This window comes from Adiantum capillus-veneris, chromosome 29 (genome assembly GCF_014529385.1).
Source record: "Adiantum capillus-veneris isolate H3 chromosome 29, ASM1452938v2, whole genome shotgun sequence".
NCBI classification, from domain to species: Eukaryota; Viridiplantae; Streptophyta; class Polypodiopsida; order Polypodiales; family Pteridaceae; genus Adiantum; species Adiantum capillus-veneris.
This window is the reverse complement of record NC_140959.1, coordinates 118,432,526-118,504,614: the sequence shown is the minus strand read 5'-3', so window position 1 is coordinate 118,504,614 and position 72,089 is coordinate 118,432,526. Positions and strand designations below refer to the sequence as shown.

General features: G+C 44.2%; 1 protein-coding gene across 8 annotated transcripts; it reads right to left on the bottom strand.

Moving 5' to 3' along the window:
- Nucleotides 1-17,255: 17,255 nt before the first annotated feature.
- On the bottom strand, nt 17,256-66,794 carry LOC147419837 (putative RNA-dependent RNA polymerase SHL2). 8 transcript variants are annotated; one of them, XM_086506050.1, is made up of 5 exons: nt 66,581-66,773; nt 54,593-54,791; nt 21,443-21,591; nt 18,566-21,320; nt 17,256-18,429 (listed from the first exon to the last, which is right to left on the bottom strand). In XM_086506050.1, the coding sequence occupies exons 4-5, from the start codon at nt 21,242-21,244 to the stop codon at nt 17,563-17,565; spliced, it is 3,546 nt and encodes a 1,181-aa protein (XP_086362176.1). In that variant the 5' UTR covers nt 21,245-21,320; nt 21,443-21,591; nt 54,593-54,791; nt 66,581-66,773; the 3' UTR covers nt 17,256-17,562. The 8 variants fall into 8 exon arrangements, with proteins under 8 accessions (XP_086362176.1, XP_086362178.1, XP_086362175.1 ...); XM_086506052.1 differs by having other exon boundaries at nt 66,656-66,764; XM_086506049.1 differs by lacking the exon at nt 54,593-54,791 and having other exon boundaries at nt 66,656-66,794.
- Nucleotides 66,795-72,089: the final 5,295 nt, after the last annotated feature.

Genomic DNA, 72,089 nt, shown 5'->3' with positions numbered 1-72,089 from the left:
GAAAGGTTGACATTGAGATACAACCGGTGGAGAAACCTGCACAATGCAGTGGTTGACCACGCAGACAATGGTGCAGCAAGGACTCGCAAAGCGAATGTGTGGAAAAGTTTGGATTCCATATTCAAGTTTTGTGAGCTCAATACTTGGAGAGATACTGACTATACATTGTTTCAAGACGCTTTGGAGACCTTCGACAGGTCTTTCATAGCTGCATGTACAAATCAGCACATAACTCATTACATGGTATATTACTTTATTTGATAAAATTGTGATTATATATTTACATATAAACAATAGGCTGGTTTTTTTTTGCAGCATATCATATGCAACCACATGCCTTGGTTTGCTAGGCAGTATGGTAGCTTGGCTATATGGTCTACACAAGGTATGGAGAAAACTCACTACCAAGCTCGTACTGGCTATTTCAGCCACACTCGTCACGGAGGTGGTGCAAACAAAGCCAACAGTTTGGAGGAACTACATCAATGGACTTATCGAAAACTTATGCATAGAACACACCGAAAGGAATGTGTCAAAGACAGTTAGATTGGCCAAGCAATGAGATTAGCAAGCAAACGACGGAAGAAGGAAATATGGGAGGCATCTTCTGCGGCAGCGCGACATGCAAAGTGGCGACTTCAAAAAGAACGCATTGGAAAAACTTGGACAGCTCCGACCCAAGTTGTTTGAGACTTCCTAAAGATAGCGCATTGTAACACAATATAATTTTTTGTGCCAAGAGAAGACAACCAGTCACAAAAGTGAGAAACATAATGTACTCATTGTTTTGATAGAAAATGTACTATTTTTTGGCATCGACAATATACATTGGATCTTCTCTATTCTTCATCTTCGTCAGGAAAAGTTACAAAATATTCTGGCCTTTTTGCTTGCTGTGTGTGATCGTCTTCTTCTTGCCTTGGTCTTTTGCAACCTAGTCCTCCAGGTTCGTTTGTCAACAGTACATTTGTCTCCACCTCCACAGCCACAAGAGACATTTCTTCAGTAGGCAGATGCGTAATTGGTTGTTTATTGCGAAACATAGCATGCTTGTCGTACTCTAGTAATTGCGTAGGGTCAGTGATTCCGCATGCCAAACCATATGCTGCTTGGGTCAAAAAATAGTGACTACGCAAACCATACATTCTTGGCCCTCGGCCAAACATATACAATGCGGGCTTTTTTTCTAAAAGCATTATTTTATCTGCGTTCCACCTAATGACGGCCCCTCCTAAATATCTTGAAAGTGTCTTCAACGTCATCAAGGGTAGCTCCGCGTTGTCATTGGAGAAGGACGAATGGAAGACCAAAAAACTTGGATACTTAAGATTCTTTAAGTATTGGCCGAGAGAGGAATTCTTCCCTAAATCTCCCATGCCTCGTCCACAAGGGCGAGGAATGAAGGTATCATCATAGACCACCAACTGCAACAAATTAAAGTTATGAAATGAGATAAGTAGAAACCAAAAAGGTAAGGCAAATAAAAAAAGATTACCTTCTGGTTTTCATCTTCCTCAAGTAAGTCCTCATTGCATAGGTTGATGCCGCCCTGACCTCCAGTGGGCGCATTGGAGGTTGAGGCCAAAGATGATGAAGAAGTGCTTGCCTTACCCATTTCTTCAATCCCTAACTTTTTTTGCACTTCCATGAACTCCTTTTCTGTTGGAAGCGTGCGCTCATACCTAGCAACATCATAGTAAATCATCACAAGTGCACTTGCGGGGTCAACGAACTCATCGTCATTTACATGGGCATCTATAACAGAATACTTGTCGTGCTCAGGGTCAATGACAGCATCATCCTCTTCGATATTTTGTGCCACAATGGCAAGGCAATAGTCCTCTCGAAGGTCAAAAAGCTCCATAATGTCGTTAAGCAAGACATACTGCAAATCACCAATAGGTATGGTAGGTAGAACACTAGTAGGCAAAGCACCCTCCTGAAGCTGGACTCCCTCTGAAACCTGCAAGGCAAGGCTTCCCCGAGACTTGGGCTCTTGACCCTCCCCAGTCTGATCCTCTAGTGAGGTCTCTACAGCATCATCATGCTCATCCAAAATTAAATGCAAATATAAAATAAAACCTGCATAATATTCAGCCACTCGACACTTGCGGTTATGAAGTGTACACTTATAGTCTGTTATCCGCAAGTGCAATGGTAGCTTAAGGCAACTCCTAGAAAATATGTGTTTCTTGGAGGAGTCCGAATTGATATCCTTCATGTGAAAAAAACGAACTCCTTGTATCTCGACAATGCCACCAGACATTTGCTGCTGGTAGGTCTGCTCAAAACCTGATAGGTAATGTTGCGCGGAGACAATCCACTCATGCAAAGAAAAATCTAGATTGAACATCGGCCTAATCTCTGTCTCACACTGCTGAATCCAATGCGGTATAGAAAATGAGATAGTTTGTCTTGGGGGGCACCCTCAGAGCAAGGCACTTCCTCCTCTGCTTCAACATTGAAGGGGTCCATAACGAAAATTCAAAAGCGAAGATAGACGAGAGACCACAACATCCAAACAAAGGGGAAATGGGGGAGCAAGTCATATTTATAGGACTCCCGAGGACAATGATGACATCGATTGACGTGCATCATGGGACCGGCATGCATCATGCATTCGCCGTGATGATTACGCCACGTGTCAACCGAAGTGGAACGGTCGCGCCACAACGTGAAATTGGTGCCACAGCTCCACAAAAGCACCGCTATCGCATTTTGGCACGACAGCTTGATACGACCAGTGCAGAGTATTCTGGTCCGCCTCCTCGCGTCATACGATTGTTGCTAGGGCAACCCGTTGGGGCGCTTCTTTCCTCGTCATGCCACCCCGCGAATAGGCAGTGCCACTAATTTCAGCTTGAGTCCGGATGTGCCACGTGGCGCGTAATCATTATGCTCGCACGCTTCCCGTCATACCTCGCGATGTCATGATTAATGCAGCCGCCTCTTCTCATTATACTTATTGCGCTAATGTAAACACCCCCCCCCCTTTTTTTTCTCACCGTTTTTTCCGAAGTGTCTCTAGTCACTCTGCCTTTTTACCCACATCCAAATTTCCATATTTCCTCGCATTCTCCTCGTTCAGGTCATGGCCCGCACAAAGCAAACAGCAAGGAAGGTTTATCCAGGCCAGTCTGTTCCGCAGGGCCAGGCTAGCTCGTCTACAGTGCAACCGTCAACATCGCATGTAATTCCGGGCAAGAACATGCCGCAATTACGTGCAACAATGCGAAGAAGAAGATACGAGCAGAATAGGAGCGTTCTACTCGAACTTCGTAACCTCCAAAAGCACATTTCATTGGCAATACCTAAACTGCCATTCCAGAGAGTTGTTCGCGAGATTTGCGAGCAACACAACCTGAATTTCTGGTGGTCTCGAAGTGCAATGGGGTGCTTGCACGAGGCCGCCGAAGATTTTTTTTGTAGAGCTTTTTCAGGACAGCTACATTCTCTCGGCCCACGCCCATAGGACAACATTGATGCCGCGAGACATCAACACACTTCACCTTCTCAGGTTCAAGTATGACAAAACAATACTGCCTGTCGGTATTTCAGACCGAAAGATGGACAATATTCTTAGAATACCACCTATTGACAAGGTCAAAGTTCATGAAGTGTCTAGACAAATGCATCGATACAGCACCCGTCTCAACACCGAGCGGGACACAACAGAAGACGATAGTGAGAGATTGGAGCAGTTACGCCTTGAGATGATGGAGGAACAAATGGCAGATGCCATCAGCGACACCAACGCTGATGATTTGTCATTGTTGTTTCCCTATTTTCATGTTGGTCTTCCTGTGTGGGGACACATTCTGTATTTTTCTTATCACCCCCACGAGATTGCAATTTTACAGAACCGGACGAGGGAACTCACAGAATCAATCATCAATTGCTTGCTTTGGTGTGTGCTATTCTTTTTTTCACAATAAATTCTTTTAATATATTCAATTTTGTATGACACGAATTTCTTTACAGTTTTGTAGTTTCAAATTTTCCTTGGAATATGCAAGATGATGTCGCCGTCCTTGACTCGAACCTCTCGGTCGTTTTGACAGCCGAGGATACATCTTTAGTGGAAGTAGTTGACTGGTTCCAGTCAGTGAACATGGATACGGCAAAAATTTTTGTTCTGGCTTATCATGAAGGGTACGCAATGTTTTCAATAGTGAAATTATTTTATCTTGGACTCTAATTTATTGCGATGACATATGTTTTGCTTATGTTTATTTGTAACAGATCTCATTGGAGTCTTGTTCTCTTACACCTTGAACGAAACCGGTGCTACCTTGCTAATTCATCCCATGGATTTCATGGTGAAGTACGTAGGTAAGAGGTTTTGTATTTTGTTCGACATCGCATAGAATTTTGTTAAAAGTCGCTTATGAAATTTAATTGTATTTTGCGCACATCTGTTCGGAAGCTTGTGCCTGCTCTTGAAGCTTTAACGCAAGAGCAGATATATGAGAATCTTACAATTATTAGTTGCAAAGTCCCTAAGCAGAACGATGCCTACTCTTGTGGATGGAGGGTCTTATGCAATGCAGAAATTTTGTTAGGGGTCATGCTTGATGGAAGTCGTAGAAGTGTAAGCATTTGACACTCGTTTACAGATTTGTATCTTAATAAGTTAGTAGCTATGTTAATAAACATGATGTTCTTAACGCAGGTAAGAAATTTGGCAGATTATTCAAAGGCTGATGTTTCTTCGTTTAGAAACAGAATGATTGAAAACTTAATCAATTACGCGACCATGCGTCCAAACGGAGCACGTGATGCTTTTATCGCGCCAGCACCAAGGCCCACGCCTAGGCCTCCACCGACAAGATACCCCGTGTCTGCCACACCAACACAAGCACATATCAATATCTCCCCAGATGCCTCCCCAACCCAAGCTCCCACCAGCTCTCGTCCTAAAGAAACAGCTCCAAAACCCTCAAACCCCCCACCCAGCACCTCTCATGCTCATGAAGCATCTCCACAGCCCCCAAACCCCCCACCCAGCACCTCTCCTACTCATGAAGCAGCTCCAGAACCCCCAAACCCCCAAGCCACCACCTCTCCTCAACCTCAACCAATAGCCCCCACATCACCGCACGCACAAGATTAGAAAGAGATTATGAAATGTACTTTTGACAAATTGATTACAAGCAGTGGATCGAAATTTGACTTTTGTTTTGATTATGGTTCAAAGTTTACAAAATGTTGTGTACAGTTTTCCAAAAAAATGGGAGAGTGAGGATCCAATGGTGTTTGGTAATGTAGAGAGCTGCCTTTGTCGAGCAATCTTTGAGAATAGTATTTGAATCATTGTGTAAAGTTAGTTCACTATTTCAAGTCTGTTGCTGGTAATCTGTGCACAAAGAGTCGTTTTTTCTTGTCTGTGAGGTATCTGCAATGCAACGTACACGATAAGACATTGGGATACATGAGCATGATAGAGACATCAACATATAAAAGTAATACATGTAGCTTAGTACCTTTCGCATGTTACACTTGAAAACACATTTTGAAGGCAAATTGAGATCGGACTCATTTAACAGATCCTCTCGAACCTGTCTTAAAGTGACATTTGATCTAATCACAACAACTGTAAGCAAATAATTTGAAAACCATATCTCGATGGACATCAAGGGATTAAAAGCATCATCACTTAAATCTTGATCCATAGCTACCAACTGACCATTCACTCGATGCCACCTCATGTAGTAGAAAGAAACTATAAAATTCTGTGATGCTATCATACACTTGCACACAACCGAGTGCTTGTCAACTTTGCACAAAATGCCTTCAGAATCACTGACATCCCAATTATCATCCAAAAAATCAAGGCAAGTTTGGGATTTGCAGATGAACATGGTTTCTGTTTTTCTAACCTCCTCATCGTGGAAGAAATCTATAAATACATGTAATGGCATAAATAGACTGACTCGTACTTGCCTGCTTGCAATGTTTGGTCGCAAACACTTCAAAATTTCCTGATGAAGCTTGAGTTTAAAACACTCAGAGGTTTCTGAAGTTGGAACTAGCCACTTTGGGGAATCTTGTTGGGGAAGAGGAAAAGGTTTCAAAGTGCCAAATCCATGGACAGAGCAAGGAGCGTTGTAAAAGTAGTCGTAAAAGAAAACTCCCCTCTCTACGAGAGCTCTTCTCGCACTAGTTCTGTACATAAGTTCTCCCACCGAAGCATGAAAAACATCAAAAATACCAATTATGCACTCAATTGGTTGCCAGTCTTCTTTGTTAGAAGGATAAATATCTGCAAAAACAAAAGATAAGAGAATGGTCACAAGAAATAGTCAACAAAATAACTTAAAGGATCTTTAAAAACTTTTTAGCAATATAGTAGTCATACAGTTTGGTCTATGAGCAGGAAACCCCAAAGGTGACTATTGTAGTCGTAGTTCGGAGTGCATATATGCATGCTCAATGAGCACCTCTTTCACTGTCTTTCCCGTTTGAGACAAGCGAAAATATTTCACACGTCCTTTGTAGAGTTGTTGATGAATTCATTTGACATCCATTTTCTTCTTCTTGTTTGAAGCAGAACCCAACTACCAATGGTGAATCTGGTAAACATCCAGCGACCATGGTCTAAGTCAAAGCTGTTGAATAGTTCTACAGATTTAACAGAGGCGGATGGTCGTCGTGGTCGTCTTCATTCCATCTCTACTTCTATTAGCTGCGAAGTGACACTACGCAAAAACGATAAAAGAAAAGAGGCTCACTAGTTTACACAAGAAGTAGTAGCTTGAAAAGTGTTCATCAAAAGGTGTGCCTCATTGAATGTGAGTTATGGCACATTCGACGTTCGTCGCTCATGGCAGGAGAATAATTTGCACAAATCGCGTCGTATCTTCTTATTCAGATCTTTTTAACAGAAAAAACTCTTTTTTGAAAACGCACAAATTTGAGATAAAAATAAAATAAATTGGAGCTACCGTTGTGGTGACTCAAACTCTATTGGTCGAACATCATTCTCTCTCTAACGCCAAAAAGTCCTTTTTTGAGTCCAAACTTTTCCTAATGATGCTTGCTTGGACACCCTTTGCTTTCCTCTCATAATAGGTGCTTGACCTACCACCTTTCAAAAAAAGGACTAGGATGCTGGTTGGGTAGAGAGATAAGGGGGGACAAAAGGTGTTTAGGGATAGCTAAACTATTGTATGTTTTCTTCTATGAAAAATCCTTTTCTGAATTGCCATTATATCAATCATGTTTGGCTCTGCTCGGTTTTATGATTGCTCGGAAAGTTTTGCTCAGAGTTTGAAATTCCTCTTTATGGAACAACCAAGAATGTGGTGATCATAGGGACATGGATGACAATTGTCGGATATTCCTATACCTATATTCATGTTAAAACAAAAATAATAATGATTTTTTATTTGCATGATGGTTGTAGGTAAGGATTCCGACTGTTATCATCTCTGGATTCAAAACCTGTTCAACTTATCTAAGCATAGGACATCTACTATAGCTAAACTTTTTTTTATCTTTTAGATGTAGCAAAAACATCAAAATTCATTTCCATATGTACATATACTTAATTTAAAAATATATGTACCCATTTTTACTTGCCTCTATCAATTCTGTTTTTGAATCGTCTAGCTCAAGTTGTGAATAACATATATAGATTCACACACACACACACACACACACCACTTCTTGACCATTTATATTGCATAGCTTTGTGATTATTTTTCCAATAAGCCTATACGAATGCACTAGGCAAATTTAGTGAGAACCTACGCTATGAAGGGTCATGCAATAAGTGATTGGTATCACCCATGGACTAAAGTGTAAAGAGAGTACATGTGAGAGAGCCCCTTATTCCTCTATCTAGTAAAGACTTATTCTTCTATCTAGTAAAGAATAAGGGACAGTCGGACGCCTCTGTCATGCTCGACTGGGGTAAGAGGCACACCGCCTTTAACCGAACACATGGCATTAAGAACAACTGCTCATGACAATTAAGAGACCCTATGCAACTATGTAAAATAGGAATCTCTTCTAGTTTTTTTGTAATTTCAAACCTCTAGGGGAGATTGTTTTGACCTACACTAAGGCTTGTAAATAGAAATTCTACTTCTAGTGTTCACCAAACACATTGCCTTCTTATATACTTCTCCAAACATGTTAGTGCCATAAAATTTTTGTAATATTTCTTTCTTAAATGGACAATATGAAATTATGCCCATTTAATGAAATTAATATGAAATGCCCTTCCATAGGGAACGACACTACTTCCCATTGCCTATATTTTAAAATAATAGGGTGCACTTCAAATCATAATATTACCTTGAAGGCATGTGTGAGGATGCATGACGTTGACTGGCTAAGCACATGCAATCATCAGCTTTAGGATGCTGTCTCTTGGATTATACTTATTGCAAATAGTTGTTCAACATGGGAATAGAAAACGACGTTTAGGCTATCTAGATTGCTTGCACAGTGAGGACATCTCTTATTAGCTATTCTTGCATCCTGCAAGCATAAGGTGTTATGGAAGACGCTCACATGGGTGAGCACATGCAGTCAAGGGCTCTTATATAAAGTGTCAATATTTGCAATCCTTTGGTCGATATGTATGTAGGCATGACAATCTTTTGGAAGGACTTTTCTTTTTTGATGAGCGACTTGAGTAGAATGTGATCTCTCAAGAAAGGCAGACAAAATGAACTTGTCCATCAAATAAAACATGCATTTGATGGAGACAATAAAATGAGCCAATGCTATGGCATGAGTGTATAAAAGGGCATCTATGTGCGGATGGTATGGGATGTGTGTGTGCCCATGTACATATCTCTCACCCTCCCCATCTCTCTTTAACCACAAATTTAGCAACAGAGTGGAACAGACCGGTTGATAGGCACGTCTATAATATATATTCATCGTCATTATACATTATTTTGGAAAATACATTTGTTGAACATTGTAGTGACATAACCACAAGGTGAGAAACACATTCTTAGATGAAGTGCAATAGAAAGGGAAAACCTTTGAATGGATGGAGAAGATCAAGTAAACGGATTGATCCTTTGGAAGAGCAAAAGAACAATTTAGAATTTACTTGTGTGTTTTAGAGAAAGATGTTTTGGTTTTGCTTGGTCTTTTTTACTCTTTTTGGCTCAATCTCAATTAGATTAAACATTAGATCCTATATAATTTTTTGTCATAATCCCTTGTCTAGGTTAAAGAATCAAGCAGTCTGACTAAGCTAGTTTGACCAAGTTGTTAGGAGTTAGAGATCTTCTCTTAATACCATTGGGGAATGCCTTCCTAATAATCAATGGTTACTTTAAGCTCTTAATTTGATTTAGGCAGCATTGTGTGCAATGTACTAGGGCTTTCTACTGGGCTTAGTCCCTATTGACCTTTAGCTTAAGTATTATAAAGGGATTTTACTAGTGTGATGAGCCTGGGGAGGGTAACGGTGTTATATGACCTCCCAAAGTCACAAAATTAAAATGTTAAAAACGAACAAACAAAAAAATAAAAAAGGCCACACTGTAAAATCTTAAGCTTGAAGAGAAATCCCAGCTTGACTTGGTGCTTCACTCACATGTATCGTCTATGGTACCAGAGCCCTAGAGGTTCCCAGTGTGGGCGCTTTTCCTTGAAAAGAAAAAAACCCAAGGCATACAAAATAAGCACACACATCAAAATTGAATCAATGTGAAAGACTTTGGGGGGTTAAAAGAAAAGGGAATAAGTCAGGCGATGGTTTCATGAGCAATTCCCTTTATCGTGGCTTAATTACAAGGTCTTCTAGGTATAGCCTCTAGTTAGTCCTTGGACATGAAATACTTGGCTCTCGTGATTAAACAACTTAATTGACCAGAGAAAATTGAGAAGCTTTCCCATGGTATTAATAGTTGACCTCTAGTGCCTTTCGACTGTTAAATTAGCAACCCCAAACTTGTTTAGTTTTTTTGACCTTTAAAATTGTTTATGCGTTTGATTATATTACAGTTTAATGTTTACTGCTGACAAATTGTTTAATATTCTGTTACCAATCAATTTGTGTGCCTACAACTACATATGATTTTTAATTGTATATGACAATGCAGTTATTGTGCCAATTTTGCAGTGATTGAAGAAGGCTAAGGACATTCAATCTCGGATGCTCTTCCACCTTGATGAACGGGCTTCATCTCAATAGCTTCCGCGCATGTTAACCCTCACAGATATCCTATCACCTTCGACAGACGCATATTATTTATTTGATTGAGTCATGGACCAGGCTTGGCGGTCCAATAGGTGTGTAGGTGATCACCGATGAGAGCTGCACCACTTATCTTATTTTGATAGTAGTTTTGCAACGACTGGCCACTGTGAGCGCCCATGTGTGAATGGGCTAAACTCTTTTAAAAGGGCCATTTGACCTAAAAATCCTCATTCTTGGAGGTGTAAGCTAAGAAGTGCTCTTACTCCATCTATGTCTCCTTCTCCTTCGTGTGCTCACGTGTGTGTGTGTGTGTGTGTGTGTGTGTGTGTGTGTGTGTGTGTGTGTGTGTGTGTGTGTGTGTGTGTGTGTGTATGCTTGAGAGAGAGAGAGAGAGAGAGCACTGCGGCGACATCAGCGGTTGAGTGTGGCATTAGCGGCGGCTCCTTCTTCTTTGCAGCATAGGATCCTTCATGACGAAAGCATTGAGCGGTGAGTGACACACCCCTGCCCCTTTGAGCTTGCTAGGATCTTCTAATTGTGTGTTTGCATTCTTTCGAGGCTCACACACAGTACACAGGCAAGTTCCCAGCTTTCGACACATACGACAAAGCGTACACACACCCATACACACACACACACACACACACACACACACACACACACACACACACACACACACACACACACACACAGAGGTGTTGTTGGGCGAGAGGCTATTTAAAAGTTTTTTTGGTTTACTTGCCAGTCCTCTCTAGCCCTCTGCAATTTGGTGTCGTCAAGCGAAGAGACACTTGCGTGCGGAATAATAAATTTAACCAACCTAGAAGGAAAAGATGACAGGTGTTGTCATCTATGTTGGTCACATCAACCTCTTTAGGCAGGGTTCAGCAGCAGCAGGCTTGACTGCTCAAAAAACATACGGACCCACCATCCTCCGTGACTACAGTCTTCGGAAACTTGAGCCGGTTGAAAATCCATACAGTCGGTTGAAGAAAGGAGGAGAAGGAGAAAATCCGCTTGAAAATTTAAGAAAATATAGAGTTAAATTGCAAAAAATACCAATTATTCTGCAAAATTTTCTCTTTGAATCTATTCTAAAGGGAATTTTGTAAGTCCATGGAATTGATTTTTCTCGAACACTGCATGATTGTGTAGCCATGAGATGTAACCCGAAGGAAAACACGCACTGGATGTCAAGAATTGTGTCAGCTTTTGCACTATGAAGTTTTTCATAAATCATTTTCGCCTCGGGAAATCTAAACGAGACATTATACTTCATATTTTTTATTTGTCCAAGTATTTTTGGAGCCAAGTCCCACAGTAAATTTATAGATTTAGTGGATTTTATTTTTTAATAAGAGTCCCACCCTCTTTTGAGTTCCACTTTGATTTTTCAGCTAGAAGAAAAAAGCCACATGTGCTCAGTAAAAATTACAAGCTTAGCGCTTACTATACTCAACAAACTTTCACATTTTAGCTCCTACTTAGCTTAGCTGACTTTAAATATGCACTCAATAATCCGGGGGGGGGGGGGGGGGGGGGGGGGGGAGGGTCACTTAATAATTATGTGACTATCACGCGAGTGCAGCAGAAGGGGTTATTAAATTTTATTTTTTCTCACATTTTCACATACAAAAGGGTACCATAAAATGGAATTGAAAAAAAAAATTATGGATTGAATAGAAAAAGGATGTAATTATTTGTCAAAATTTCACAAATAAGGAGTTTTTGAAATACTCCCTGAACGCACGCGATATACATAATTTATACGCTCAAGGAAAGCAACTTTATTAAGGGATTCACTAATTTTTGTATTCGCTAAAAAAAAATTTGTTCACCGTTTTGTAAGACTCCTATGCACAAGCTGCAACATGCATGTAGCCCTTATTGAACCATCCTTTGGAAACTTTGAACCGTGCATCTTACCCAAAATACAACCTTCACAAACATGCTTCATAGATGCTTCAAGAGGTGGCAAAGAAGCAACCTTATCAAATTTTTGCGAACGTAGCAAACTGGCAATATTTAGATACCCAAAACGTGTATGCCAAAGTTTTGCATGTTAAACAACCTTTGAATCCACAATTGCAATTGCAAAATTTTTCCACACTTGTCATGCAAAGTGAGCTTATACAGCCCACGACACAAAATGCCGTGGCCAGATGCAACAATTTCATCACCAAAATTGAGATCATGAACTGTACATCTTTCATCCAAAAATTTCACAACAAGACCAAGTCTAGCTAGCGCAGATACAAACAAAATTTTCTTCTTGATTCGAGGTACATAAAATGCATCAACAAGTGTGAAAGAACTGCCATTCGCAGCAGCACTCAGCACAATCTTTCCAACCTTCTTGACCGGATAAGAGGCATTGTTGGCACGTGACGGTATTCCCATGAGGGACATCCTCAAGAGAGGTAAACAAGTCACAATGAGAGGTAGTGTGCTTTGTAGCACCACTATCAAAGTACCACACATGAGAATCTGTAACAACTGACATACATGTGTCATGGACAGAAGGATTATAAGCGCACTCTGCATTAAAAACCCATTTTATATCTACATTAGTATCACACTCCTTTCACAAAAGATTCTACAATTGTTGCACTTGTAGTGGAACTAGCCTCTTTCTTGTAGTGGAATCAGCCTCTTTTGCCTTCAATTCCGGACATTGCTTGATCAAGTGATCATTAGCTTTGCAATAATGACAATGCATCTTCTTGTTCCACTTTTCACCAAAATTCCTAGACAAAGTGCTACTAGCAAAAGCATTCAGAACATGTGATTTACCACTTGCCGAAGAGCATACAAGGGCTTGGAGAGTGGGAAAAGTGGAAGCGATGAGGAAACCTCAAAGAAAAGGGAACTTATCCTTTGTTTCCCCTTCATGGAAGTGGAGGACTTTTTGAAGAAGAGACCAACTGTTAAGAGGACGGGCATCTTTCTTGGAGTGACCTTACGCTCTTGCAGATTGCTCATATGCAAGAAGTAATTCCAGATATTAGAGCGGCAAGGAAGAAAGGTAAGATTTCTTTTTACCGAGATGGAAGAGTGGTGATATTGGAGCGACGCTCCGCATGACGGTGCGAGATCTATGGGACCACACTAAAGATGGCAGTATGGGATTGTAATGGATCACTTTTTCTGGATGTAGGGGCATTTGAGAACAGCTTTATGGGGAAAGACATCGTCTTTTACTTAGAGACACACCCGACAACTTATGTCGCATGTGACTAGATATAGGTGGGAGATAGCTTGTCAAGCAGAGACAAGATCAAAGCACAGGAGCACAGGGTCAAGAGGAGTAGGAGTCCTATTGCGAGAGGAGTTACAACCGCTTGTGCACATTGTCCGGAGAGATGATCAGGCCAGATACATGTGGGTAAGATTGATGACTGAAACAGGCAGATTCTTGTACATTGCTATAGGCTACTTTGCCCCAAGCACATCAGTGTATTCTGCACCTAGAGGACAGTCCCCTTTCTTTGCATTAGACGAGGATATATGGGAGTTTTTTTAGAGATGGTGACATTATTCTCTTGGGGGACTTTAATGCCCGCATGACTAATCATTGGATAATTTTTTATGATACCTCAGATGAGATACTGAGAGAGCTAGATACCAATGATATGAGCCTTGACTGACGCTCACAAGATGAGGAATACACCGTGTACGGGAGATATCTGATGGAAATGGTGACCTCACATGGATTGGCCATACTTAATGGCCTATAGCAATTTCTCGTAGCAGTTGGGTTTACTTGCTTCCCACATAGGCATAGGGCGAGCACAATAGACTATGTCATGGCACAGCCGAGCTTCATCCCCTGCATTCATGATTTCACAATAGGACCAAGACCAGTGTGTGTAGCATTAGATCATGCTCTTTTGACACTTTCAATCTCCTTTCAATACAATACAACTCAGATGTCACAAAGGAGGACATATACCCACTACACATTTACACAAGGGACTGACTCCGATTATATAGAGGAGAACTATGGTCTTCTATGTACAGAAGCCATGCCAGGACTTTCAATGGAGGAGCTCACCACTTTACTAATGAGACATTGCATGAAGCAGCAACAGAGGCATACCCACACACTCAGCCTGATCAGTGATGCCATCATGGAAGCATGCCTCAGAACAGCTGATATGACGTGTAATGTAGAGGGATCTTCTCCCAGGGGCCATTAATCACATACAGTCTCAAATAGCCTTCCGATGCCTTGTGCGACGGAAGAAGTGAGCGTTCCTAGCTCAGATGGAACGAGAATTATACCAACTATTCTTGAGCAAAGACTCAGGAGAGGCATGGCGTCTCTTTCGTGAGCACTCCCCTCCCCCAGTGATTACGTCCCCCGATGTATGGGTCATTATGCAACATCTTTATATACGGTCCCTAGACAGACACCCCTTCCAGATCCTCCTGAGCTATGCCCATCTACGAGTACCTTCTTTACCACTGAGATGGTAAAGACGGCCATTAACAGAATGAGGACCAAGAGGGCATATAATCATGATGGTCTAGTCGCAAAACACTTTATCCATGCTAGAGATATGCTGACAGAGGTTCTTGTAGTCCTGTTCAATCGTGTCATGTGTGAGGGTCTACCTGAGACCTGGAGACTATCTACTATTGTGCCCATCTTCAAGGCAAGTGATCCTACACAACCTAGAAACTACCGTACAATTATGATTGGGCACACCTTGGCACGGTTGTATGCATCTATCCTAGAACAGGAGTTGAACAAATGTTTAGAGAGCAAGGGTGTACGGACAGTGGGACAAGCCGGTTTCAAGAGAGGCTTCTCCACTCTTGACCATATTTTGACACAAAGCCATCATTCAGGAGGGTAGGGCACATGGGAGATGGATTTATTGTAGCTTTGTGGATTTTCGAAAAGCATTTGACATGGTGTCCAAAGCCAGATTACAAGAGCCTTGGAAGTGCCCAATGAGTTGATTTGGGAGATCATGGCTCTATACAGATCAGTAGTGGGACATGTACACACTCTAGAGGGGATATCTGATTTAGTGCACTCCAGTATTGGATTGAAACATGGTTGTCCATTGTCCCTTACTCTATTTGGTATATATATAGATGAGGTTTTCGATTACATTGACAAAGAGGGTGACAGAGGTCCCCAGCTGGCAGATACATGGATTCCATTATTGCTATATGCTGATGATACTGTGTTGATCTCTGACTCACCAGACGGTATGCAACGATGCTTTCTGGAGATTGTGGAATAAATCTTGTGGAAGTTAAGGGTGGGTGTTGCTTAAGAGGCTTTTTAGGCCACTCTATAGTGTATCAGGAGATCAGCACCTACATTCACTTATGGTCAGGAGACTGTGGAGTACATAGATGCATACACTTATCTTGGGGTAGTCTTCATTGGGCAAAGGTTTTCTTTGAAGAGAGCAGCAAAGACGAGACTGCTGACTAGAGCGTATGCATCCCTAGGAGGATTAGAGAGGATGTGTTTGCAGGTTCAATTCCAGGAACCCCGAACAAAGCTCTAGATCTTCAATACCTTGGTAGCCTCATTTATGCTCTATGGAGTTCAGGTCTGGGGACCCTCTGTGGGTCAGGAATGGGTGGAGATGTATAGCGAGGTCCTTGGTATCTATGAGCTCTCGGCTAATTAGAGCCAAGGCCTTGGTGCCACATGAGATTATTAGAGCGGAGATAACCCCCCGCCCCCCCCCCCGGCACTTACCAAATCAGTCTCCTTTATGCACAACCTATGCACAAATGTCATCATGGTTCCAAATTCATGGCTTAAGCATGAACAACTTATACCCCTTCTAATACTCTCTTGATGCACCATCAATGTCTCTTACATGGGTAAAGATTACTAGACTCATTTTCCAAGACCCGATTCAGCTGGACACCAACTGGACATGGATAGAGCCGACATAGGAGTTGGGTACGAAGATGGCTTTCTATAAAGAGAATCTTCTCCAACTTACCGGGGATCGGTTTGTGTTTCAACCCAGCTATATGGATATACATCTATCTCACAGGTTACAGTGTGCCATTGGTCAGATATGAACATCTTCCCACCAGCTTGAGATTGGTAGATACCATCAACCAACAGGATATGCCACCTATGCCATACAAAGCCAAAGACAGAGATGCATTATATATGTCAGTGCACAATGCATTACGAGATATGGGGTCACTTCCATTGTCTATTCAGACAAGGCTTCGGACTCTTCCCAAGAGTCGTGAGCTATCACGACCAGACATACCCTGAATTGTACTTACTTGAGTTACACAAACACAGAGAGTTTATTGAGGAGACTTGAAGAGAGACAATCCCAGAGACAAATTACTGATTTCTTCACATCAGACACTGCACAAATGGAGCAACCACCACCGCAAAGCTCAACTCACACTCACACCCGCGGTACTCTCATTGACCGCGCATTGGAGCTAGGGAAATCGAGACGCCCATGACTAAGGTGAGGAACTTCACAACAAAGGAGACTACAAAGTGGATTAGAGCCATATTATCTCGACATCCAAAGTACACTTGAGGATAGATTCATGACCCATTACATCACCCTCTTGTATTGGGCACCCATTATATCAGTGATCACACATACCCCACATAGTTCCAGTTAGTAACACCTCTAGATTCATTTTTAGCATTTCTTTTTTGTAACCAGACATAGCATCAGATTCGCCACTTTTGTAACGGTTTGGTCTCATAGGTTATTTTGGCCTTTGGAAGATAATAATATATCATTTCATTTCACACACACAGAGGGTGCTTTTCCCGCTCGAACGCAATCTATGCATAAAAAATCATCAACACGGCAATAGAGTGCAAGACCAATTAACCACAACCTAAGAAAAGGTAGCTGGTGGATTGACAATATTTTGACAAAGACTGTTGCAGCCATCCTGGTTTACAACTGGTGAGTGAGTCAGCACGTTTGCACAAGATGAGTAAAACAAACCGACCAATCGTTTTGGTTGATAGATAAATAATCTAGTGCCTGCAAGTTATGAGCTTGAAATGTTTGGGTCTCACTTGGCAAACCTCGAAGTTGCCACCACACTTCACTAAGTCATCAACGGCTGCATGGGTATTTCTCTTATGAAGTATAAATTACACTAATTTAGATGTAGAGTACCTCATTCTTTAGTAGCAAGAGTCACAAGCTCATGACTAAGCTTCCCAGTTTGTTAGACAAACGAAAATTGCCGCCAAACTAAGCTATACACTATACAGGTAAGCAAGCCTAGTTTGGCTGAATTTGTAAGTTTCTATATACAAAAGATTCACAAAAGTGGTACATACAGAAAATGCCTTTAGCCTGCAGTGCAAAGCTGCTGTATGGCTCTGCATTGCAAAAAAGAAGAACTATGCTCTAGCTGAAGTTCAGTGTCCCCCCAAAGCTTTGAATGAGCTTGTAGTAAGACTCGTAGGCCCGCCGTTTCCTTGACTTGATCCTTGCAAGATCCTCCACAGCAATCCAGGGGAAGCTCAATAAAAGAAAATCTGAATTGACCTCCCTCACCTTAGCCACGCTGTCAGGATGGTAGGTGACATAGTACCACGCCGAAGCCTTGCATTCCAACTTCTCCTCTAGAAGTTCATGCTCTGCCTCCGACAAATCTGCACCATCCTCTTCTTTAAATATTTGCCTAAACTCATTCCTGAGGCAAGTGTACTCATTTATGAGCCGTTCTTTCAAATCGCCCCTCTTCCGACTGTTGTGCTTTGAGAGTACTGTCGTAAAATGGCCAGTTACAACCTCCCCTTCTACCCTGACATCATACCGGTCCATCAAAGCTGCAAGCCGAACGTCGTACATTTGCTTCAGTTGCCATGCCTCTGTCAAATACTCCTCATATCCATCTACCTCCAAATCTCGATCGTAATTCTGTTCAAACGAAAAGTCTGGGTTGCCTAACAAAGAGCTCAATTTGATTTCTTTTTCAGCTGCCCCCCTGACTCTGCGATAGAGGATTCCGAGGATTTTCTCCGAACGATACGACGGCTTGTCATCTTTGTCCATGAAGTCTGGATATTTTTTGGGCCTCAAGTTTGGAGGTAAAATCACCAACTTCCCAGTCTTTGGTGAGTCTACTGCAGTTGCTGCTAACTCTGCCAGCTGCAAACATTTTGGATCAAGGGCCCCTTCTTTACTCTGGTCTGCATGGACAACATGGGCATTACAAATCTTTCCCAGATGATCGTTGACCATATACTTAACAAAAAACTCCACGACGTCCTGCAAGATACGAGCCTCACGGTATGAACAAATACTCATGTACAAACATGTTTATGAGAAAATCCTACTCAGAGAAGAAAAGTACACCGATTAACTGATATTATTGAATGAAAGAGCAGCCTTCGAAGGGCTATACCTTCACTCGAGCACAATGCCTCTGACTAACAGCTTCATCCGCAGAATACTGCATGGGCTCCCAGCTTTTTCCACTTGGAGGAATCAGAGAAGAATCCCAGCATACAAAGTAAACATCGCCATCAAGATCGCTTCCAGATGCTTCATTAGAATGAGGCCTTTCACCCTTCTGAGGCATCACAAAGCAGTCTATTAAGTGATGCAAGGCAGGATGATCCACTGCTTCAAGAATGCGAACATCTCCAGGATGCAAACAGGGATTTTTTGCCATAATCACTTTCCCAGTGATAACCTTGACCTGATGCTTTGTGTTTGTAAGTCCCATCAGATTCTCTGGAAGGTAATCATCTTGATAAGGGGTTGACACTTGAACAAAGCACTCACCATACTCCAGAACACCAAGCTCATCCATGCAGCCCAATAGCCATCTACCATCTTTCACATATATCCTTGCTTTGCTCAGCAACTCTTCTAGATGGGAAGCCCTAATACAATGTAGCATGCTATATAGGTGGGGTTCACCTAAGGGATGAAAGCCTGCTTTAAGCATTTCCAGTGCTGTATTATGTAGATCCCCAGAGCAAAATGATGAAAGAACCTCGAAAGCAACCTCAGAATTCTGCAAAACCTGGTCAAGCTTTGAGACCATTGCATCTTGCAAGTCAAGGAAAACGCTATTCGGTACTTGCAGTGCAGAAAGCAATGTAATGATTTGCCTGTTCAAAAAGCAAGGTTGAAACCTTGACCACGTAACAACCTCAATGAAATCATGTCTGGAGATGAATTTTTTCATACTTTCACGGAGAGTCAGTGTGCGGTCGCTTTCTTTCTCTGAAGGCCAAGTCACAACTACACCTTTGCATCCACCATATCGAATTTGATAAGCAGATGGAGGGTTATGCTCCAGCTTTAACATCCTGGCGCACTCTTGTGCAAGAATAGGAGATATTTTCCCAACACCATCAGAAAAATTGTATCCATTTCTAATAATATCATCAGCATGTTTTGAATTCGGTAACTGAACAGTTTGAATTGTCGAGGAAAAACACTGTCCCATTCTAGCAGCATATTTTGCAACATTTGTCTTTTTGAAACCTCCCATCCAGGTCCTGATGGTCTCTGCATTGACTCCTTTGGTTGCAGCAAAAAACCACGCTGAGCTATCTCTTAACTGATTTGAAGAAAACGCAAGAAATTCATAATGCCTCCCACACAATGAGAAACCCTCAAGAAGAACTGACCTGACTCTCTGGTAAAGAGCACTCCTTGATACCTGCCCACTGGTTCGGGCAAATGGAGCCACAATAGCATTCATCATGGTATTTGACAACATATGGAAATTCTCATCAAGAAAAGAGACACGAAGAAACCTGTCTGCAAGGTGCTCAAAGTTTCGCAGAACTCGATTGGAGAGCTCTGACTCAGAAGGCAAGCAGTAGGCTTTTGTTGGAGTGACAATGAAACGACCCACTTCCATTGTGATACTTTTCTCACCTGTTGTTTTGACTGGCACTCTCTTAGCTTGCTGCCACTCAATCACTCTTCTGAGGCGCCTCTCAGCATCAAAAACAGGAATTTTGTAGCTGTACATATGCTTTAAAGAAAAAACAGCTACTTTAGTGTCAGTAACTGAAGGGTCCAGAAGTTGATAGAAACCTGTAGTCAAGCTTGGAGCTTTCACAGTCCCTTTGTGAACAAGAGCATTCACTAAAAACATGACTTCAAAAGGTAGGTTTCTGACATTCTCCACGAGGAAAAATTTTGACCTTTGATGTACTGATTGTACTTCACGTGGAAGCTTCACCCTTGGTTGTTCTCCTAACCTCAACAACTGTTGCTGATTAAAATAGTCTACAATTTTCTGAAACATGCTTCTTTGTCTTGGAGACACGCTTACCCGATAGGCTTGACAACGCCCAATGCTTTTACTGGGAGTAAAATCTAAAGTGCGAATCCACGGGTCTTCATCATCAGGAAGATCAAAAGAGGTTTTGTGATAGACATCATCATCGGCAGTTCGATAAAAAATACGTGGAGGGATCCGAAAATGTAAAATCATAGTCAAGGCACCTTCACCCTCCCACTCATTCTCCCTCCTAACCTCCCATAGATCCCCAACAAAGAACTCCAGCTTATACTTACACCTCATCCACATTTTCTCACTACGCTCTTGAGAGCTGAATAAAGTCCACTGTGTCAAATGTAAATTGCATTTCTTTTTAATTTGCTCCAGCTCAAAGATGACACCTGCAGATGGCCCCTTCCAACTGACAAGCAGTTCATTTGGACTCATTAAGGTTCCCAACTCTACACAGACGTTTGAAAGCTTCCAGCAGACACTTTTCTTAGCTGCGATCTTCCCCTCAATACTGGGCTGAATCTTCAGCAAATACTGCCCAACTGCTAGTTTTTGTTGTTCTGCAAGTGAGCATGCCTCTCTTGCCACCTCAGCAGATGCAAAGTGAACAAAGGCATGAGGAGCACACCGAATGCCCTGGGGAAAGGCATTCTCTTCCAACTCAGTACAGGAAAACTCTGGGTAGGCATTGTAAGGTGGGCAAGATGTTTTTAATCGACACCTCCATACAATACCTAACTTCTTCTCAAAGTAGGAAGCAAGATCTTCTGCTTCCATACCATCAGGAACATTGCCTACGACCACTTGTGTGCTCACTTCCATAATCAGGAGTTGACCAGTTTGTAGAGTACTAATTTTTTACTTGCAACTTTCCTTGCATCATCAGCAGCTTGATGACCTGAAGGAAAATCAACAATCATGATATAAAACTTTCAGAAAATTCAATCTCTAGAGCTGTGAAATCATAAGAGTCCCCCAAATAAGCCAAAAGAAACTACAAGTAATGCAGCAGAGACCAACGGTGGCAAATCACGGTAGCTGAACTCTTTTTGCATCCCGACTATTCATAAAACTGGCAGGAAATCCTCTTTTCAACCCTCTGGTCGTTACATCTCACAGAAAGAGGTTATAAATTGCAATTGTCCTTGCATCATCAGCAGCTTGATGACCTGAGAAAGAAAGAAAGAAAGAAAGAAAGATTTTTAACGTCTATGTCAGGCCGAAATCGGCCTATGAGACAAATCAAATGTACATGGTGTGTATGTCATCCGTCTATCGGAAAGACAAATGAAACAAAAATGATACAAAACTGAACTGAATGTAGGTAGTGGAGTATCTGAGGAGGGATGGAGCTCTATCTCTAGGGGGTATATGCATGTCTATATGCTCAAGGTAGTACAATCATGAGAATGCATCAAGCTATCTAGCTCCATCCTGTACTAATGGGGGGATGTAAGATGTGGTACATGGGCGGGTCTGGTGCCAAGGCTACCCGGATGAAAGCTGTCGGGTCGGCCCTCATCTGAGCCACTCGCTCCTCAGTGGCACAGCGCTCCCGGGCTCGGATCTCCTCGATCTGTCGGTGGTGGGAGCTCGCGCCCCTGTAGCCTGTGACTCGTGGTCGTCGTCTAGCTCGGCTCACCTCCGCCTGTGGGAGTGTCACTCCCCTCTGAGTGTCTGGTGAGGGAGGGGCGACAATCCTCTGAAAGAAGTCTGTGAGCTGCAACTGTCTCCCCTCTGTCTGTGTAGCTGTGTGTGGCTGTAGTAGTGTGTCCCGATGGCTCTGTATCTCTAGTAAGAAACGTCCGAGCTGTCTCTGATCTCGAGAGTCCATGATCTCTCGGAGAGTGGGCTGTCCTCTGAATAAGGCCTCATACCTGCCTCTGATCTCAGTGTATGCTCTGCATCTATATACAAAGTGCTCCTCACTCTCCACCTCCTCTGTGCAAGCTCTGCAGACTCGCTCCTCCCTGGGAACACCAGTATGTCTCCCGATCTCAATCTCTAACCTGTGTGAAGCCACTCTCAGCTGACCAATCGCCACCCGTGACCTATGTGGCATATATGTGTCCATGTAGCGTGGTCTCTGTATGAACCCCCCAGACAATATGGTGAGAAACTGGTCTCTGTAATCTGACATCCTCGTCCCCAAGCCAGGTGACTCCCAGACTCTCCTAGTGTATAGCTGCCACAGATCCTGTCTCAATACCAAGTTCCTCTCACTGCGAGAGAGGTGAACATATGGTGAGTGGGGGTCGTACTGGAATGGTGGTAGGCTCTCCATGTCAAGACCGTGTCCCTCAAACCATGCTCTGACCTGTGAGTACCATGCTCTCTCATGCCCACTCTCTGATAGCTGTATAGCTGCCTCAAATGCTCTACGAGTAAGTCTGTCAAGAGGTAGCTCTCTCATCCTCTGGATGAAGCAGACTTTCTGGAATAGTGCCTCTACAACCATAGGTGGTGTGGCGAGCTCAGCTCTAATAATGTCATGTGGCACTGTCTTCTTGCTGCAGAGCAAGCGTGAGATCATACATACCTGTGGCCTCTCAAGCTGTGTCCACTGGTCAGCTGTCAATCCTGGTGCCCATACTGCCGCCGAGTACATCAAGGCCGGGGTGACTAAGGTGTCGAAAAGCCACCCCTTCGTGCGGGGCTCCTGAAAGTGTGCCTGGTGGCATCTCCGCTCTAGCATGGTCAGAGCTGCATATCCTCGGGTGAGCCTGTCAGCAGCAGCCTGCCTCATAGTGAAGGGTCCTGGTAGGCTGGTGAATGTGATGCCAAGGTAGACATAGGAGGTGACTACATCAACCTGTCCTCCTGCTGCTGTGAAGGTGGCAGCGCTCCTCACTGCACTGGATGTGTGAAAGATCATAACCTTGGTTTTGCCAAGGTTCACAGTCAACCCCCTGTGTGTGCTGAATTCGTCCAAGGCCTCAAGATGGCGTTGCAAGCCCTCGGGTGTCTCTGAAATCAACACAATATCATCAGCATATAACATGATGTGGACCGGAGTACCTGCCAAGTCGCTCCCCTCTCCCCCTGTTCGCAGTATGTAGTCGGAGATCTCGTCGATGTAGAGCCCAAAGAGTGTCGGGAGAGTGGGCATCCTTGCTTAACACCAATGGTGCTAGCAATGGTCTCTGAAAAACCGCCTGGGCAACGAACCCGACCCGTCACCCTCTCGTAGAGAGCATATATGGCCCAAATCATCTCTGTTGATACCCCAATGCTGTGAAGGCGCTGGAAGAGTCTCTTGCGTGGGACTGTGTCAAAGGCCTTGCGGAAATCCACAAAGCAGCAGTAAAGCCTCTTCTTCCGCGCCTTTGCCCCATCAATGAGGCAGCGCAGAACGAAGATGTGATCGGTGGTGGAGAAAGCTCGTCTGAAACCTGCCTGGCCTGGAGCTCGTAAACCCTCAATCTCTGCGTAGCAGCAGAGCTGTGCCTCAAGTACTGCTCCATATAGCTTGGCCATCGTGTGGCCAATCATGATAGTCCTGTAGTTCCCTGGGTCCAGGGTGTCGCCAGATTTGTGGATAGGCACTATGGTGTGCTGTGTCCACTCCTCTGGGAAGCCCTCCCCTATAGCCCGGTTGAAGACATGTGCAATCAACGGGGCTATAGTGGAGGCCGCATAAATGATGTGCTCACTCTGTAATCCAGTATGGTCAGCTGATCGTCTGTGCTGCATGCGGCGTATGGCCCTCTCTACCATCTCTGCTGTAAAGAAGGAGGAGCATGTGGGGCGTGGCTCGTGTGGCTGCGGGATAGGAGGCTGCCCTGGCACATCATAAAGTCGCTCTGCATAATCATGCCATATCTGTGGATCCTCAATAGCTGTAGTCGGACGTGGCTCGCGCAGGGTGCGCCATGCCGTCGCGCTATCCATGCTCATGAATAGGCGGTATAGCTCAAGCTCCTGTGCCTCTTCGAATGCTCGCCGCTTTTGGCGTGTCAGCGTCTTCATATGCCGTCTGGCCTCTCTCTCTGTAATCTCTCCTAAGGCTCGCCGTGCACGGAGGCGTCGGTATAGCTCTCTGCACTCATCATCATACCAACGGTTCTGAGGCATAGTCCCGGGGAGGGGAGTGTGTCCTGTGTGAGTGGTGTGTGGAAAAGAGCTAATAGCTGAAGTGTGGAGAATGGAAGAGATATGTGATGTGAGAACTGAGAGTGGTGTGGATGGGTGGAGGAGGCATAGGCCATGCTCGACCTCGGCCGAGTAAAGAGAGGCTAGCTCATGTGTGAAATGGATGGTGGTGTGTGGAGTGTGTGCTGTGGAGCTGTGTGGGATGGTATCTCCGGTGATGGAGAAAGAGAGGTATGTGTGGTCGGCTCCGATGGGTATGGGTGGAATAGTGAAGGATGTGATAAGGTGTGTAGCCTCCCTGGGTCCCAGAATATAGTCGACTGTACTCCCCCCTCCCTCTGCAACTCCATGTGGCATACAAGTCAGGCCCCCTGAGGTGGGCCACTGGACCATCCCGTTATAAATAACGAGACGGTGCTCGGAGCCAAGTCGAAGTAGATGTCGTCCGTAGGCTGTGACTGGAGCTCTATCTGCTGTATCTCTCATAGTAGCCTCCTCATCTAGAGTGTGTAGTGCCTCTGGGTCCTCGTGGTCATATGCCTCACACTGCTCACTGCGCGTACGAGCATTGAAGTCTCCTATAAGGAAGACTTCACCCAGTGTGGAGTACTCCATATCTCCTCCGTGAGGCATGCGTACGGTGACTCCTGCTCAATAGGGGCGAATCTGGAGCCTGTGGGAGCAAAGTAGCAAAGGGCAATGTAGACGATCCTGTCTCGTGAGAGCTCGAGGCGAATCCACATGTAGCGGGCCTGTGGGTCCCGGGCAACAATCTGTAGTCTGCTGTGAAGCCCCTGTCTAAAGAGTATGGCCACTCCTCCTGAGCCGCGAGTGGTGTGCTGGCGCATACATCCCCGATGTAGAGACTCCCACTAGAATCCATGTATCCGTGGTAACCCTCTCTCTGGGCTCTCGTGTGTCTCTGTAAGTAGAATGATGTCTCGACCTCTCATCACCTCCTCAAGTCTCTCTGGGTGTGTCCATAGGTCTCCATTGCAATTCCAAACCGTGACATGAATCTCCTCGTGTGTCCCACAGGCCGCGAGTCCCTATGCGATGGTCTTGCCATCAATGATAACCCTACCATCTCGATATACTGCCTTCTTCCCTTCTTTGCCGGCTTGGTGGACTCTAGGCATGCACGCGCGACGGTGATCTTGTTGCATCTTTGTGAGGTCATCATCAAGATAAATCGGGGGGCCTTCTAGCCCTCTCAAGATGACCCTCTTTCGGAGGAAAGAAGTTCGAGACTCCTCGGAGGCGAATTGGAGGATGAGAGCTCTCTTCTTTGGATCTTTGCCGGCTCTCCAAACTTTGGAGAAAGAGATCTCTTCTTCCTTGTATCCCACTTTCTTGCATAAAGCTTTCCCATCGCTCTCGGGTGTAGACCCTTCTTCTTCTTTGATGCCGGTCACTCGCACATTGAGACGGCGAGCTTGTCGCATCTTCTCCTCCTCGATGGTTGTGTGTACGATGAGTACCTCATCTTTTTGGGCTTCCTCTCTTGCTACCTTCTTGATATTCTTTTTGACCACTTCGACCCATCCTTCTTTGGTGGCCTCTAATTTGTCCTCAATGCTTGCGGTGAGGGCTTTGGTGATCTCCTCCTTGAGGGCTTCCTTAGCCTCCTCTTTAATCTCTCCTTCCTCGGGGGTGAGGGATGTGATGGAAGCATGAAGGAGATCGATTTGTGCCTTCATCTCTTCTTGCTCTTTCCTCCATCTCTCCCTCTCCTTCTCATTCTCCCGTTCCCTTCTCTCCTTCTCCTCTTTGAGATTTTGGATTTCCGCTCTCATGTCCTCCTCCTCTTCATTCCATAGCTTGATGAAGGTGGCTTTCTCCTCCCTCCATATCTCTCTCTCCATCCACCATTCTTTCATGTCCTTCTCCAATTGTGCAAGCCTCTTGTTCGTGAGCATGAAGGTTGTCTTCATTGTCGATGTCGGCGTCTTGATGATGGGGGAAGACATGGTTGTCTTCGTAACTACCCTCTCTTCATATTGTGAAGAAGAGGGGAGAAGGGTGAGAGAAAACACTAATCATGAGATAAAACTTTCAGAAAATTCAACCTCTAAAGCTGTGAAATGCATAACAGTCCCCCAAATAAACCAAAAGAAACTACAAGCAATGCAGTCGAGACTAACTGTGGCAAATTATGGTAGCCAAACAGTTTTTGCATCCCAACTATTCATACAACTGGCAGGAAATCCTCTTTGCAACCCTCTTGTCAGAACATCTCAAAGGAAGAGGTTTAATGGCTATGCAAACTAGAAAATTTTTGTGATGCAATTTTTTAAACATGCTAAAAGCTGAAGATTGAAGTGGCCCAATGCATCTTGCCTCTCTGTGTGTTTTGCATGTGGTGTGTTGGGGTGCTTTGTGTGTGTGTGTGTGTGTGTGTGTGTGTGTGTGTGTGTGTGTGAGAGAGAGAGAGAGAGAGAGAGAGAGAGAGAGAGAGAGAGATGAAATGTTATATTAATGTCTTCAAAAGGCCAAAATGACCTATGAGACCAAAAAGTTACAACGCGGTGAATCTAATACAGTACCAAAAATAAAAAGAAAGGTACTGAAATGGGACTGTGTAGGATATGAATGTGGGGGTGAAAGTAGTGAATGAGCAAGGTGTACAATCCTCAAAAGAGCTAAATCACATGTGATCCAGCATCGGTCGTTGGCGGATCTCATTAATCTCCTCCATGGTCAGTAGTATGACCGAGTGGCGTGCATGTCGGGCCAAAGTGACCTGAACCCTTTGATGCAGCCTGTCCGCATCTCCCTAGCTCGGTCGCTCGATCGATCAACGTGCCTCTGGTGTAAGGAGAGAGTGAGTGTAAGGTGCAGCGGAATGAATGTTGAACTTTGCTCAAGATGAGTGCTCCGAACTGTGCTCAAGGTTCCCTGAAAATTCCTGAAACCACTTCCAGCACAAAAACATGAACACACCCATTCCATGTAAAGTGACTAGAAAAATTCTAGTCTTCTTGAAAGACTGTGCATGCAATGTAGATGAACATAGAGACGGAGTGTCAAACCGTTCATCAAACACACGCAAACAATGGGGTCGAATCGTGACTTTCTGATCTAAGTCAATCAACTGTGGCAAAACACAATGAAAATGCCTATGCTTGATGCTCAATCTTTCTTGTGCTCTTTCTACGATTGTGTCATGCCAAGGAAGAGACATGGAATGTGAATTCCTTGAATGCAAGCATTTTGGCTTTTCATGAGAAATCCACATACATCCGTGCTCATTCATGAGTGAATCGTGCTCAACGTACAATATGGCATGCCTATGAAAAGGGATCACATAAAGACGCTGACTAAAATACAGGAAACGATCATGAATAAAACACTCGATCAATGCATGTGTCACGTGACACATCCAACCCTATGTGTCCGTGGACAAGCTACAACATCATCAGGATTCAGTCAGTCCAGTCAGTCTAGATTTAGAAGTGATCTGGCACTTTTTGTGAGTCTATTCGTAGACCGTGCATGCCCAATCACTTAGTATTGATGCATATCCTCTGGTTGCACACAGCATGATCATCAGTATTCCCATCAGAATCCATCGGAATCCTTCAGGGGAATTTTCCAATGATTTTAGCCTATTTTCCATGTTTTTGACATTTTTTCACTTATTAATTTAAGTGACTTCCCAACAAAAGTAGGTAGGGCAATTTTGCTAAGTTTGTATATAAGCAAACCAAAGTTAGCACTAAATGGCAGAAGAGGCAGCAAGAGCACATGCTCAATAGGCACCTTCTCAGCAGAACCCCCCCTAGAGACCTAACGTTTTTGCTCCACAGCAATAGCCTAGCGTTTTTGGACCAAATCAGCCAACGATTTGCACTTGCAGATTCCGGCAGCAGCAGGACATCAGATCAGCCTAGCGTTTTGCATTTGCAAGACAAACGGCGTCAAAATTGCAGATTTTCAGCCCTAGCGTTTTTGCACCTGTAGCCAACCCTAGCGTTTTGCAGATTCTACGCGACGGAAACTCAAGAACCATCAGTGTTTTCAATTTTCAGCAGTTAGTACCCGCAGATCAAGTCCCGAACCTCGCAGATCTCACCTTCCCACAACAGTTTGTCACGTGACACATCCAACCCTATGTGTCCGTGGACAAGCTACAGCATAATCAGGGTTCAGTTCAGTCCAGTCAGTCTAGATTAGAAGTGATCTGGCACTTTTGTGAGTCTATTCGTAGACCGTGCATGCCCAGTCACTTAGCATAGATGCATATACTCCGGTTGCACACAGCATGATCATCAGTATTCCCTTCAGAATCCATCAGATTCAGTCAAGGGAATTTCCAGTGCATTTAGCCTATTTTCCCTATTTTTGACATTTTTCACTTATTATTTTTAAGTGACTTCCCAACAAAAGTAGGTAGGGCAATTTTGCTAAGTTAATATATAAGCAAACCCAAGTTAGCACTTTCTGGCAGAAGAGGCAGCAGGAGCTTCCCGCTCAACAGGCACCTTCTCAGCAAGAACCCCCATCAGCACCCTTAGCGTTTTTGCTCTCCATCCTCGCCACAGATACCCCAGCGTTTTTGGATTCCCTCAGCACCTCCCCAATGCCTAGCGTTTGCAGATTTGCTTGATCACCATCAGCACTCAGCCCTAGCGTTTTCCAGACCATCGCCAGCAGTACCATAATTTCAGCGTTTTCACTAACGCCAGTAGGTTGCCCCAGAGTTTTGGTTTTCAGCCATAAATGCAGCAGATGTTCAGCGTTTTTCAGCAGTCAACACGACAGCAAATTCAGCCCTAGTTGGTTGCAGAGGATCCCTAAATTCAGCCCTCAAAAACGCAGCCAAAACAGCCATTTTCAACCACCCGAAACAGCCCAAAGATTTGCAGAAATTCAGCAGTTAAAAGACCACAGATTTCAGCAATAAAGTCGTCGTCGTCATCACCGTCGTCGTCATCGGCATAGTCCCAGATTGCATCAGTCCATTGCATCCGCATTGTACCACTTTGTGCAATCATAAGTAGACCACTCTCGCCGATGAGAGTGGGGCCTTCGGAGGAGGGTTTTACAACGTCTCTGGTGTCGTATCTCTCTTCTCTCTATCTCTCGGTTTCATACACTTGCACGCACAGTGTCCATTCACTTTGTTTGTGATCATAGCATTCTCTCATTAAGAACGGAAGGCTCTCCCTTCCATAAGAACAAAAGGAACCTTGAGCACAGTTCGGAGCACTCATCTTGAGCAAAGCGCAAACATTCATTCCGCTGCACCTAACATTGGTATCAGAGCTTTGGCAGTGTTCTCTATCACTCAAGGAAAGAACCACAAGAATCACAAGAATTTTTTTTTGCTTGTTGAGGTCGCACGAACCCAAGTTCGCTTGGGCGTGTCGATTCCTAATCGTGTTTTGTTGAAGAGTGACAAGAATCCCAAGAAAGAAGGGCTTGTCCAGCGTCCCCTTGTGTCTCTTTTCACTCATTGAGAGCGGACCGTGCACTTAGTGGCCGGCCAATCGACGTGGGGTGGGAAAAAGCAACCTTGGTGTGAGTGCAAGGCCGCCAAGGGGTGTGCCCGCGGAAAAGAGTAGAACTCGGGTGAAGAGAAGATCCTTCTCAAACACGATTTGCAAGTGAAAGAAAACCTCAAGAACCAAGACCCCGCAAGAACCCAAGTTCCTCGTGAACTTAAGAACCCAAGACCACAAGGACCCACAAGAACCCACGACTTCAGAATGATCATCACTCGAAGCAGAATGGATACTTCGCTTGGAGGTGATGAGCATGAGAGAGGCAAAGAAGAATTTTCCCCACCAAGAGGTTTTTCCGACCCTTCCCCATCTACGACACCGATTGCACTAACTCCACTGGAGGAGTTGAAGCTGTTGTTTATGGAACAGAATTTACAACGCAAAGCAAGAAATGCCACAAGAATGACAGCCATAGCGCGTGAGCGCGAGCAAGCACGCTAGAAAGCCAAAGAACGACAAGCCAAATTGGATCGTGAATTCAAAGAAAGAAAAGAAATGGAACGCAGACGAAGCAGAAAGACAAGCAGAGAACAAAGCAAGACAAGCAGAATTTGATCGCGAGATCAAAGCAAGGAGCGAAGAGTTCTTGTGACTCTTTTCTCAAGCTCAGGCACAGATGCAAGAGATTCGAGAAAAGGAGACTCTCTCAGCCTCTTTTTCTCTGTCACAAAGTGATGACGTGGCTACAAACAGCAGAAACCCTAATTTCTGCCAGAAACCCTAAAATTCTTGCAAACCCTAATTTCTGCCAAAAACCCTAATTTCCGAAAATCGCGGAGGTAGAAAAAAAAATTAAAAAATTGGATTTTTTGAGCGATGCAAATCTCAGCTTTTGCTCTCATTGAGAGAGAGAGAGAGAGAGAGAGAGAGAGAGAGAGAGAGAGAGAGAGAGAGAATTTGCTTTTGCTTTCAGAAGCTCTCTGTGAGAAAGGGAAAAGAGCTTTTGCTTTCAGGCTTTTGCTTTCAGGCTTTTGCTTTCAAGCTTTTGGGGCTCTGCTTTTGGGCATCCCTTGTAACCTTTAAATTAGTGGTGAGGACCTCACTTCTCAGAGCATCTGGACGCAGAGTCTGAGAGTGAATCCCGACCCACTTTGAACTGATAAATATAAAAAGAAATACCGAAAGGGGCGCCAATCTTTGGGGCCAATATCTCTAGGCACAGAACTCCGCCGGGCCAGTGCAAATCTATTGTGATCTGTGAATTGTTTTGAAGTGATTATTTGGTGCTGTCGTGATTGATTCTTGACTTGGAGTGTCCAATTCTGTTACAGTGGTATCAGAGCACAGCCGATTTCTCTTCTACGGGAAATCCGATCCCCATTTTTTTTTTTCCGCGGCACCTATGGCTTCACGCAAGGATCAGTCGACTCCCTCTGCATCTGGAGATGCGGGCAGGGATCACAACGAAGATTCTGAGAGAGAGTATGACCCGCCTCGGCCTACTTAGGCGGAGCAAAGAGAGATGAAGCGTCGTCAATTGATCAGCAATGCAACAAAGATGATGCTCAGTTTTGCGAAGGATCCGAAATTGGCAAAATATATGAGCAAGACTTCTTTTCAGGAAGTGCATGAACAGTGGCAGAAAACCACTACACCACCACTGAAACCCGCTCTCAAGAAACTTTCTGATCACAAACAGTATTCAGAGAAGGAATTACAAGAGGTGGTTGATGCACGGATTGCTCAGCTTTTTGACGCGCAAAAGAAAGCCAAAAAGCACGGCAAAAAGCAGAAGAAAAGCACTTACTTCCCGGGATATTTGGGTCGTCAGTCAACTTTTGACAAGGCAAAGAAACAGAAGAAGCATGTTCGATTTGAAGGAGTACCCAGTTCTTCTTCTTCTTCTTCTTCTGACAGTTCTTCTAGCTCTTCAGATTCGAGCGAAGAAGACAAAAAAGGTAAAAAGCGAAGCAAGAAACAAAGCTTCGGAAAGAGCAAGAAGGCTACATCTCGCCCAAAGACTGACAGTTCTACTGAGGACTCGTCTACAGAGAGCTCAAATTCCGATGACAAAAACTTCTATGCGAACAAGCAGAATTTTTACAAAGCCAACCAGTATGACTTTCTCGAAGATAAAAGCAAGAAAGTCCGAGAGTTTAAGGAAGGTGGCCACTCGATCAAGTTTGATACTTTTTCAGGATATTCAGATGCTTCGAAGGCTTTGTCTTTTATACAACAGTTTGACATTGCTTTCGCGGAAGGACGCTATTCAGAGCACTCCAAGATTCGGAGAGCTACCTCTTACTTTAAGGGGAACACTAGCACTTGGTGGTCCACGCTTCTTTTAAACAAGACTGCGCCAGTTAAATGGCTGAAATTTAAAAAGCTTTTTATTTCTTCTTGGTTGACGCAAGAATATGAACGAGATATACGAGCTGCTTGGAACCATCTTCGGATGACCAAGAAAGATACAATCAATGCTTATTGTGAAAGATTCTAGAGCTTTTTTCTACCCGCCTCTTCATTCAAGAAGATCTCGTTCAAAGAACAGATTGAGCGGTTCACCTTGGTCCACCTACAGAGATCCGAGATCACTGCTTGGAACAGAACTCAGCTTCTATTCAGAAGTTGATGAGTCATGCGAAGCGGGGCTTTGCCATTCACTCTGGCAGTCTGACCTACCTCATAGATGAGGCCATGACACAACGAGCCGAACAGACTTCTGGGAATGAAAGTAGCAAGAAAAAGAGGAACCCAGAGAAAAAGGATGCACGACCCAAGCTTACTCCTGAGGAGAGAGCTCGCTTCATCAGAGAGGGGAAGTGCTTTGGATGCGGGGAACAGGGACATATCTCCGTGAAGTGCCCTAAAAAGGCACAGAAAGAACAGAATGATAAAGACGACGACAAGCCTGAGAGTTCGAGAGCAGCTGAGGAACGTGGCAAAAAAGGTACCACATGGCGTGGGACCTGCACCGAATCTAATGAATGAAAGTACAAACTTTGCCGCTTTCAGGAAGCTCTTTTGAAGGAGCCAAGACCAACTTCTTTTCACTTGGAATTGGCGGCTCGATTTGGAATTACGCCCGACAGACTGACCCCATAGGCGGAGGTAGTTCGACTGGCACCCGGATGGGATGTTGCCATTGCACCGAGCATTGGCAAACTTCGTTTGCAATGACAAAGGTGTTCAGGGCACGCGAGTGACGTTCTACTCAGGATCCCTTGGTACCACAAGAACTACTCCGTGGTTGACTACCGGGCCGAGAAAGCGACTTTGATAAATGAAGGGCTTAGAGATTGTACTTGATGAACTTCAGTTTCTTACTCACTCTTTTGGGAGAGAACTGAACGATGGATAAAGGTTGAATATGTTTTGACCTAATCAAAAGAACGCCAAGATTTTTCTCCACACTCATGCCGATTGCTTTTTAGAGGGCCTGAAGATCACACCATTGATCTGATACCTGGAAGCACGCCACCAAACCGGCCACCTTACCGTGTGAGCCAAGTATAGAATGAAAAGATTATGAACCCAGTGAAAGACCTCTTGGAAAAAGGTCTTGTCCAGCATAGTACTTCACCATATTGCTCTCCACTGTTGTTAGATTTGAAGAAAGACGGATCTTGGAGAATGTGCATCGATTATAGCGCTCTCGATAAAATCACCATCAAGAACAGATCTCTGATTCCTAGGATCGATGATATCCTCGACACGTTACAAGGATCCTCGTGCTTTAGCAGGATTGACTTGAAGAGTGGATATCATCAGATCCGAATCGCGCCGGGAGATGTCTACAAGACAATCTTTCGGACAACTTTTGGGTTATTTGAGTTTTTGGTGATGCCTTTTGGCTTAACCAATGCTCCTGCGACATTTAACCGGATGATGGACAGGATTTTTCGAGAGTACAGACTATTTGTTGGCACTTTCTTTGATGATATCATTGTTTTCTCCAAGAATGAGGCAGAACACAGAGATCATCTGCTTCAGAGATACACTTTTTTTTGGGATACTTTGTCTCAGCAGCAGGAGTGCAAGTGGATTCGGCCAAGATAGAGACTATACGTGATTGGCCCGATTTGAAGAATGTCCATGAAGTTGGAAGCTTCTTGGGACTGTGTTCGTACTACAGGCAGTTCATACGAAAGTTTACAGAGGTTGCTTCCCCTTTGCATATCTTGATACAGAAAGGAGTCTTTTTCTCGTGGGGATCCACAGAGGTGACTGCCTTTCAGACATTGAAAGAGAAATTGACTACAGAACCAGATTTGACTTTGCCGGACTTGCAGAAGTCATTTGAAGTATATTGTGATGCTTATGGTCGTAGTCTGGGTGCGGTCTTGATGCAAGAAGGCCATGTCATTGCTTACGAGAGCCGATTGTTCTCTAGGCCGGAGATGACAGCACAGATTTATAAGAAAGAGCTTTTGGTGGTTATCCATGCTCTTACTCAGTGGCGGCATTACCTACTCGGAGCGGATTTTACTGTCTTTACAGACCATCAGAGTTTGCGCTACTTCTTGCCACAGAAGCAGCTTTCGGAAAAGCAGATGCGGTGGGCGAACATCTTGTCACAGTTTCACTTCCAGATTGTCCATGTGCAAGGACAGAAGAATGTGGTGGCAGATGCTTATTTCTCGGAAGCCGTTGGTTCTAGCTATTTCCGCGATACATCATAGAAGCTTCGAGGATATGGTCGATTAGTATGCCACAGATACAGATTTTGCAGATATTTTCACACGGATACGGGATGGGGAGACAGTAGCTGGATACTCCCTTCGGGAAGGCTACTTGATGAGAAAGACTATGTTGTGCGGGAAAAAGGTTATGACTGAATGCCACTCTCCACCTTTTACGGGTCACCGCGGCATTGCTACCACCATGAAGGGGTAGAGAGATACTTCTTTTGGCCGAGACTCAAAAAGGATGTGGAAGAGTTTGTGCGCAGTATGCCAAAAAGTCAAGTTTGACAGGCATAAGGCACAGGAATTGTTACAACCTTTACCCATACCCACCCGCCCCTAGGAAAATATTGAAATGGATTTCATTTTTGATCTCTCGAGAACACAGAATGATCATGATGATTTTCCGATTACATGGCACGTCTGAGAGGATTGTCTCCGACAGAGACCCCAGATTTATGAGTTTGTTTTGGAAGGCAATTTGGGAGAACATTGGCACGCGGTTGCAGTTCTCGTCATCATTCCACTTGCAGACTGACGGGCAATCTGAGATTGCCAACTCAGTGGTTTTAGATTTATTGAAGTCTTATATCTCGGATCAGAAGACTCAATGGGAAAAATACTTACCTTTGGTGGAATTTGCCTACAATAACAAGATACACTCTTTGACGGGGAAGACGCCATTTGAGATTGTTGAAAGTGTTGTGAAGGTTCCATCCTTCCTGAGCACGAAAGATTAGATATTTGAAGCGGATGAATATTTGCGAGATTTGGATACGGCTTTTGCCAAGGTTCGCGAGACTTTGCAGAAGTCTCAAGAACGACAGAAAAAGGCAACGGATCGCCATCATCGTGACTTGAAACTGGAGGAGGATGATTGGGTGCTCTTACATTTTGAGAAGGCACGCCTATGAAAGAAAAAGGGAAAGGAGAGGCTTTTTCCAAAGCTTAGTATGCGATACTACGGACCTTTCCAAATAACTGAAAAGATAAATGATGTCTCCTTCCGATTGAAACTACAAGATACTTGGTGGATTCACAATGCATTGCATGTGAGTCTCTTGAAACCTGTTAAGGGTGATGTGTCTGATGATGGGGAGCCTGATGAGCAACCCGAAGTGGAAGAAAACGAGGAGATCCTTGTTCCTGAACAGATTTGGCACATAAGGATACGAAGACTAAAGGTAAAGTCCGAAGGCGGTTCTTGGTTAAGTTCAAGAACTTTCCTGCATTTGATGCGAAGTGGATAAAGGAGGAGGACCTAGCAGATACGCCTCAGATTGTGAAACTTTACCTCGATGTTTTGGTTCGATGTTTTGGTTTAGCATAGTCTACTCCAAACGGAACCAAGAAATTCAACTTGGCTGAAGATCTGGTGCAATGGGATGCACAAGAGAGAGTTACTCCGCTCCTTTGTCAACAGATGCCTTGATTTTGATACTAAAGTCACTGATGTCTCTTTGAGCTTCAAGGATACTGAGAGCTGACAATATTCTGTTGGATGACTTTATGAAATGGAATTCCTGATAATGATACTGATTTGTTCTTGACTTCTTTTGAGTGCAGGAACTGATAGACGAAATGACTGCAGCATTTTGGTCTGATTGATCTCGAATAGACATGGTTGCAATAGGGGTTAGTCAATCGGACATTGATGAGGTCCCGATTGGACCTAGATGTGATTGCTAGCTACATTGCCGATAAATCATGGTCTAAGATCTGAATGAATGTTTAATGTCATGTGATGTCTTGTGATGTCGTGTGATGTGACTGTCGATTTTGTACATGTGCTAGATGTGTGTTCCTAGTACGTAGGTACTAACAGTCAATGTCTGCTAAGACGGTTTATGGCTTTTGTCGGTTTTGCAGGCGTAATCGCGATCGATTACAATGCTTTCAAGAGGGGGGTATGTCACAAAGTGATGACGTGGCTACAGACAGCAAAAACCCTAATTTCTGACAGAAACCCTAAAATTCCTACAAACCCTAATTTCTGTCAAAAACCCTAATTTCCGAAAATCGCGGAGGTGGAAAAAAAAAATTAAAACATTAAAAAAAAAAGGATATTTTTTAGCGACGCAAATCTCAGCTTTTGCTCTCATTGAGAGAGAGAGAGAGACAGAATTTGCTTTTGCTTTCAGAAGCTCTTTGTGAGAGGGGAAAGAGCTTTTTCTTTCAGGCTTTTGCTTTCAAGCTTTTGGGGCTCTGCTTTTGGACATCCCTTGTAACCTTTAAATTAGTGGTAAGGGCCTCACTTCTCAGAGCATCTGGACGCAGAGTCTGAGAGTGAATCCCGACCCAATCTCTTGTACTTTGAATTGATTAATATAAAAAGAAATACCGAAAGGGGCGCCAGTCTTTGGGACCAATATCTCTAGGCACGGAACTCCGTCAGGCCAATGCAAATCTATTGTGATTTGTGAATTGTTTTTGAAGTGGTTATTTGGTGCTGTCGCGATTGCTTCTTGACTTGGAGTGTCTAAGTCTGTTACATTCTCCACAACATGACACACAGGATTTGCATGATTGTGAGAAGCATGATGATTTGATTGACAATGATTTGCATAATGATTTGGATGACAATGACAAGCATGATGATTTGCATGACCAACATGTGATTTCTCACGAGCATGATGATTTGCATGATCAAGATGTGATTTCTCACAAGCATGATGAGATGCATGAAGCAGATGTGATTGTTCACAAGGATGATGTGTTAGTGGATGCTTTTTCTAGCGAAGCTAACCTCGTTGTAGATTCGATCAACCACGAAGAACCGATCTTGGCTCTCGAGCCTAGGTCCAAAGAACCCTCACAGGAAGTATTATGTGTTCGCATGATTGATACGCACACATTGATCGAGTATTTCATTCGTGATCCTTTCCTGTATTTTAGTCAGCATCGTTATGTTATCCCTTTTCCTAGGCATGACATATTGTATGTTGAGCACGTTTCTCTCATGGATGAGCACGAATGTATGCGGATTTTTCATGAAAAGCCGAAAAGTATGCATTCAAGGAAGTCACATTCCATGTCTCTTCCTTGGCATGACACAGTTTCCGAACGAGCACATGAAAGTGTGAGCACCAAGCATGGGCATTTCCGTTGTGAATTGCCACAGTTGATTCCTCTAGATCATAAGAGAAAGATTCGATCTCATTGTTTGCACGTGTGTGGTGAACGGCTTGTCACTCCATCTCTATGTTCATCTGCAATGCATACATAGTCTTTAGCGAAGACACGATTTTTTCCACTCACTTTACATGGAATAGGTATGTTCATGGTTTTGTGTTGGAAATGGTTTCAAGAATTTTCAACCATGGAGATTCTTGGAGAAGAAAGAAGCATGACTCTCGACGAAGTTGAAGCATCAAAGGAGCCACAGCAGACTTTGTCGCTTTCGGCACGGCCCAAAGAAGCAAGCGTTGCAAACCTTTATGAAGTTCAAGTACCGCACGACCCACACATCAGAGTGGGCCGGCGAAGAGTCCCTTCCCGGATTCCGGATGCTATTGGCAATCTCCCTCGACGCCATACAGTTCAGTACCAGTACCTCACTTTGAAAAGGAGGGGATGTCACGTGACACATCCAACCCTATGTGTCCGTGGACAAGCTACAGCATGATCAGGGTTCAGTTCAGTCCAGTCAGTCAAGATTAGAAGTGATCTGGCACTTTTGTGAGTCTATTCGTAGACCGTGCATGCCCAGTCACTTAGCATAGATGCATATTCTCCGGTTGCACACAGCATGATCATCAGTATTCCCTTCAGAATCTATCAGATTCAGTCATGGGAATTTTCCAGTGCATTTAGCCTATTTTCTCTATTTTTGACATTCTTCACTTATTATTTTTAAGTGACTTCCCAACAAAAGTAGGTAGGGCAATTTTGCTAAGCTAATATATAAGCAAACCCAAGTTAGCACTTTCTGGCAAAAGAGGCAGCAGGAGCTTCCTGCTCAACAGGCACCTTCTCAGCAGGAACCCCCATCAGCACCCTTACGTTTTTGCTCTCCATCCTCGCCACAGATACCCTAGCGTTTTTGGATTCCCTCAGCACCTCCCCAATGCCTAGCGTTTGCAGATTTGCTTGATCACCATCAGCACTCAGCCCTAGCGTTTTCCAGACCATCGCCAGCAGTACCATAATTTCAGCGTTTTCACTAACGCCAGTAGGTTGCCCCAGAGTTTTGGTTTTCAGCCATAAATGCAGCAGATGTTCAGCGTTTTTCAGCAGTCCACACGACAGCAGATTCAGCCCTAGTTGGTTGCAGAGGATCCCTAAATTCAGCCCTCAAAAACGCAGCCAAAACAGCCATTTTCAACCACCCGAAACAGCCCAAAGATTTGCAGAAATTCAGCAGTTAAAAGACCACAGATTTCAGCAATAAAGTCGTCGTCGTCATCACCGTCGTCGTCATCGGCATAGTCCCAGATTGCATCAGTCCATTGCATCCGCATTGTACCACTTTGTGCAATCATAAGTAGACCACTCTCGCCGACGAGAGTGGGGCCTTCGGAGGAGGGTTTTACAACGTCTCTGGTGTCGTATCTCTCTTCTCTCTATCTCTCGGTCTCATACACTTGCACGCACAGTGTCCATTCACTTTGTTTGTGATCATAGCATTCTCTCATTAAGAACGGAAGGCTCTCCCTTCCATAAGAACAAAAGGAACCTTGAGCACAGTTCGGAGCACTCATCTTGAGCAAAGCGCAAACATTCATCCCGCTGCACCTAACACAGTTCCTCGCCGCACGGCCAGTTTCCGCAAGGTTTACAGTTTCAGCCCGGAAAACGCAGATTTCAGCATCTGCGTTTTCATGCATCGTCGTCATCAACATCGTCACCGACATAGAGTCAGAATTCAGCAGATAGAAGATTAGCAGATTTCAGCCCATAACGTTTTTGGACAGCAGTAGAAAGATTGCAGATTTCAGCCCTTAGGTCGACTTCGTCATCACCGTCGACATAGCCTAGACTTACATCAGTCCATGCAAACCATTTGTACCAGATTGTGCAATCTTAAGTAGACCACTCTCGCCAACGAGAGTGGGGCCTTCGGAGGAGGGTTTTACAACGTCTCTGGTGTCATATCTCTCTTCTCTCTCTATCTCTCAGTCTCATACACTTGCACGCACAGTGTCCATTCACTTTGTTTGTGATCATAGCATTCTCTCATTAAGAACGGAAGGCTCTCCCTTCCATAAGAACAAAAGGAACGTTGAGCACAGTTCAGAGCACTCATCTTGAGCAAAGCACAAACATTCATTCCGCTGCACGTAACTGCATGCTGACTAATCATGCGAACACATAGTACTTCCTGTGGGGGTTCTCTGGACCGAGGCTCGAGAGCCAAGATCAGTTCTTTCTGAGGGGGTTCTGTAGACCTCGACTCGAGAGCCAAGATCGGTTCTTCATGATTGATCGAATCTGCAATGAGGTTAGCTTCAGTAGAAAAAGTTTCAACTAACACATCATCCTTGTGAACAATCACATCATCTTCATGCAAATCATCATGCTTGTGAGAAATCACATCTTGATCATGCAAATCATCATGCTTGTCATTGTCATCCAAATCATCATGCTTGTCATTGTCATGCAATTCTTCATGCTTATCATTATCATGCAAATCATGTGTGTCATGCTTGGGAGAAGAAGAGACTAGGACAATCTCCTTTTCCTGACTCTATGCAAACTGCGCTTGCACAATAGAAAAGAGTCTTTCATGTGTTGGTCGCTCTTTTCTTTTCTTGCTTTGGTCTCGCGGTCAAAGTCTGCTTGTCTTTCTTTGGCTTCCAAGTCGTACTTACGCTCTATGGCTCCCACTTTTTCTTCTACAATGCTTGGACTTGCCGACGATGTCGACGACGATGAGGACGACGACGAGACGGGCTGAAATCTGAAAATGCTAATGGCTGAAATCTGCAAATCTTTATCTGCTGAATTCTGACTCTATGTCGATGACGATGTCGATGATGACGGTACAACGACGACGCATTGAAAACGCAGATGCTGAAATCTGCGTTTTTCGGGCTGAAACTACAAACTTTGATGGATCTGACCGTGCGGCGAGGATCTGCTGCGAAAAGGTGAGATCTACGAGGTTCAGGACTTCTTCTGCCTTGTCGAAGGGCTGAAGATTGAAAACGCTGGTCTTAGGCTGATTCCGTCGCGAAGATCTGCAAAAACGATGAGGTGTCTTGGAGATGCAAAAACGCTAGGGCTGAAAATCTTCTGTTGCGGTGGAAATCTGCTAACTGCTGTAGAAACTGCTAACGCTAGGGGATCTGCCGTCTTGTGGTCGCCAGGGCTGCTCTGTAATGCAAAAACGCCAAGGCTGATCTGGAACTGGAAACACTAGCCTCTGCTATCGAGGAAAAACGCTAGGCCCCTGTGGTGGTCCTGCTGAGAAGTTGCATGTTGAGCAAGGTGCTCCTGTTGCCTCTTCTGCTAGAAAGTGCTAGCGCTAGGTTTGCTACTCTCCAACAAAAGTCACTTAAAAATAATAAGTGAAAAATGTCAAAGATAGGGAAAATGTCAGCTGGGCACCTCTGTCACCCTCTTTGTCAATGTAATCAGAAACCTCATCTGTATACATACCAAATAGAGTAGGAGACAATGGACAGCCTTGTTTCACTCCAATAGTGGAGTGAACTAAATTAGATATCCCCTCTGAAGTGTGTACACGTCCCACCACTGATCTGTATAGAGCCATGATCCCCCAAATCAACTCAATGGGCACTCCATCTCCTGTAGTCTACGCATCAATCTGGCTTTGGGCACCATGTCAAATGCTTTGTGGAAAATCCACAAAGCTACAATAAATCTGTCTCCCATGTCCCCTACCCTCCTCAATGATGGCTCTTGTCAGAATATGGCCAAGAGTGGAGAAGCCTCTCCTAAAACTAGCATGTCCCGCTGTTCGTATGCCCTCACTCTCTGCCCATCTGCTCAACTGCTTCTCAAGGATAGATGCATACAACCATGCCAACGTGTGTCCAATCATAATAGTACGGTAGTTTCCTGGCTCCATAGGATCCCTACCTTGAAGATAGGCACAGTAGTAGACAGTCTCCAAGTCTCAGGTAGACCCTCACACATGACACGATTGAAGAGAACTGCAAGAACCTCTGCCAGCATATCTCTAGCATGTATAAAGTGCTCTGCTACTAGACCATCATGATCATACGCCCTCCTGGTCCTCATCCTGTCAATAGCCGTCTTTACCAGGAGGTACTCGTAGTGTAAGGTGCAGCGGAAGTGAATGTCGATATTGCTCAAGATGAATGCTCCGAACTGTGCTCAAGGGTTCCTTTTACTTACGGAAGGGAGAGCCTTTCGTCCTTTAGAGAGAGAGTGCAATGATCACAAACAAAGTGAATGCTACTGTGAATGAAAGTGCCGAGACTGAGAGAAAGAGAGAGACAACAATACAACACCAAGCGGTTCTCAAACCCTCCTCCAAGAGCGTCCCTCTCTATGGCGAGAGAGGTCTATGCTATAGATTACACAAATCTGGTACAATGGTCTGGATGCAATGGACCTGCCGACGATGTCGACGACAATGATGACGACGACGAGGACGGGCTGAAAACTGAAACGCTAGGGCTGGAATGCTGAAATCTAGAAAACGCTGACTTTCTGTTGAACACTGACACTATGTCGGCGAGGACGGCGATCACGACGACTCGATGTCGATGTGCTGAAAACACTAAGTCATCTGTCGTCCCTGAGGAGAGAACACTGCAAGCCTGAGCTCCTTCTGTCTCTTCTGCTAGAAATGGGCGCCCCAAGTCTCCTTTTATAGCTGCAGCACGCTGGGTCGAGCAGCCTTCCCAACAGCATAATATGCCATTAAAATGTATTGCCTCCAAAGTTGGACTCACTGACCGGAACATGGACATGCTGGGTACTAATGGTTGTGCAACCAGAGGATATGCAACTACTCTAAGTGCCTAGACATGCACGGCCTGCCCACAGGCTCACAAAGGTGCCAAAACACTTCCTAGGCTGACCTGAACCCTGGACCTGAGATAGCTTGTCCACATGCACATAGGGTTAGATGTGCACGTGACATCCCCTCCTTTTCAAAGTGAGGGTACCTAGCTGCATGGCTTCTTTGTAGTCTACCAAGAACTCTGGATAATCTCTAAAAAATTCTTCTCATCGACCACCCACATTGCCTCGTGGGTTCCTCGATCCTTGAACTTCAAAAAGTACTGTCGAACTTGCTTCTTTGAGCCATGGCGAAACCGATGCAACAACACCTGCTCGGGCTCCATGACTTCAACTCCATCGATGATCTCGGGCTCTTCTTCTTCTTCGGAAATGTCCTTTGGAGGTGTATCCTGAAACACTTTCAACCAAGAAACATGGAAAACGTTGTGCATTGACCATGAATTAGGCAATTGTAATTTCATAGAAACCTCATTGATCTTTTTAATGACCGGAAAGGGACCATACATTCTAAAGGACAACTTAGGACACTTCTTTCCGACTTGCTTAAGATGTTGCTTCATGATTCTTAAATAAACCCAATCGCCTTCCTTGATAGAAACATCTTAACGATGCTTGTTAGCCTGTCGTGAGCAAGACTCCTGAGCCTTGCTTAGCCGAAGCTTCACACTCTCAGAAATCTCATCCAATGACTTTCAACATTGGCATCAGGTATTTGATTGACCAAGCGAGTCAAAAGTGACTGGAACGGACGGCCAAAAGCTGCCTCATACGGAGTTCTACCTATGGCAGAGGAATAAGAGTCATTCAAAATTGCTTGGACCTATGGGAGATAGAGCCCCCAATGAGACTGTTGATCATGCACATATGACTTCAAAACATCAAAAACCAACTGATTGTAAATTTTTGTTTGACTATTTGATTGTGGATGAAAAGATGATAAAAAATTCAACTTAGTTCCAAGATTTTCAAAGAGAACGCGCCAAAAATTGGACGTGAACTTAACATCCCTATCTAAAATAATTGACTTTGATAAACCACAAAGGAGGTACCAATACTTAATGAACAACCGTGCTACATCTTGTGCAGTGACTGTGGCCTTATCATATCGCCAAAACGGCATACCAAGAGACGGTTAAATATACCCACGGCACCTATCAATCCATTGCCCTCGTTCTGTGCGAAAGGCGGTCTTGTAGATGTCGCCTTTAAATACCTTTACCTGATGGTATCCACTTTTGAGATCGAGCTTAGTGAAAACCTTTGCCCCATTGAGCCTATCGAGGATATACTCAATGCGAGGCATCGGAAACTTGTTCTTGACGGTCATCTTGTTCAAAGCCCAATAATCAACAAACAAATGAGACGAACCATCCTTCTTGCAAACAAATAAGATAGAAGCAGCAAAAGGACTTACACTAAGGCGTATGAATCCTCTGGCCACCAACTCCGTAGGTTGCCGCTCTAACTCTTCTTCTTGAGTCTTGTTCAAACGGTAGGGAGCCTTACTGACTGGTTATACCCCCTCCGTGAGTTCGATGCGATGGTCCTCCGGCCACTCGGGAGGAAGACGGGGTGGAAGATCATCCTGCAAAAAGAGATGCTCATACTTGGTAAACAAAGCTGAATACCTGTCTGGAGCATTAATGCTTTGGGTAACTGGAGAGGCATAGTGAATGCCCCTTGTGCTCCTCTTTGTAATTCACGCTTCGTCTGCACATGAGAAATGAGAGGTAAAGAATGCAGACCCTCCTCACCGCGAATGATCATGGGAGAGTCACTTTTGGCATCTACCCAATCAATGAGAGGGTTATGCTCACGAAACCATCGAATGCCGAAAATCATATCACATCCTGAGAGAGGAGACACGACAAATTTTCTACGAAAGAAAGCTTGCTAAACAGTATATTATAAATCAAGGCACTCTTGGGTAATGAGAGAGTCCATACCGGAAGCGAAGCCCGATACCTCGAGAGGAGTTGTCTGGCTAACCTCCAGGCGGGCGCTCTCTACAAGAGAGTCACCAATCACAACATGCATACTGTCTGAATCAAACAATATGACAAAACACTGACCCTTCACATGACCATAACATTTAAAGAGAGACTCATCAATGTGTGTGTCAGAAACATGTGGAGACTCAGATTGGTTACCAATCACATCATGCATACTGTCTGAACCAAACAATATGACAAAACTCTGACCCTTCATATGACCATAACATTTAAAGAGAGACTCATCAATGTGTGTGTTAGAAACATGTGGAGACTCAGATTGATTCACTAAAGTGCTTGTGGTAGCTGTCGGTGCTTTGGGTTTTCTAGGTGGTGTTGTCTTAGGACAAGACTTCTTAATACGACCCTTGCATGACATTGATAACATCGACCTTCCTTAGCATAAATGACTTGTTCTTTTGGCGTTATGTACCCTCCTATAATTCCTTGTGCAGCTTTTTCATCTCGGGTTAGCTTAGGTTTAGCAGGTGTTTTAGCTTTACCCTTAGATTCATTTTGAGAGTTCTTTTCCAAAGGGTTAAAGGAAGATGGGCTAGAGGGTTACCATTCTTACCGTTTTGTGGCTTCTAAGGAGTCTAAGAGATACTGTGAGAAGACTTGTTCTCCTTAGGCTTTCCTTTGTTGTGCTTCATCTCCTGTGCGAGAGCAATCGTTAACCCCTTGTTGAGATCCAGGGAGCCGAGTACTTCGACATCAAACTTGATATACTAGTCCACCCGAAAAGGAATGCCTCTTTGCGCTCATCATCCGATTTGCGTAATTGGGTGCCGAGCTACAAAACACGGTTAGAGAAAGACATGACTAGCATACCATTTTGCTTGAGATTGCGCCAATCTTCTTTCAACCACGCTAAGTATTGAGGTGGCATAAACCGCGCCTTGAGCTTGTCTTGGAAGTCGGCCCCATTGAAAGAAAGGGGCATACCTTCCTTGGCTTCCTCTAGGTGCCTGGTCAACTGTGCCTCTTGCCATGTGTGATACTAATTAATGGCATCACCGGCAAGATACATGGTTGCCGTCAAAACTTTGCTATTCCCTGTTTTCTTAGTTGTCTCAAAGTAAGCATTAAATTGATGCAACCAAGAATGAATAACATTAGCCCGTCATACTTATTGAACGTCAACTTCTCAGTGAGACTGGATTGTTGGAGTCCGCATCTCTAGTTGTGCTACCTGATGAACTGCCCACATCTTTGACTAGCTCGAATTTTGAGGTGAGTACCTGTAGGACCAACTCTTGTATGCGTTGGTCTCTCTGTGCCTCACGCTCTAATTCCAAGGCCACTCGCCTTTCTTCAGCCACTATGCGTTAAGCTTCGCGTGCTTGCTTGCGCTCAAGCTCCATAGCTACCCTTCTTTCTTTGCGGTCGCGATCCATGGCGGCGCGTTGCACCTCTTGTTGTAGCATCATGTCTATCATCAACTTGACCAAAGCCTCCATTGGATTGGTGCAACCTGTGGCGTAGATGGCAATGGGGGAGGATCGGAAAAAAGTCCTCCTGGTGGGGAAACTTCTTCGTCACCAACTTCACTCTCATCACCTTCACGCAAAGTATCCATTCCGCTTCGGGTGACGACCATACACTCAAATCTTGGGTACTTAAGTTCTTGAGGAACTTGGGTTCTTGAGGTTCTTAGGTTCTTGAGGTTCTTGAGTTCTTTAGCTTCAGTGTTTGAGAAGGCTTTTCTCTTACTTGAGGTCGACTCTTCCCTGCGGGTGCACCCCTTTGCGGCCTCGAGCTCACACCAAAGTTGCTTTTTCCCACCTCACGTCGAGTGGCCGGCTGGTAAGTATACAGTCTGCTCTCAATGAGTGAAAAGAGGAACAAGGGGAGGCTGGACAAGCCCTTCTTTCCTAGGTTACCTATCACTCTTCAAAAACACGATTAGGAATCGACACGCCCAAGTGAACCTCGGTTACGTGCCACCACAACAAGCAAAAATTTCTTGTGGTTCTTTCCTTGAGTGATACAGGACACTGCCAAAGCTCTGATACCAATGTAAGGTGCAACGGAAGTGAATGTGATATTACTAAAGATGAGTGCTCCAAAATATGCTCAAGGGTTCCTTTTACTTAAGGAAGGGAGAGCCTTCCGTCCTTTAGAGAGAGAGTGCAATGATCACAAACAAAGTGAATGCTACTGTGAATGAAAGTGCCGAGACTGAGAGAAAGAGAGAGAGAAGAATACGACACCAAGCGGTTCTCAAACCCTCCTCCAAGGGCCCCCTCTCTATGGTGAGAGAGGTCTATGCTATAGAAACACAAATATGGTACAATGGTTTGGATGCAATGGACTTGCCGACGATGTCGACGACAACGATGATGACGACGAGGACAGGCTGAAAACTGAAAACACTAGGGCTGGAATGCTGAAATCTAGAAAACGTTGACTTTCTACTGAACACTGACACTGTGTCGGCAAGGGCGATCAAGACGACTCGACGACGATGCGCTAAAATCTGGAAACAGCGGGCTGAAACTGTAAACGTTGGCTGACTCGACGATATGGCAAGGATCTACTGCGGCTAGGTGAGATCTGCGAGGCTTGGGGCTAAATCTGCAATGGCTAAGGGCTGAAATCTGAAAAGGCTACCTAACCTACTGAATCAGGCGATGGAAATTGAAAACGCTAGGTAAATCTGTTGGAGAAAAACGTTGGCAGATCTACAACTGAAAACGCTAGAGGAATTGTGTAACAAACTGCTGACGTGTGAAAGCCTAAAGAATGGAGCCAACTTACAGATGTGGCCGAGAGGCCTAAACTGTCACAAAGTGATGACGTGGCTGCCTGAGAGCAAAAACCCTAACCCTAATTTCTGCCAGAAACCCTAACCGCTGAAACCCTAATCCTGGAAACCCTAACCCTAAAACCTGCAAACCCTAATTCTGGTAACCCTAACCCTAAAACCTGCAAACCCTAATTTCTGGAAGCCCTAACCCTAATTTTGCTGCCAGAAACCCTAAAACTGTAGAAACCCTAACCCTAACCCTAAGGGCAGCAAGGAGATTTCCGCGTTTTGCACTGGCTAATGACGTGGCAAGCTGTACGGATTTCCGTGATTTACGCTGGCAACTTTTTGGCTTTGCTTTTGGACCAGAAGCTTTTGAGTTTTAAAGGCTTTTTACTGTAACTACTTTTCAGGCCAAGGGCCTTTAAATATGAGGCTAGGGCTCATTCTCTGGCATGCTTCCTAGGGAAGGTGCAGAGTTTGGAGTACCGGCTTGTACTGTGTTGATGCAATATAAAGAAATACCGAAAGGGACGCCAAGGTTTGGGGCCAATACTCTCTGGGGTGGAATTCCGCCACTCCGTGTCGCGTGTCGTCTCTCTCTTTCAGTTCAGTTGTTATTGAAGTGCTAAAAGTCTGTTCAGTCTGTTCTTTTCTATTGGCACGTGGTGCCCGCCTTGTGACAATTTGGCAGAATCCAAATACGCTTGTCTTGCTAGCTAAAAACACTAAGTCTTCAACTGTCTTGTTAAGGAGAGAACACTGCAAGCCTGAGCTCCTTCTGTCTCTTCTGCTAGAAATGGGCACCCCAAGTCTCCCTTTATAGCTACAGCAAGCTGGATCGAGCAGCCTTCCGAACAACCCCACGACCCCATAATGGCATAATTAGTTAATAAAATAAATAATATGCCAATAAAATGTATTGTCCCCAAAGTTGGGTTCACTGATAGGAACATGGACATGCTGGGTACTAATGGTTGTATAACCAGAGGATATGCAACTACTCTTTAAGTGCCTGGACATGCACGGTCTACACACACTCACAAAGGTGCCACAACACTTCCTAGGCTGACCTGAACCCTAGACCTGAGGTAGCTTGTCCACATGCACATAAGTTAGATGTGCACGTGACACGTAGATGGACATGGCTTAAGAGGATCTGGAAGGGGTGTCTATCCAGGAACTGTATATAAGGATGTTGCATACTGACCCCACACATCAGGATAAGTAATCACTAAGGGAGGGGAGCGCTCATGAAAGAAACGCCATGCCTCTCTTGAGTCTCTACTAGAACAACTGGTATAAGTCTCGTTTCATTTGAAATACTCGCTTCTTCCGTCGCACAAGGCGCCTGAAGGCTATCTGAGACTGTCTGTGATTGATGACCCCTAGGAGAAGATCTCTCTAAAGCTGTACTCTTGTCTCTCTACACTCCTCGTCATACCAACTGTTATGAGGCATGGTCCCAGAACAGCGTCTCTGATTAGGCTGAGTGTGTGGGTATGCCTCTACTACTGCATCATGCAATGTCTCAGTCAGTAAAGTGATGATCTCCTCCATTGAGAGTCCTGGCCTTGCTGCTGTACATAGACGACAATAGATCTCTGTATAAACACAATGAGTCTCTAGTGTAAATGTATAGCGGGTATGTGTCCTCCCTCTTGACACTTGGGCTGTACTGTACTGAAAGGAGACGAAAAGTGTCAAGAGAGCGTGATCCACTGCTACACCCACTGGTCTTGGTCCTACTGTGATATCGTGAATGCAGGGAATGAAGCTCGGATGTGCCATGACATAGTCCATTATGCTCGCCCCATGCCTGAGTGGAAAGCATGTGAAACCAACCGCTCTAAGAAAGCGTTATAGGTGTTGGATTAAAGGCCCTAAATGGACCCCTTTATGTATATTTTTATACTTTGTTCAGGTTCACATTGAACCTGGACAAATGTGAACCTGGACACATTTTTTAACGTCACTTATAATAAAAGTGGGAAGGCCACAAAACCACAAACGTGGATTTTCCCAAAATCGTACTCTCTCTCTCTCTCTCTCTCTCTCTCTCTCTCTCTCTCTCTCTCCTTTTGATCTGCAGCGCTACAGCCTTCTTGCACTCACGCCTGGCTCTACCTGGCCCAAACCTGCACTCTTTCACCTGCCCTAGGGTCCGAAACAGGAGTTGTGCAGGCTGCTGGACAGCAAGCTATATTGCTTTCCTGCAACCATTTTCACTTCCATCGGGAAGCTCCTTGCTTCCGGGGTCAAGAAGGTCACCGAAACTGCCAAAACAACCCAAAACAGACTGTTTTTAGGTCAAAACAAGTGATTTACAGGTTATTACAAGTTATAACAGCAGTACGCAGGTGTACCAAATTTATGAGATCACATGTATTGATGTTTAGTGCGAGGATTAGAGTGAAAAGCTGAGTACAGGTTATTTAAATCGTATATTCAGCTGAAAATTCAGATTTGGAATGTTTCATGTAAAGAAAATGTGGTCTTTTGTATGCAAAGTCTTGCGGTTGAGTTAAGACGGCTGCTACCTCTTCCGCATATGACACTTAAAGTTTGATGGAAATCAAACGGTTTGATGGTCAAGGTTTCGACCTTTGGCAAGAACGCATGCAAGGTATCCTTTTCTTGAAGGATTGTGAAGATGCATTGGAAGAGAATAAGCCGCAAGGTTTGTCTGACTTAGAGTGGGCCAGGTTGAATAAGAAGGCCATGGCCTACATCAAAATGGCTATCAATGACAACATTTTGACGAACATCAAGCGTTTGGACACTGCTTATGCTATATGGCAAAAGCTAAAGTCCAATTATGAGAACACCACGCTTGTGAACCAGGTGCATTTGATGCAAAAGTTGGTGAATATGCAGCTTGATGACTCGAAGTCAGCTTCTAAGCATTTGAGTGCTTTTACAGGTGTGTTGAGTCAGTTGCAGGACAGTGGGCTTCAACAATTTGATGATAAGCTGAAATCTATTTTCTTGCTTATGATGTTGCCAGATACTTGGGAGACATTGGTTGTCTCCTTAAGTAACAGTCCCAGCCTCACGTATGACGGTGTGAGAGAGTCTATTCTCAATGAAGAGATTAGATACAAGTCTAGTGGGGAAGGTGGCAGCTCTGCCTACAATGCAAGAGGTAGAAATCAAAAGTGTAATGCGGGCAACAGGACTCAAAATAGAAGTAAGAGCAAGACAAAGGATAAGGATATCACTTGCTATCAATGTGGCAGAAGGGTCACAAGAAACCCGATTGCAGGTATTTCAAGAAAGAGTAGGAGAGGAAGAAGGAAGCGCAAGAGAAGAAGAAGAAAGATGAGAAGAAAGGGGAAAAATTAGCAAGTAATTCCTCCAAGGATGTTGAAAATGCAAATGTATCCTCTAGTGTGGTCATTGAAGAGTTGTCAAACGTTGAGGAAATCTTGGTTGCGGCTTCATGCTCCTCAGATTTGGTGATAGCTAATGCAAAAGACATGCTTATCTCAAAGAAAGATGTCATTGATGCATTGCTTAGTGCTAATGATGGTGTAAATTCAGGTGCTTCTTTCCATGTGACTCCATCTTTGGAGTGTTTTGCTACATATGCCACAAGCAATTATGGCAAGGTATACCTTGGTGATAATTTTGCTTGCAATATTGAGGGAATGGGTACCATGCGCTTGGCTCTTAACAATGGTCAAGAGCTTTTATTGAATGATGTCAGATTTGTACCAGGCATTAAGAAAAGTTTGCTATCAGTTGGCCAGTTAGATGCACATAGTTTTACTACCATCTTTGTTGGGGGTTCATGGAAGTTGCTTAAGGGCTCTATGCTTGTTGCAAAAGGGTCTAGAAGAGGTACTTTGTACTATCTTCGATGCAAAGCTTTGCCTGGCAAGTTTCTTGTTGTTGCTGAAGTTGCTTCACATACGGAATTGTGGCATAAGAGACTTGGCCATATGAGCCAAAAGGGTATTGATGTGCTTTCCTCTTTGAAGATGTAAGAGGCAAAAACTTGGATTTTTGTAACGATTGCAAAAGTCTTATTACTCTGGTGTCTCTCGCAAAGCTAATCCTCTTGATCTTATTCACTCCAATGTATGCACTATGCATGTTAAGTCTTTTGGTGGTGCATTGTATTTTGTTACATTTATTGATGACTGTACTAGGAAAGGATGGGTGCATTTGTTGAAAAGTAAGAGTGAGACTTTTAATGCTTTTAAGAAGTTTCATACTTTTGTCACTACTCAAAAGATTGCTAAGCTTAAATGTCTCAGGTCCGACAATGGAGGAGAATATGTATCTGCTGAATTTCAACGTTTTTGTGATGATAATGGGATCAAAAGGAGGTTGACAGCCCCTTATAATCCGTGTTCTAATGGTGTGGTTGAGAGGTACAACCGTATTTTATGTGAGAGAGTGCGTTGCATGTTGTCCACCGCTAATCTTTCCCAAGAGTTTTGGGGAGAAGCATTAAAAACTGCAATTCATATTTGCAATCGCTCTCCTAATAGTACGCTAAAATGACATTCAGGTTTTGTCTGGCAAACCTGCCTCTTATGATCATTTGAAAGTATTTAGCTGAGAGCTTTTGTTCATGTACACAATGACTTGAGAACAAAGCTTGATACGAAGTCCATTAAGAGAGTCTTCCTAGGTTATGGGAAAGAAGGTGAAATGGGCTATAGAGTGTGGTTACACAATTTAGAAAGGTAATTCGCAGCCAAGATGTAGTGTTCAATGAGGCAAAATTGCTTAAGAATGCTACAAAATCTGATTCTAATAAGAAAACAGTCAGATTTCAGCCTCTCGTGCCACCCATTGATGTTGAAAAAGAGCCTCATGATGCATTACCGCAAGCTGAAATTGATAATCAACCGGCTAACCTTGAGCCAGAAGAGATAGGACATGATATTGATGCTCCTAATGAGAATGGACAGCCACCTGAATTGGCCGAAAATGATTTTCAACAGCATGATAGAGCTGAAAATGAGTTGCCTCATGATGTAGAACCGTTGCCTGAGAGTGTAGATCATTGGGTATGCAGATCAACTCGTTTGAGAAGGCAACCACACAGATTTAATCCCTCTTTGCATCATGTAATGTTGTCACATGAGGGTGAACCTCTTACTTATAAAGAGGCTAAGTCATGTGATTCAAGCAATAAGTGGGAGCTTGCAATGCAAGAGGAAATGAAATCCTTGTATGCAAATGATACTTGGGATCTTGTACCATTTCCTAAAGGGAGAAAGGCTCTTACTAACAAATGGGTGTACAAGATTAAGATCGTGGATAAAAAACCCAAGTACAAGGCAAGATTGGTTGCAAAAGGATATGCACAAGAAATCTACCAGTGGATATGTATTTGCTATTGCTGGTGGTGCAGTCTCTTGGTGTTCTAGGTTGCAGAAAATTGTGGCACTGAGTAGTACTGAGGCTGAATACATTTCAGCCACAGAGGCTTCAAAGGAAGCCATTTGGTTGGGCAGATTTGCAAAAGAACTTGGAATGCCTGCTAATACTCAAGTGTTGGGATGTGATAGCCAGAGTACTGTCTATTTAGCCAAAAATGCCATGTTTCATGTGCGTACCAAACACATAGCTAGAGGTGTCAGAAAAGTTACCACAGGGATAATTGGCTTGTGGCAGCCAAGCGTTCATAGTGACGTTGCTTTTTGTTCCTTCGATGTCGGCTCTTCCTATCATTGCGAAGCGCCTAGTGTTGGATTGTTCACCAACCAATAGGGAACGTGAGCTGGGTTTAGACCATCGTGAGACAGGTACCACTTCATACGTCAGGTATTGGAGGATGGTCTAGTCACCTTGACTAAGATCAATACACAAGATAACCCTACAGATGTTCTCACCAAGAGTCTTGCTAAGGCTCAACATGAGCATTGCATACAACTAGTGAGAGTTGGTTAGCTTAAAGGCATCATTTATGCCTTTAAGTGGGAGGTTGTCAGGTAAAAGGCCCTAAGTGACCCCCTTTATGTATATTTTTATACTTTGTCCAAGTTCACATTGAACCTGGACACATTTTTAAAGTCACTTATAATAAAAGTGGGAAGGCCACAACACCACAGACGTGGGTTTCCGCAAAATCGTTCTCTCTCTCTCTCTCTCTCTCTCTCTCTCTCTCTCTCTCTCTCTCTCTCTCTCTCTCTGCCTTCGATCTGCAGCGCTACAGCCTTCTTACACTCACGCCTGGCTCCGGTAGCCTCTCCGCGCTTTCAGTAGGCCATTAAGTATCGCTAGACCATGTGTAGTTGGCATCTCCGTGAGATGTCTCCCATACTCTGTCTGCTCTCTATTTGGTAAATGTCTATCAAGCCCCAAATCTCCTAAATCCACTTCTCTAAGCATCTCCTTTGAAGTGTTACAGAAGACAGTCTGAGCATTGCCTGTCTGAGCACTGAAGTCCCGTAGGAGGAAATGTCATCATCCTCTGAAAACTCCGATATGTCATTGTCTAGGATTGAGAAATTGAGTACAAAAAGTATGAAGAACTGAAAAACTGAAACTAAGACAAAATCGGTGGGGAGAGGTGATAGGGTGAGGGCTAATATATTGGGTTAGCTGAAACAAAGATGGATCAAAAGAGATACAAATCATCAGATGAGATCCCTCATCGATCGCTGCCCAATCTCATCAATGTCCTCCATGGTCAATACTCTGACTGGTCGTCTCGCATGTCGAGCCACCTCCGTCGATGATGTGAGGCCCCCCGTGGTTGTGGGCGCCTGGACCTGCCTAGCTCAATGGCTCAATCAATCCACGTACCTTTGGTGTGGGTGTAACAGACTTGGACACTCCAAGTCAAGATTCTACCGCGACACGACAGGAAATCACTTCAAAACAGTTCACAGTTCACAATTGATTCGACACGGCCCGGCGGAGTTCCGTACGGGCCTAGAAATATTGGCCCCAAAGACTGGCGCCCCTTTCGGTATTTCTTTTTGTATTAATCTACAACTCAAAGTACAAGGGAGTGGAAGGGTCTCACTCTCATACTCTGCGTCCAGATGCTCTGCAGAGTGGTAGCCCTGCCCAATTATTTATTCATTACAAGGGATGCCAAAAGCAGAGCCCCAAAAGCTGAAAATCAAAAGCCTTTTAAAATAAAGCAATGCTTCAAAAGCTCTCTCTCTCTCTCTCTCTCTCTCTCTCTCTCTCTCTCTCTCTGTGTCTCTCTCTCTCTCTCTCTCATGCTTTTGCGTAAAAATTCAGCCCTGAATTGCATAGCCAAAAAGCGTCCGTACAGCTGCTATAAAACGCGGGCTTCCGTACAACCAGTACCACGTCAGCTTCCAAATTCTGCACTGCGATTACGGGTTTCCGTACTCTGTTGCCACGTCATCATTTCAGCCAGCATTTCCCGGGGGGGTGTACAGGGCAACCACGTCACCAGTTTGTGACATACCCCCCTCTTGAAAATATTGTAATCACCCTCGATTACGCCTGCAAAACAAACAGAAGCCATAAACTGTCTTAGCAAACACTGACTGTTAGTATGGACGCACTAGAAACACACATCTAGCACATGTACCAATCAACAATCACATCACACGACATCACAGGACATCACACGACAAATCACATTCAAAATTCATTCGGATCTTAGACCATCATTAATCGGCAACGTATTTATCGCATCTAGATCCACTCGGGACCTCATAGATGCCCGATTGACTAATCCCTATTGCAACCATGTCTATCGAGATCATTCAGGCCAAAATGCTGCAATCATTTCGTATATCAATTCCTGCACTTAAACAAGTTAAGAACAAATCAATATCATATTATCGGGAATTCCATTTCATAAAGTCATTACAACAAAATACTATCAGCTCATAGTATCCCTGAAACTCAAAGAGACATCAGTGACTTTAGTATCAAAAATCGAGGCAATCTGTTGACAAAGGAGTGGAGCGACTCCCCTCTTGTGCATAGCTGCTACACCAGATTCCGCCCAAGCTGAGTTCGGGGTTCCATTTGGAATAGACTATGCTAAAACAAAATCTTCAAGGTAAAGATTCACAATCTGAGGAGTATCTGCTAGGTCCTCCTTCTCCATCCACTTTGTATCCAATGCAGGATAGTTCTTGCATTTAACCAAGAACCGCCTTATCGCTTTACCCTTAATCTTTCTGTCTTTATGTGCCAATCTCTGTTATGAAACAAGGATCTCCTCGTTTTCTTCCACTTCGGGTTGCTCATCAGGCTCCCCATCTTCGGGCACATCGCCTTTAAAAGGCTTCAAGAGACTCACATGAAAAGCATTGTGAATTCTCCAAGTATCGGGCAGCTTCAGTCTAAAGGGGACATCATTTATCTTTTCGGAAATCTGGAAAGGTCCGTAGTATCGCATACTAAGCTTTGGAAAAAGCCTCTCCTTTCCCTTTTTCTTTCTCAGGCGTGCCTTCTCAAAACGTAAGAGCACCCAATCGTTCTCCTTCAATTTCAAATCGTGACGATAGCGATCTGTTACCTTTTTCTGTCTTTCTTGAGATTTCTTCAAAGCCTCGCGGACCTTGGCAAAAGTCGGTCCAAGTGACGCATGTACTCATCGGCTTCAAAAATCTTATCTTTCGTGCTTAGGAAGGGTGGAACCTTTGTAGCACCTTCAATAATCTCAAATGGCGCCTTCCTAGTCGAAGAGTGTATCGTGTTACTGTAGGCAAATTCCACCAAAGGTAAATACTTTTCCCATTGAGTCTTCGGATCCGAGATGTAAGACTTCAATAAATCTAGCACCACTGAATTGGCAATCTCTAATTGCCCGTCAGTCTGCGGGTGGAAAGATGACGAGAACTACAACCGCATGCCAATGTTCTCCCAAATAGCCTTCCAAAACAAACTCGTGAATCTGGGGTCCTTCTCGGAGACAATCGTCTCGGCATGCCATGTAATCTGAAGATCTGGGCCACAAACAGTCTCGCTAAGTGATCCGGCTTGACTGTTTTCTTCACTGAAATAAACCTAACAGTCCAGATACCATCGTGACCACTCTGTGTTCTCGGAAGACCAAAAATGAAATCCATTCCAATACTTTCCCAGGGGCGGGTGGGGATGGGTAAAGGCTGTAACAATCCCTGTGCTTTAGGCCTGTCAAACTTGACCTTCTGGCATATCAAGAAACTACGTACAAAATTGTCCACGTCCTTCTTGAGTCTTGGCCAAAAGAAGTATCTCTCCACACCTTTCAAGGTGGTAGCTATGCCGCGGTGACCCGTAAAAGGTGGACAGTGGCATTCGGTCATAACCTTCTCCCTCAACGGCTGTGTAATGCACAACATGGTTTTCCTCATCAAGTAGCCATCCCGAATGGAATATCCCACTACTATCTCCCCATTCCGTATCCGTGTGAAAATATCTGCAAAATCTGTATCTGTGGCATACTGATCGACCATATTCCTCGAAGCTCCTATGATGTATCGCAGAAATAGCCAGAACCAACAGCTTCCGGGACAAAGCATCCGCCACCAAATTCTTTTGTTCCTGCACATGGACAATCTAGAAGTAAAACTATGACAAGATGTTCACCCATCGCATCTGCTTTTCCAATAGCTGCTTCTGTGACAAGAAGTAGCGTAAACTCTGATGGTCTCTGAAGATGTCACGTGACACATCCCAACCCTATGTGTCCGTGGACAAGCTACACCACAGCAGGGTTCAGTCAGTCCGATCAAGTTACATTAGCAGTGATCTAGCACTTTTGTGAGTCTATTCGTAGACCGTGCATGCCCAGTCACTTAGCATAGATGCATATCCTCCGGTTGCACACAGCATGATCATCGGAATTCCCATCAGAATCCATTAGCATCAGTTAGGGGGATTTTCCAGTGCATTTAGCCTATTTTTCTATTTATTGGTTATTTTCACTTATTATTTTTAAGTGACTTTCCAACAAAAGTAGGTAGGGCAATTTTGCTAAGTTAATATATAAGCAAACCCAAGTTAGCACTAAATGGCAGAAGAGGCAGCAAGAGCACCTTGCTCAACAGGCAACTTCTCAGCAAGACCAACCCCCGCGACTACTACTCTGGCGTTTTCTCCACAGAAGACCTAGCGTTTTTGCATCAGATCAGCCTTGGCGATTTGTGCACAGCAGATCAGCCCCGACTTCATCACGACACAGCAGATCAGCCTAGCGTTTTTGCATTTGCAGAACCCCGGCGACAGAAGGACCAATTTCAGCCCCTGTTTTGGATTTCAGCAGCAAATTAAGACCGGCATTATTCACCTAAAGTATAGCAGATTCAGCCCGTAAAGACCATCAGTTTTCAGCCCTAAGAAACCCCATTTTCAACCAAGAAAACGCAGCCAAAACAGTCATTTTCAGCCACCGAAACAGTCCCGAAATTCAGCGATTAGAAGATCTCAGATTTCAGCCATCGTCGTCATCGTTGTCGTCGTCGTCGTCGGCATAGACCAAGTTGCATAGTCCATTGCATACGCCTTGTACACCTTGTGCAATCAAAGAATAGACCACTCTCGCCGACGAGAGTGGGGCCTTCGGAGGAGGGTTTACAACCTCTCGGTGTCGTATCTCTTCTCTCTCCTTCTCTCAGTCTCATTCATTTGCACGCACAATCCATTCACTTTGTTCGTGACCACAGCACTCTACAGTCGGAAAGCTCTCTCTTTCCCTAAAGAACTAAAAGGAACCTTGAGCAGTAAAGATCACTAATCTTGAGAAAATACAACATTCATTCCGCTGCACCTAACAGAAGACAATAAAATCCGCTCCGAGTAGGTAATGTCGCCATTGAGTAAGAGCATGGATAACCGCCAAAAGCTCTTTCTCATAAATCTGTGCTATCAATTCCGGCCTTGAGAACAATCGACTCTCGTAGGCAATGACATGGCCTTCTTGCATTAAGACCGCACCCAGACTACGACCACAGCATCACAATATACTTCAAAAGACTTCTGCAAGCCCGGCAAATTCAAAACTGGTCCTGTAGTCAATTTCTCTTTCAGTGTCTGAAAGGCAGTCACCTCTCTGGGTCCCCACGAGAAAGGGACTCCTTTATGTGTCAAGATATGCAAAGGAGAAGCAACCTCTGCAAACTTTCTAATGAACCGCCTGTAGTACGAACACAAACCCAAGAAGCTTCTAACTTCATGGACATTCTTCAAATTGGGCCAATCACGGATAGTCTCTATCTTGGCCGGGTCCATCTGCACTCCTGCTGCTGAGACGATGTTCTCTATGTTCTGCCTCATCCTTGGAGAAAACAATGATGTCGTCAAAGAAAGTGCCAACAAATAGTCTGTACTCTCTAAAAATCATGTCCATCATCCGGTTAAATGTCGCAGGAGCATTGGTTAGGCCAAAAGGCATCACCAAAAACTCAAATAACCCAAAAGTCGTCCGAAAAGCTGTCTTATAGACATCTCCCGACGCGATTCGGCTCTGATGATATCCGCTCTTCAAGTCGATCCTGCTAAAACACGAGGATCCCTGTAGTAGTCGGTCAAGAATATCATCGATCCTAGGAATCAAAAATCTGTTCTTGATGGTGATTTTGTTGAGAGCTCTATAATCAATGCACATTCTCCAAGATCCGTCTTTCACTTGGTTCATAATTTCTTCGTTTTAGGCTCGGCTCACACGGTAAGGTGGCCGGTTCGGTGGTGTGCTTCCAAATATCAGACCATTGGTATGATCCTCAAGACGAGCGGGTGGTAACTCACCTGGCAAGCCCTCTGAGAAGCAATCTGCATGAGTGTGAAGAAATTCTTGGCGTTCTCTATCAAGTTCAGAAATATTTGTCATATTCTCATTATTCAACTCTCTCAAAAAGATCAAGTAAATAAACAGACTGGATTTCATTAGTTTGGAAACGGCCGAAGCCGATACAATAGGGACAGACTCGCCCTTAAGTTTTACATCAAGTAGAATAGTTTGGCCCTTCTCTGTACTCAAAGTCGCTTTTCTCGCCCGATAGTCGACCACGGCGTTGTTCTTATGGTACCAAGGAATTCCCAGGAGGACATCACAACCTTCCAAGGGCATTATGTAGAAGTCCTCGTGCCTCAAATACCCCTGACAATGCACCCGAAGTTTGCCAATGACAGGTGTAATGGCTACGTCCCTGCCAGGTGCCGCTAGAACTACCTCTAATAGTAGTCCCCTCCAATCGGGTGAGATCTCGAGCCGCGTCGCCAATTCAGGTGAAATGAAGTTAGCCTTGGCTCCTCCATCAAAGAAATCAGGGCTTCTTGGTCTTTCACTTTGCCCCAAGCTCGGCAAAGTTTTGTACTCTCGTCAATCGTGCTTGGATCAGTACCCATGCAATCTGGAACCAGTCCTGCTTTCATCTTGCCTTTTCATCCACGTTCCTCAGCTTCTTTCGAACCCTCGGGCCTGTCTTCATCTTTGTTGTTCTGTTCTTTCGATGCCTTTTTAGGGCACTTCGCGGAGATATGCCCAGTTTCCCCGCATCCAAAGCACTTCCCCTCTTTGATGTAGAGAGCTCTCTCTTGAAGAGTGAGCTTGGGTCGTGCATCCTTTTCTTTCTTTTCTGGGTTGCTCTTCCTCTTTCTACCTTCATTGTTCGAAGTCTGTTCGGTCCTTTGCGTCATGATTTCATCTCTGGGGTAGGTCAAACTACCTGAATGAATGGCAAAACCCCGTTTTGCATTCATCAATTCCTAAATGGAATCTGACTTTTACTCTAAGCAATGATCTCGGATCTCTGTAGGAAGTCCCACGATAAACCACTCAATCTGTTCTGTGAACGAGATCTTCTTAAATGAAGAGGCCGGTAGAAAAGAGCTCCAGAATCTCTCGCAATATGCGTCCAATGAATCTCTCTTGTGTCATCCGAAGATGGTTCCAAGCAATTCGTATGTCACGTTAGTACTCCCGAGTCAACCAGGAAGAAATAAAAAGCGTTTTAAATTTTAGCCATTTAACTGGCGCTTTCTTGTTCAATAGAAGCGTGGACCACCAAGTTTGAGCATTTCCCTTGAAGTAAGAGGTAGCCCTCCGAATCTTGGAGTGCTCTAAGTAACGCCCTCCAGAGAAAGCTATGTCAAACTGCTGTATGAAGGCCAAAGCCTTCAAAGCATCTTGAAATCTAGAAAACGTGTCAAATTTAATTGATTGTCCACCTTCTTTAAACTCTCGGACTTTCTTGCTTTTATCTTCCAGAAAGTCATACTGATTGGCTTTGTAAAAATTCTTCTTCCTTGCATAAAATCTGTTGTCATCGAAGTCCGAACTATCCGAAGACAAGTCCTCTGTAGAACTGTCCGAAATTGGGCGAGATTTAGACTTCTTTGCATTTTTCTTGCCCTTTCTGAAGCTTTGCTTTTTGCTTCGCTCTTTCCCTTTTCTGTCTTCTTCGCTCGAGTTAGAAGAGCTAGAAGAGCTGTCAAAAGAGGAAGAAGAAGAACTGGATACTCCTTCAAATCTGACATGCTTTTTCTACTTTCTTGCCAAGGCAAAAGCAGATTGACGACCCAAATAACCCAAGAAGTCAGTTCCTTTCTTCTAGTTTTTGTCGTGCTTTTCAGTTTTGTTCTACGCGTCAAAAAGCTGAGAAACCCGTGCATCAACCACCTCTTCTAATTCTTGCTCAGTAAACATCTTTGGAGTAGGAGGTTTCTTGAGTGCCGGTTTGAGGGGTGTTTCTGTGGTTTGCCGCCACTGTGCGTGCACCTCATCGAAGGAGGTCTGGGTCATAAATTTTGCAAATTTTGGGTCCTTCGCAAAATTTAACATCATCTTTGTTGCATCGTCGATCAATCGTTGACGCTCCATCTCTTCAAGCTCCGCCTGAGTAGGCCGAGGGGGGCCATACTCCTCGCGTGAATCTTCTTCGTGATCTCTTCCTGCATCTCCGGATGCAAAGGAGTCGACTGATCTCTATCTGAAACCATAAGTGCCGTGTAAAAAGGATCGGATTTCCCGGTAGAAGAGAAATCGGCAGCGCTCTAATACCATTGTAACAGACTTGGACACTCCAAGTCAAGATTCTACCGCGACACGATAGAAATTCACTACAAAACAGTTCACAGTTCACAATTGATTCGACACAGCCCGGCGGAGTTCCATGCCTAGAGATATTGACCCCAAAGACTAGCGCCCCTTTCGCTGTTTCTTTTTTGTATTAATCTACAGCTCAAAGTACAAGGGAGTGGGAGGGTCTCACTCTCATACTCTGCGTCCAAATGCTATGCAGGGTGGGAGCCCTACCCACTTATTTATTCATTACAAGGGATGCCAAAAGGAGAGCCCCAAAAGCTGAAAATCAAAAGCCTTTTAAAAATAAAGCAATGCTTCAAAAGCTCTCTCTCTCTCTCTCTCATGCTTTTGCATAAAAATTCAGCCCTGAATTGTGTAGCCAAAAAGCGTCCGTACAGCTGCCGTAAAAGCGGGCTTCCTTACAACCAGTGCCACGTCAGCTTCCGGATTTTGCGCCGCGATTTACGGGTTCCATACTCTGTTGCCACGTCATCATTTCAGCCAGCATTTCCCGGGTGTGTGTACAAGGCAACCACGTCACCAGTTTGTGATAGTGGGTGGGGTCTGAGATCTATTGTGATGACTTCTAGCTGTCCCTTGGCTGGTGTAAATAAGTTTGTGATCTATCTCTGAGACTAGCTCTCCCGTGATGTCCTCAGCAAGCTCTCTCTATGTCTGCACAACTCTAGTAGAAACAATCCAAACCCTCTCTGAACAGACAGTGGAAGCGGCTTCGTATCTCATAGTATACCGGGCAATGATGTGTAGTGCAGCTGTCTCTGGCTATAAACGACATAAATGACACATCCTAACCTCTACTGGTACCCCTCGAAATCGGGCAGTCTCAATCTGAAGCTGATGTGAGGATGTGCATATCTACCCAATAGCACATCGTATTCCATGAGCTAAGTGTGTATCCATGTATTGCATATCCCCAAACATTGTTCCTGGCATATCATGAAGTAGTTGGGCTTGAGCCTCATCGAGCTCTACTAGCTGTGTGAGTTGCCTTGTCTGCTGTGGCACTGGTGACGCTTGCAAAAACTCCATAAACCTTGGGTTTTGCACCAGTCGAGAAAACACATTCACAGTCGAACCAACCGAGTCCTAAACGCATCATCTTCAAGTTGCCTAGTCATAAAGCCCTGCACTGGCGGAGCATTCACATCAACAAGAGGTACACACAGGCCTAATCGTGAACTCTCGCCAACCTCAAACATTGTAGGAATTGCCTGTCTGTCCTGTGCAAAGGAACCCTCTTCCATGATGCCTTTCCCTTTGTCGGCCATAGTGTAATCCCACGTTCCTGTACTCTGTGTCTTCACCAAAAACCAACTGAGGCTCACTTCTTGAGGAAAAAGTGATTCTGTCCCGACGACGGAACCATAAAAACCTATAACGGGAATTGACACTTAAAACACACACAGCTTGGAAGCTAGAGCACTTCCAAGCAGACGCCGACACCTGTTGGCCCCAAAGACTGGCGCCCCTTTCGGTATTTCTTTGTTGTATTCAAAGAGAGAATAAAACCTGCGATTTCCTACGAACTGTCCCGCATAATCCGGGCTAAAAACGACTTGATCTCGCCCCATTTCGGCAGCATAACTATACTAGGACGCTTCACACATAGTATCCCACGCAATAAGTGACTTTCCCGGTGCATACGGACACTATACAAAACCTGGCGAGAATCTACAGCACGCTGAATTCTCTGTTTTCTGCCCTGAAAATGCGCTAGATCACCCGCACAATGGTCTCCTCGCGTCCCCGGACCTCCTCGGGGTATTAGGAACTGTTTAGGGCCGAAACCCTAAATCTGCAAAAATACACAGCAAGCTGTATTTCCCTGTTTTGGGCTCCGTTTCGCGAGCCGGTTACATCCGTAGCAAATCCTCGAGCTCTCGCACCTGTAGGGCTACTTGCCCTTTGAATCGGACAAGATTTCTTGCGTGAAATCTCTTCGAATTCACCTGTACCTGTGGGAGATTAGCAACTAGCTAATCCAGTACTTGTGCAAGAGGCTCTTGCCTCGGCAATTGCGTATGAACCCACACAATTGTCCATACACATGAAAAGCCCTCGAGCGGGGCATCACGTTTCTGTATTCATAAGGGAAGAGAGGTGCGCCAGAACAGATCATCGCGCTACTTAGTGCAAGCGAGAAGGCAAGCTTTCCATTAAAGCTTCATCACCTGCACCAACTACTCACACACACACTGTAAGTCACAGTGAGCGAGAGAAGCAGCCCGGATGAACCCAAATAAATATGGGGCTCGCAAAACTGGCTTAGGTGGCAGTGATTTGACTTCTGCAGCTTCTGGTGCTGCCATGTGTCCACTATGCCTCTGAGTTAATTTTCCTAGTACCAACCGACTTATAAGTGTAGCGAGGGAGCCTAAATGACTTTGAACTGAGCCTAGACACCCTTTTACTGCTCGGATTCCAATGCCGATCGGCCCAATCAACTCATGGCGACAAGGCCTTCCCGTCTGCAGGTGAAACTCTCGGCCATTGGCCATTTCACACTGCCACACAATGTCCAGTCATTTGTGACTTCAAAAAGAGGGTCCCAAAATTTAAAAATAAAAATCATCGGAAAGAAACCAACAACTAAGGTTAGCAGTTACCAAGTCACGTGACACCCTGGCAAATAAGTATCCCAAAACCTCTCGCAATAGTCATCCAAAGTGTCTCTTAGTCATTCTCAAATGATGCCAAGCCATGATGACATCTCTTCATATTCTTTCGTTATCTATACAAGAGTGAAAACTCTCTTGAATTTTACCCACTTCTTAGGTGCTTCTCTGTGCAAAAACACAGTAGACCACCATGTTTATGCAAGTAAGACACCGCCCTTCTCACCTTGGAGTGTTCCGACAAATAACCTCCCGAGAAGGCGACGTCAAACTGCTTTATAAATTCAAGGGCTCGATGGGTGTCCTGATAGCCTAAGAACGTGTCAAACTTGACTGCTTCACCCCATCCTGGAACTCCTTGGTCTTCTTGTCCTTTTATTCATTGTCTGAACTGTCAGCAAAGGATGAAGTCTTCTCCACTGAACTCCTAGATGGCTCCCTATGCCTCTTGGGCTTTTCCAAAAATCTGCTTTTCTGGCTTTCTCTCCGGTTCTTCTGCTTTTTCTCATCCTCTTTGGAATGACGAAGAACTGTCGGAACTCTTTGAAGACAAAGAAAAATTTAGGTTATCCTCGAAACAAACATGCTTCTTGGGTCTGCTTACCACCTCGAAAGTTTGACTTCCAGCCCAAAAAACCGGGGAAATCGGTTGATTTCTTCTTCTTCCGAGAGTGCTGTAAGCTTTTTATCAATTGGTTTGTCTTCTTTTCAAGAGCCTGGTCAAACTCTTTCTGCGAGTGCAGTTTCTGCACTGAGCTTTTCTTTCAGCTTCCGTACCATCTAGAGAGGAGAATTGACGGCCCTCTTGCCATCTTGAGTGAATCTCAACAATTGGATAATTCTTCAAGTGATTCACATATTTCAAGTATTTGGAGTACTTGATCAATCTTTTCACACGCGTATCAACTTGTAGTTGACGTTTGTACTCTACTTTGTCAAGATTCCCTGTCGAAAATTTGCCAAAATCTCCGTTGGTGTCTTCTATTCCCACGCTAGGACTCGGCTTTTCTTCATCTCCCTGCAGACCAATTGTCAGAGGGGTGTCATCTTTGTCAGATTCTACGAGAGAACCCATGAGTGTTGCAGAAAAGATCGGATCCTCCGTAGTAGACAGGAATCATTTTAATGCCTCATACCACTATTACAAGCTTGGACACTCCAAGTGAGAAATCAATAGCAAAACACGAACAGAAACTGCAAAATCACTGAACTTGAATAGAGAGAGTCGACACGGAACGACGCAGTTCCATTCCTAGATGCACTGACCCCAAAGACTGGCTCCCTTTTCGGTATTGCTTTATTATTGCTTCGCAAAGATACAACTCCCTAAGGGTCCAACCCTCTCCAAGACTGTGTCCAGATGCTCCCTGAGAACTGGCCCTCTGGGCACTTATAAACGTACAAGGGATGACCAGAAGCAAAGCCCCAAAAGCATCCGATCTGCTCTCGCCCAAAAGCTTTGCCCAAAAACTGCCAAAATCAGCAGCGCAAAACGCAGAAGTCCGTACAGCCTACCACTTCATCAGCATAATTTACAAAAATCTTCCAGAGTTCAAGCTTTTGATATTTTTAGGGTTTTAGGTCCCTTGGCCGATGTCCATAAGTCGATAGGGTTAGGTTTACTAAAAACTCTAACCCCCTTCTGGGCCCCTTACCCACACTTGTCCTCTCAGTCATTTCCTCAGTTGGGCACATTACGTCACCTACGTGTGACACATAGCCTTAAAGGAGCACTCTCTCCACTCGACCTTAATCTAAGGACACACACTTAGCAGCAACAGAGTACAGGAGTTCCCTACATTTCTTGTGATGTCATCTACTTAGAGATTTCTTGTCCTCTCGAGTTCCCAAGACTGCTATTATGCTCGTGGAGTATTGTCCTCTTGTGGACGTTGCAGCATACATCTTCATCCAAGGCCTCACATCTTCAGGTTCTATCAGTTTGTTCAGCATCAAGTGTTGAGAGGGGGTGTTAGAGTTACACCACTCTGCTACTCCATCTACGGTTAGGTATACTAGTGTAACCCCCGGCTGGCCACCCATTGGCATGTCATGTTAGGCTGCATCTGGTCCGAGCCGAGCCACATTTGGCCGGCTGGACACTTCATGTCCAGGAGCCCTTTTTGGGCTCTCATTTCCTATCATGGGGCTGTCTATGGGGCTGGCTAGCCCGCTCTCCGTCTACTCTATGATTGGGTGTTCTACATATTGTGTTCATTCACACACATCTAGAGAACCTCGTCACTGTTTTATGTCACCTGAGTGGAACTTTAATACGTTGAAGGTCGTTTATGATTGTTGTTAATGGCTGATCATTTTTACACCTTTTCACCATGTTTCTTTTGTTATAGTGTTTTCATTGTTGGTGCGCTTCTCTGCCCTTCACAAGGGAGCTTACCACAATGCACAAGGCCTTCCTCAACTTAGTGAGATGACCCTGTAAATTGCTTCAGCCTTCTATTTGGCTTTTTACCTTCTCTAGTTCTTGGAGATGCTCAACAAAGTAAGCATAGGGAGCAAAAGAGATCGATCTGGAAGGGCAAACATGCGATATCACCGAATTAACATTTGACATCAATTACAAGCCTAAAGTTTCACCGATAGCACCACCAATGATTGTGCACAAGTATTACCTTGTTAATGCCTTTGCAATTGCCTCATTCGTTATAATGGGTATTGCAAGATCTCTCTCTCTCTCAAAAGCCTACCAGGAGCAACCACGCTCAGCGATGGTGGTCGATATTGTGTTGGTCAGTACGCTCAACTCGCTCAGCGATGGTGGTCGATATTGTGTTCTGTTCGTTACTTATGGCAGCTACTACTTCCAAGTTCCAATGAAAATAGCCTGGAGACTAAGTAACACGCAACATTTAATGAGGGGTGGCGAGGGGATCGAAGTCCAAGGTGGGCCTCAGCTATATCTAACACGGGCATGGGAGATGGGATCAAAGGCTCCCATTACTTTTGGGTCCCGACATTAAGTGTGCGTTGTAGATTTTGTCGCAAAAGTAAACTCGGGTATTTTTGTAAACTCGGGTATCCGATTTTACAAAAATACCCGAGTTTACTTTTGCTCGGCCCAATACTTTTGCACGTCAAAACTCCATGGAATCGTGTACATTCCACAAGTGACGTGCGCGGATATGGTGGATAGGCCACATGGCCCTCAAAGCCTAAGTTGTGGGTTCAATCCCGGGGGGGCGGGGCGGGGGGGGGGGGGGCGAAGTAAACTCGGGTACCCGAGTTTACATTGTCCACAAAAACTCGGGATCTACGGTCCTCAATCATCCCACCGTAGATCCCATCTCCTCTCATGCCCGTGTGATATATAGGCCAACGTGGGATCTTAAGGAAGAGTAAACCCGGGTAGAGCAAAAATTGAGGCGAAAAGGAATCAGGTAACATAAAAAATTAGGGTTTTGCCAACCGGTTTTGAACCCACAACCTCGCGGCTCGAATTCTGAGTCTCATGGGTTAACCAACTCACCTACATACCTTTTATTGTAAGCCAACATGCACTGCCCGGGTTTAGGGGGTTCAATTTGTAATGTGACGATTGTGGCTGCGATTGCACAGATTTTCGTGTGTGGACTTGTGAGTCGTGGATCCCTCACCACCCCACATTTAATGATGTGTATATACACCCATCACTCTAGGACTGACGCATATTTTTATTTGCATACTAAGCAATATACTCTCTATCGTGTGCCATGAGCTTCTTCATCTTTTTCAAGTTGTGTGTGTGTGTCCCTACAACCCTAATTCTAGCAATTGGTATTAGAACAGGTCACGTTCTCGTGGTACTCTCACCATCTCCTCTTCGCTCACATTCCCAGATTTCTCGAGCTTTTGCAAGCATCAGCAGATTGACTAATACTCTGGGAGGGCTCATAAGGCTCAGTGTGCTCAGATTTTTCATTCAGACTCATTTCGACCTCCGTCTCCACTACAAGCAGCAATGTGCAGGCAATGTTGTCCTTTTGTGTACAATTTCTATCAATGCAATTTTCGTAGAGCATGTCCTTTATATTCTTCTTCAAATTGTGCTATATAGCACGTGTTAGTCCTACTTAATTTTTCCTCTTTTGGGGCAATTTTTGCATCAGGTATAGTCATTCACCATGACTGACAACACCACATATGTTTTCAAGATGCTTGTTGCTCAAGATAAGTTGGATAGGGATAATCACCCAATGTGGGCTTACATGATGATGCATGTTCTTGTGTCCATGGGCATCTAGAATGTTATGCAGAGCATTGATGTGCGTCCTCGTCCTATGGATGCAGGTTCCATTTGAGGATGTTGCGGGTTCTAGTAGATCTATTGTTGCTAGAGTTGTTTTGCCTACAATTGAGCAATCTCATTGGGATGTAAGAAATGTGCATGCTCATGCATTGATTTCATTTTCTATGAAGTGCACTATTACTCCTCACATTTGCTCAAGCAAAATCAACAGAACATGCTTGGGATACTCTGGCTGATCTTTATGCAAGTCACAATGAAGCAAAAATTGCATTGCTACGTAAGGAGATGGAGTCAAAGATCATGGACTTTGACATGGTGTCAAAGCGCTTGGCTCGTTGATTGCAAGGGAGAGGATAAGCACCCGTTGAAGAGGAGTAACAGAGCATAGACAATCTTGACATTCTACATCAGCATTTTACAATGCAGGCTAAATCAACATTTTTTGGCTTACTATGAGCTGAAGTGCACTCGCGAGGTGGAATACAAGGCAAAGTCCCCTATTGGCTACGCATTGTGAAGTGCAATTTAGAGAATTTCCTTCTAGCCAAGTGTCCCAAAACACTATCTGTGAATTAGTGTAGCAACCAACGGTTAGTGGGCATTTTTTAGCTACATTCTGAGATGCTCACACAATAAAGGCCTTGGTAGTGTTTTAAGACACGATCTAAATGACCAAGATGGAAAGATTATTGGGGTTGTTTGTCCTAGCAATTTGAAACGCTAGAGACAGTGGGGGGTCTCCATCTACTGCACCTTGATATGCATGGCATTAAGCAACATGAGGACTACCAAGGTTGGTTGGTTCAGTAGTATCTCTCTCTCTCTCTCTCTCTCTCTCTCTCTCTCTCTCTCTCTCTCTCTCTCTCTCTCTCTCTCTCTCTCTCTCTCTCTCTCTCTCTCTCTCTCTCTCTCTCTCTCTGCGCTTTTGCATTGTCGACTTTGACATGGTATGAGAATGCTTGGCTCGTTGATTGCAAGGGAGAAGATAAGCACACATTGAAGAGGAGGAGGTAGTGCTTTACAAGTGCTATGAAACCCAGAGTATAAGGACCTCCTTGGATAGAACCACAAAGCTTCGGCCACCAACGACCTCGAATGACCAACACCAACTCACGGCTATGAAAAGTGGATTGACCAATTCCCAAATAGCGGCCTATGCACGGGTGAAGTTTTCAAGGAATTCGTCGATTTGTTTGGCTCAAGGTTGTGAAGCCAAAAGGAAATTCAAGAGTTTGCAAAGGCAAGCTTGACAAGGACGACAGTACTAGTACTCAGTTAGCTGCCTAAGTACCCACAAGGTCTGACAACATTTGCTATAAACGTGACACGACGCTTTGTTTGGCTTGGAATTTTGAAGCGAAAGACAAAAGCATGAACTCACAAGAGGACAAAGGCAAAGGTAAGCTGGACAAAGATAACAATGATATAGAATTGACAAAGGAGATCGACATGGCACATCTGGAGGCGGCCACAATGGCCAAGATGCCAGATTTCTAGTCAGAGGCAATTACCACCATTAGCTTCAGCCAAGGAGAGACTTGTGAGTGGCAGAGAGGGGCAAGCCATGATCCCTATAGATAATTTGGACCATTGTGTTGGAGTTCAATTTTTCGTTGTTTGAACCCGTGGGTCGGAGTTTAAGGCACATGCATCTCGCAAGGAACCAATCCATTGTTGTTGGTCAAATTATGGATAGGATGTGTTTTGAAGATCATTATCTAGGAGTATTTGGACGTGATGTGTTCACAATTCACAAATGGGGATCCTTGGAGTCTACAATTCAATTTTCTACAAAGCAATTGATGCTCAAGATGGCATTCTTCTAGGGTAAAAAGTTAGAGGTAGCATAACCGAGTAGTCTGCAGGTGTTGGGGTGTCCATGGTAGCTTCTTCATCGACTTGGTCTCACTATTTATGGCCACTATGAGCTACAAAGAGGGTGTTAAAAGTTTATGGCATTTCAAGTGAACTGCCCAATGTGATCCCAATATTTTTTTGGCTTTTAGGTATTTATCTCGCTTATTTGTCAAAGTCTGGGTAGGGCAATTTCCTAAGGTGGCTATATAAGCACACCTACCCCCCATTCTATTATAATCATCAATTTATTGCCAAGGTTGGTTGGTGTAGCAGACTCTCTCTCTCTCTCTCTCTCTCTCTCTCTCTCTCTCTCTCTCTCTCTCTCTATATATATATATATATATATATATATAGTATTCTCCCCATTGCTCTATGCTTCCACATCGTTGACTTTGACACTTTTTTTATTACTTGGAGACTTATGACCCAAGGAAATCCTCAAGTTGTCAATTTTGATGCATTATGCACATTGTTGTTACAAGAGTTGCTTTCAAGAAAGAACAAGGCTTAACAGTGTGGAATTGGGCAGTCTTTTTTGTTGCTCAAAGAGGAAGTGGTAACAATAACGCAACCACTTCTCGAGGTTCTTCTATGAGTAGCAAGTCACTTGTGTCTAGTGCTTTTGTCGGAAGCATTTCGTCTTGAGATTCTGGTGAAAAAGCCAAAAAGAAGATGTGTTGCCATTATTTCAAGGTTAATGATGATTTGATCAAGCAATGTCCTAAGTTGAAGACCAAAGAATCTAAGAAAAAAGGGGGCGGATCTTCTATCAGTGCAGCTATTGCATATCTTCTATAAATGGAGATTGTGATGATAATGTGGATGCAGAATGGGCATTGTGTGTAGACTATACTTATAATCCTTATGTTCATGATGCATACATGTCAATTGTTGCAGAGTCACTTGTTTGGTTCTTTGATAGTGGTGTTACAAAGCGCATCACTTTGCATCGTGGCTTGTTTACCTCTTCAAGGCTGTCCTCATGGGAATATTGTCACTTGTGCCAACAATGCCTCTTATCCGGTAAACAAAGTTAGGAAGATTGTGCTAACTACATCAATGGCAGTTCTTTCACAGTTGTTGATGCACTTTATGTACCACGGATTAAGAAACATCTTTTGTCTATATCTACACTTACAAAACTTGGTCTTGTTGTCAAATTTGTGGGGACAGATGTACAGTTCATGATCTTAGTTTTGGTGATAAAGTTGTTGCATATGGTATTTTTTGTCCTGGGTTGTATAATCTTTGTATGACAAGTGTGGGCAAAATTTTGCAAAAGCAGTTGTGGATTCAAAGGATGTTTCAAATACCAAACTTTGGCATGCACATTTTGGGCATTTGAATTTTGCTAGTTTGCTGCGTTTGCAAAAAGCTGATATGGTTGCTTCTTTGTTGCCTCTTGAAGCACCTTTCGTGAAGGTTGTATTTTGGGTAAGATGTAGCGTTCAAAGTTTCCAAAGGATGGTTCAGTAAGGGCTACATGCAGGTTGCAACTTGTGCATAGTGATGTTTGTGGGCCTATGCAAACTCCATCCTTGGGTAATTACCTGTACTTCGTGACTTTCATTGATGATTACTCTAGGCATGCATGGGTGTATTTTCTTGAACATAAGTCCAAAGTGTTTATGTGTTTCAAGAAATTTCTGGTTATGGTTGAAAATGCCTCTAAATGTACTATGGGGACCCTCCATTCATATTGGGGGGGGGGGGGGGATATATCTCATAAATTTAATGCATTTCTGGCTAGTCGTGGGATAAAACACCAATGTACAATGCCATATACACAAAAAAATGGTGCTGCTAAAAGAAAACATAGGTCGCTTACGAGAATGGCGCGGTGTATGGTCAAGAGCCAAGCTTTACCACATTCATTTTGCTTGAGGCCGTAATGTGTGCTACTTATGTACTTAACAGATGTCCTACCAAAGCCTTGCAGTCTATAAATCATTATGGTAAGAAGCCATCTATTGATCACATGCGCATTTTTGGTTGTTTAGCTTATGCTTTGGTGCCACAAATGTTGCACAAAAGATTGG

Excerpts from the sequence above, each read along its gene's own strand:
- LOC147419837 (XM_086506049.1), bottom strand. The coding sequence starts at position 21,244 with ATGGAAGTGAGCACACAAGTGGTCGTAGGCAATGTTCCTGATGGTATG. Across the intron at positions 18,430-18,565 it reads GGCATTGTGCTCGAGTGAAG|GACGTCGTGGAGTTTTTTGT; the intron begins GTATAGCCCTTC and ends CGTATCTTGCAG.